Below are 72,089 nucleotides of genomic sequence, written 5' to 3'. Positions count from 1 at the left end.
GTACAACAAGTGACTGGATCCTGCATCCGCCCTCCTAGGCCTCTACCTCGTCCTCGTCCTAACACCATCACCGACACGAGTCGATAATCCATGAGGACCGTGTTGCCCTCGTCGTCGTGCGAGATGTAAGGGTATATGTAGGTCTCTTCCTCACTTGGCTCTTCCACGTAGTGGACTGGAGCATCGCTCGGTGGATGGGTCACGTAAGGACAGGTGGTCTAGGGATGCCCGTAGGATTTATTTCCATCCTAGGAACGGCTGGCTTCATATCGTTAGGCGCAGGAAGGGCCAATGGGGCTCCCCTTCCAAGGAATGGCTGCGGCCTGTTTGCTAGGTAAGGTAGGCTGTAGGGTTGCAAGTACAGAAGTCTTCTTCGTAATCTACAATGCGCGACGTCATGGCCAAACCTACCGCAGTTAGCACAAGGTCTTGACCTAGGTCTTGACACTCGACCGATAAGTGGTTTCCGCCACAGTACACGCATTGGACGTGTAGGCGCGTTGGTCGTCTCAACATGTCTTGCAACTTGGCTAATTCCATCTTGACATCAGCCAAGCCTTGGTCTGTCTCGGTGGCCTTTTCCTTATCTTGGGATGATGGGATTAATCGCTCACTAGAGGCTAACGCTCTCTCTGAACCTTGCGAGTTGGTCTCCTCCACATTTGAGCTCCTGGAGCTCTGCTCTTTCAGCTGATCATCGACTCTGATGGCTTCCTCAAACACTCTAGCTATCGCATCTCGCTGCAAGCTTGAATTGCATGCCAAAGCCTTATATAACTCCTCGTCTCGAATTTCGCTGATGAATACAGTCGAAACTGCTCTTTCAGTCGGGTTGCTTGCCCAGAGGGATTCTCTTGAAGAGACTCCTCACATGGGTTACATAGTCGCGAATGTCCTCCTTCTCTTTCTGCTTGATGTTCATCATCAAGCGTACTAGTAGGTTATTGGAGTATCTGGGCTCGGCGAATCTCTTAGTGAAGAGATCCTTGAGGCCATTGAAGTTGGCTCACTCTACAGCATCTAGGCTCGTATACCACGTCCTACCCTTGTCGCCTAGACAAATCTCGAATAGGCGACAAAGCTCGAACGCATGCGAGTGTTGAGTTTGGTCGTTGAGACCGTTGGCTTCAAAGACTTGCTCAAACTGCTCAACAAAGCTGTATGGGTCGCCATGAGGTTGGTACTTATCGAGTTGCTTGGCAACAATCGGTATTTTGGCCTAGCTCTTTGAGCCTTGGCTTGCCCCTAATCGTGTGAGCAGCGACGTCGCTAGTGCGGTGGCACTCTGCTCTACTGTTGTATTATTGAGCAGCCGCTTCATGAGAAGCTCGCTCAACGTCAAGTCTCCCTCTAGTGCTCTCTCATGGTCCATTCAGTTTCGGCCAGCTAAGTTCAGCACTCGTTGCACCTCATGCAGCTCCATGCTTTGCCTTTGGCTCCTAGCCTGCTGATCCCTATTGTACTCGGCTATGCTCTGCAATGCTTTGCAGGCTAGCCTTCTCTCCTCTTCTAGATCTGCGATGATTGCGTCTGTTGTCCTGCCGTGGTGCTCGTACTGGGTATACGCGTCATAACTGCTCACCAGCCTGCTGAATAGCATAATGGAATACGTTCAAATCGAGCTCCTCATTAGACCGATCGTCTAAGCTCTCTTCCGCCATGGTCGAGTTCTCGCGCTCCACTAAGCTGTCGATCAGGTTGAATAGACTTGACAGATCCACGTCATTGGTGCTCCTTGCTTGGTCCTACTCTGCGCTTTGATGGTTTATCTGTTTTGGTTCTCTCCTACTGGTGGGTTCCTTGAGTGGTTTTATCTAAGTGAGTTCCTTGACTTATTGAATACAATCCTCAATTTATGATCACTCAGTGTGTGTCGTTTCTCGTGCACTTGTGGTCAATCAGACTTTCAGCTTTCTTATGTGTACTTCAAGTGCAGAATTCAATGTGAGTGTGGCAAACAATCTGTATATGCCTTACGCCCTCTTGTCTCATCTCGGGCCTGATAAGCTTCGTCGCTCAAGTCCTGGCTATTCTAGCGGATTCTAGGGTCTGCACTGCTTCTTGATGTTCACTCGGGGGTCGATCACAGGTCCTACGATTGGATTTCTATTCTCAACGCGTCAGGTCATTGGGGAGTGCTCCAGCACTGTCCCCCTATCCCTTGGTCGTGACTCCTACGTCGAGAACTGCCTACAAGGCGCTCGCTATGTTGTCCTGGAGCGGGTCCGCTTCCAGTCGGTCGCAAGGGTCAATTTTTTATGTTTTCTTTTTTCTGCCTAAGGGTGTGTCCGATTTACCAGTGGTCTGATTTTGAGCTGTCCAATTCTCAGAATCGGATAGGGGTCAAGTGTCCGATTTTTGAAAATCGGACAAATGGTCCGATCAGACCAGGTGGGTGGTCCGATTGCTGACATGTCCTAATCCATGGGTCCCATTCTACAAATCGGACAAGGTGGGTCCTATTGCCTCGATCGGACAAGGCGTCCAATCGGACGGGTTGGTCCAAGTAGTCCGAGTGGTCCGAGTGGTCCGATTTTCAAAATTGGACGGGTTGGTTCGAGTGGTCCGATCGGACAGGATGGTCCGATCGGACGGTTGTCCAAGCGTTCGATTCTCAGAATCGGACACTGGATCGGATGTTCGATCCCGCTGACCCGAACGCACTTTCGAGCATGAAATCATCAAAATCTTAAGGCATTGATTATTACAAGCTACAAGATTCAACAAGAATTATGCTGGAGTGATGGGGAAGAGATCTATATACCTAGGGATCGCCGATAGCAATGTAACTCCTCGCACTGATCAATCAAAATGGGTCGCCCAAGCTCTCTCTCTCTCTCTCTCTCTCTCTCTCTCTCTCTCTCTCTCTCTCTCTCTCTCAACTAGTTGCAAATGAGGATTTCCTTGCCCTCCAAGAACTTATACCCCTGCTGGACATTACCCGTATGTTATCAATCACTCTCCTTGCGATTCCTACACATTCAAATGAGCATTTCCTCTATTTTCCACTTGTTTTCCCTGATTTTCTCCCTGTTTTACAGCAGCAAACCCTATGCCTCTCGGGTGCGATTTCCTAATGTTAGCCTATTCTAAACGCAACAAGAATCGAAAGCAAAAAACCAAAATAGTTTCTCCATGTTTTCCAATCATCAAGCAACCAAAATATCCCAAAATACTTACTTGTTTTGAAGATCAAAAACACCCAAGCTTCCTACCTATCTCAAGCTCCGTTTCGAGGATGAATCCCCTACTTCGATGCTCGATATGAGGCGCGCAAGTGCTCAAGCTTGAATCCGTTGTCCCAGCACAACGGAACCAAAATGTAGAGGGAGCTCATGCCCAACTGCCAAGACCCACGGACCGCTTATTGCTTCAAGCATTTCAAGCGATCTCTAATGGCTATCTCTCACCTAGCTAACGCGTCGTTGATCATACGAGTGTAGTGACCTTACCTTGATGTCGATGTGAGTAGCCTCCTCCCTCACACACCTCGGTAGCTCCACGATTCTTGATGCAAGATCAAGCATCCTCAAGCCTCCTCCATCGCCAAGCTCCATCCTCCATAGCCGCGCATGCGGGAAAAGAGAATAGAAGAGAAGAGAAGAAGAGAAGAGGAGATGGTGAAGAGCTTCACCCTCTTGATCCCTCACTCCCACACACTCACTCCCTCACACTCTCACACTCCCTCTATGAAGGGCACACACAAGCAAGAAGGAAGAGAAGAAGGTAAGAGCTCTTGTTAGCCACACACCAAAGAATGAGCTTCCATTCATTTTTTTGAACTTTATATACAAGCCCTAAAATCCCATGGGCACCCATCCCCTTTTTTACATGACCGGCCATTGTGGCAAGGTCCTTTTTCCATTTTACTCTTCTAGCATTATGCCTTTAGCCTACACCCGTCTAATATTTTACAATTGGCACAGGAGGGAACCTAGCGCTCTTTTACAAGAGTTTTCCAAGTTTTTGAGGTGCCTTTCATTTAAAATTGTGCTTTTTGTCCCGACTTAGCTTTAGCGGTCGCCTGCGTGTCTTTGCTCTTTTTCCGTGCTTTTTCTGCTTTTTCCTTCATTTTCCGCCATCTTGACTCGGGGTTAACACATGAAGGAATATTAAGGAAACAAGAAGTTGCCTTTCTTAGGATACAATCTTGCACTTGTGTATGGCTTAAAGAGATGCATATACGCCCACCAAAGAGCTGACATTTAAGTCCCAATCCTTGTGGATGCTATTGGAGTTGTTGATGGCCATTATGAAGGAGCTTGTGGTGCATTGAAACTCGTTGGGCAAGGCAAAACCCCCTCGCAAGGAGGCTATAGTCCCCAAGATCCCCAAGGAGGAGCCCCACCTACCAATGGCGTCCTCCTCATGCAAGCTGCCCACTAGGGTATCCATGCTAATCGATAGTAAAAAAAAAGTATCCAAAAAGTAAGCACATGTGGCCCTTGATCATGATGACAAGTCACATTTGAGAAATATTTTTGGTAATCGTACACCAATAGGTTTTTATCATGGCCTTCAACCCTTTGTTTGATTATTTAGAGTCTAGATGAAAACTAATTGGGAAATCCTTGGGGATAGAGTCCTCTCAGCCCAATATTTACCTACAATATTTTCCCAACAAGTATTTTATATTCATCTTTGATTATAAATCCCTAGTGCTGAAAGTCCCAAGCCAAGGCTAGTGGGTGGTTCGTAATCCTCCTTTCTCTCTATTCAAAAGGACTCCAACCTTTAGTCCCCCACAGCCCCAAACCCACTAAAATCCATGCCTAGCTTGAACTGCTAGACCTTCCAACATGGATCCATATGTATCTCAACCAAATTGCTGCACCCATTGGCCATATATTTTGGGCCAACGCCTTATCAATGTGGTTAACCCATGATGGCACCCACATCTCACTGAGGTGGACCTATCCAAGGACCTCACAAACACCCTCATCATCATGGACCATCTTGGGGAACACGTCATGGAGACCAACAAGTAACTTACAAAAAAATTCCAAACTTCTGCTTTAAATGTCATAAGCAAGGGCGTTTCATCAAGGACTACCTAGACATGAAGCCCTCAAAACCCCCTAAACAACAAGAATAAGGGCATGAATAGATTCTTCCCTCTCCTCTCAAACTTAGCTAAACGTGAGGATTATCTCACTCAACATGATAATAGGGACAAAGGGAAAGAAATAAGATCACACAGATGATGAGACTGCCACTCTCCCGAACACTATCAATGTCTCATCAAATGATGATGAGGAGTTTGTGAATAGCTCTCAATTTGTAAAAAAATTGAACCCTAACTTAGAGAAAGATTTCTATGATTATGACATTAACTCCCCCCCCAAAGAGATAAATAGAAGAAGAATCCCTGCTCCAAAGATGACAAACAAAGGAAAATCCTCCTCTAATAATGAGAACAGCTCTGCTTCCAAGTAGAGATACTCGAGAGTGGGGGGCCCAAAGTAAAGGAACATGGCCAAAAGGAAAAATCAATAGAAAGAACTTAAATATTATTTCCTACAACACTAAGGGTCTATCAAACCCCTCTCAAGCTAAGACCATTAAGAATTGGGTAATTCAATATTCGGTGGTCCCTAATTATGTGTACCTGTAGATAGGAGGGGAGGTTAAAGCCACATGAAATACCTTAATCCAAAACTTGAATAGCATCTCGATTGATTCCACTTGGCACTCCACCAACCACAAATTAGGTAGCAATTGAATGGTGGTTGATATCCATAATCAATTAGGGAAAGTGCTCCAACAAGTTTGCAATGACCCCAACAACCAATGGTAATGAATAATTCTTAAAGCTAATGAAGAGTTTGCTTTAATTTCTGTCTATGCTAACTACCACTAGTTAAAAGGGCATACATTTGAGATTCGCTCAAAATCTTCAAGTGCCATATTGTTTTAATCGAGTATTTCAACATGGTCAAATAAATCCAAGATAAATTTCAACAAAAAGGACATAATTTCATGAATGAAAAAGGGGACTTCGTATAACCTTAAATGTGAGTATTGTCTTTTAGAAATAGGCAATGAAGGTGGCTTTACATGGTCCAATAAGTAGGAGGGGGATGCTCTGAGAGAAGCCCAATCGGATCGGGACTATATCTTAATTGGCTTTACGTGGTCCAATAAACACAAGGGGGATGCTTTAAGAGAAGCCCAATTGGATTAGGAACATATCTTAATTGGATTCATGGCAATATACATAACTACAAGTACTCAAGTCCTCGGGAATATAGTTCTTTAAAACCATTTCCCCATCATGCTGACCCTCTCTAACAATGATAATATCATCAAATTTGGGTGGTTTCATGCCGATTCCAAATTATTTAAGTTAAACATTGTTAGGGACAATGTCCATAGCATTTGGGTTGGGCCTTTTCTTCATGCTTATCCCTTGCAACTTGGTAGCAAGCTACTAAATAGAAACATGACCTATTTAGAGACATTAAACGAAAGATAACCACTCATAGGAGAGAAGCGAGAGCCAGGAAACATGTAGATTGCTCCATTTTAAAAGAAAGAGTAAGGGGATCTAACTATGCAATATGAACTCTTTAGAGTCAAACTTGATCTTAGAATGGTGGGGCAAGAGATTGAGGTGGAACAAATTCTCCTATTCACATAATCATAATTGGTATGCAAGATTGATAAACCCACAAAAGAAATGTTTAGTCTACTCAAGAAGAAAAAGGAAAGAGACACTCTACCCTCCTGATTGCTAATGATGGCAACACAACTAAGGATCACGAACACAACTTTAGTTTGGTACATGATAATATCTTTAGTAGATCTAACACACTTAGCCATGAAAATTATGTTGCAAGGGCCAAAAATTTACTTGTCCTACTTCTACCTATAAAATCTTTTCCAAAGCTCCAACACAAAGAATTTTGGGTCACCTAAATAATTGGATCAGAAAAGAGCAAAAGGGCTTTATCAAGGGCCATTTCATTTTACATGCGATTATAGGCCTTTGGGAAGGAATTTAGCATGCCAATGACACAAAATAGGACATAGTCTTCTTTAAAATAGATTTTAATAAGGCCTATGATAGTTTAGAATGGGATTTTATTTTCCAATCTCTACATGGCATGGGATTTGTACCCCTCTTTGCACCTATGAAATCTACTAGACAAGGATGCCCTCGCACTTCTTCTATTTGCAATAGTGGTCAATGCATTAGGCTAGCTAGTCCAATCAAAGGTTGATGTTGGGAATATTAAGGGGATTATTGTGCCCAACAATAATAAATAAATTATCCTCAACCTTATTGTAGATGACACTAATGGTACTATTCACAATGATAACACTTCCTTGACCTCCTTTTGGGAATGTATACATGAATTCTATTTGGCATCAAGTCCCATCGTCAATCCAAAGAAGACAGGTATCAAGTCCATATTGAAGCTAGTCCCATATTGCTTAGTTAATTAGGGCTTCTCTATCATCCTTGAGGGAAAGATCTTCTACCTATTAGCATCCCTATGGAGTTCATGGTTACACAAAATTAGCATTGACAATGGATAATATCCAAATTGAGAACGAAACCTAATTACTAGTGGGAGAGGTCTCAAGGAAACCTAGTAGGCCACATTGGGGTCCTAAAAGATATAATTACTTCCTTTGTAATTTACTTTCTCTCTTACTAGTGGTAGTGCCCCCTGCCCCCCCTCCCTCGGCCCAAAAAAAAAGTCATCAAAGAGATAGAAGCCATAAGTCAAGATTTCCTTTGGAGATCTTCAAAAAATAATAGAAATATTCCTAAAGTAGCTTTGAGTACATGTACACTCCCTAAGAACAAAGGGGGATTGGCTCTCCTCAATTTAGAAAAGATGGCTAACAAATTTGCAGCCAAATAGATAATAAGAAGCCTTCAATATCCCCAAGAGGACTGCGTTGCTTTGCTTCATAGGATTGTTGATAGGTTTACCCTCAAGGATTGCCCAAAATGGAACCAACTGTTGGTAATAATCACCATAGCTTTTGCCAAAATTTCAATCCAAATCATCAAAGTCTCCCCCCTAGTCAAAAGCACCTAGACAACTTGGTTTTAAGTTCAAGGACAGTATCATCCTCTAATCCCAATATCTCATTACCTTGGGCTGCATTTGACTCTATCTAGTTTAGTGTTTTCTGTGGATCCATGCCAACTAACCTCTTAGATGTGGGATGGAGGATGTATAAAAAAGGGATTCAATTATGGGAGCATCTCTAGAGTTACAACCTAAGTGACTAGATTAGTATGGATAGGGTGAAAAGTATCCACAAACTCAAAAGGGAAGATGTGGAGATCCTCACGCAAAGGATCAACCAATGACCCCTTGGCCTCTCTAAAGCTATCTACAAATGTACATTTTACTTCTTGGTTCACTCTCTAAAATATGATTTTGTATGGAAAGTTGCTTGAGTTGAGACAAGGGCAGTTATTCAAGCCACCAAGAATTATTTGAATGCCAAGGAGAGGAAAGCTATGCAGGATCATCATGCCAAGAAGTCCAACCTTGGTTGGCAGCAGCAACAATGGAACGTGACTTCCAATACATATTGGAAGCCATCAAGGATGTTGCTTGTCATTACTAGATTTATGTTGTTCCCTACATGGAACATTGGACACTTCCCCCTACTATTTAAATAATGGCTTTCTTCGGCTCCTCTCAACTTTATGCACCCAACCTATGTTATAGCTTACTGGTTTTTTTTTTAAAATGCAAAAATTATATTTTATAAAGAGGTATTTACAATCATCCAAAAGGGAAACAAGGCAAGCTAATAGAGCTTAGTTAGAAATCTTCAAAGCTTTGTGGAAAGCTCTAAACTTGGAGACTTTCCTACCTAGGGCTCTAAGGGTATGTAGTATCTTTACCTTACAAAAGGAGACACTCAAATTGCTATACATGTCCACCTTGTGAAAGATCCTTGTGTTCCTATGGGACCAAATGGTCTTGATAGTGACTACCCTAATTACATAGTAGAGAGGTGCTTTAACCTCATGAAGTTGGCTGAAATCACCAAAAAGAGCCACTTTGGCATTCACCTTTGCCTACAAATTGGCACCTTCCACCCATTTGTCAAAGGCCCTCCACAAACTCCTCGCGTCAATGCAATCCCAGAAGAGGTGTTTAGGGGATTCCACACACCTCCTGCAGAGACCACAAAGTGGCATGACATTGGAGAACTTTGCCAATCTTTCCCTAGTAGGCCATTTATTCATAGTGGTCTTCCACAATGATCAGGTAAGCTTCTAGGTGGGGTTGCTACCCATATATGCCTATCCCACCACATGCACTTGCTGGTTACCTTGAAAGGACCAGAGAAACGAGCGGAAGGTCTGCTCCGCTTTAGTAAGCCTTGGTGGTGGCTTCTTCCCTGCTTACCAGTGCAACTACCTACCTGGACTCCACCAGTTGGCTATTTCCCAATGCGTCTTTTTTTCTTTTTTTGTTTTTGGGTTTTTCTATGGTAAATATTTTTCACTTTTAATATTACTTCTTACAGCTTTTCCCCCAAAGGGTATAAAAAAAAGACTTTTTGGCATACGGATAGGATAAAGAAAAGAAAAGCCTCGTGGGATTTGTCGTGACTCGTGATTCTGCCTCCGGAGCACGAGGCACGGTCAATGTGGGACCACCGACCGCCGACTGGACTGTAACTTGCTAACTAGCCTGGGAGTCGGGACGAATGTTGACACTCGCGCGCGCTTCGCGAGGTTTGATTGATTGCATGGTGCATTTGCACCTTCGAAACGTTGGTCTAATCAAGTGGTAGGTCACATTATCACATACCGTCAAGGAGGAACGCCTTTTGCCCTCGTCGTCCTCGTCACGAGTTATGCCGCATGTGGTCGGTCAAGCGCCTTCCAAGATGAGGTTGTTTCCAGCAGACATTTCTGTCTGTCAGTCTGACCAGCTTAAAGAACTCTCAGGAGCTCGCTTGTTTTGCAGATGAAGAAGGCTTGGGTGCATGCACCGGAGCACAGCGTCAGTGGGTGCCATGCCTTTTCTTTCAGGGATAATGCAACATTACGAGAATTAGGCAAGGCATTTCCGGCTCATTGTACGAGTCTAGAAACACAACGGGCACTAGTCAAACGATTGATACTTCCCTCTTATCACAGCACAACCGGGCGAGGATCAGGCAAGGCGCCATTCCGCTCCCCTCAGGTGAAGGTGCGAGCTAGTATGAACCCTCTCAAGGGCCTGTTCGAGGCGCTGCAGAAGCACTGCGGGGAGGTGAAAGGGGCAGGAGCCTCTTCGTCTTCCTCTAATAGTAGCGCTGAGGTCGGCGTCACAAAGGAGAAGGTATCCCAGGACACCAGCGAGTCTACCATGGAAGTTGCAGAGGAGGAAGAGGCGCCCGGCACGGGCAGCCTGGCGGAGAGATGGAGGGAGATACAAGGGCAGGACCACTGGAAGGGCCTGCTGGATCCATTAGACCTGGAGCTCCGTAAGAGCATCCTGTTCTACGGGGACTTCAACCAGGCCGTGTACGACTCCTTCGAGACGGACGCCCACTCCAAGTACACGGGCTCCTGCCGCTTCGCCAAGGAGGAGTTCTTCCAGCAGGTCGGCCTGGTGAAAGGGCGGCCCCACGGGCAGTACTACGTGGCTCGCTACCTTTACGCCACGTCAACGGTGGACATGCCCGGGCTGGTGATGATGCGGTCGTACTCGCGGGAGGCGTGGTCGCGGGAGTCCAACTGGATAGGGTACGTGGCGGTGTCCGGGGACGAGGCCACCAAGGCCCTTGGGCGGCGCGACATCGTGATCGTGTGGCGCGGCACCATGCGCCCCTTCGAGTGGCTCGACGACTTCGACTTCCGCAAGGCCGACATCGACCCCCTCCTCCCCCCCGGCCAAACTGCCGCCCCCGCTGATGGCTCCGACAAGCCTTCCATCGAACGTGGCTGGATCACCATCTACACCTCTAGCGACCCCAAATCCGCCTTCACTTCCAGCAGTGCTCGAGACCAAGTGAGTTCGTTCCGGATCATCATGCCCTTTCCCCTTTATGCTTCATTCATCATTCATGCGTCCAGATTAACTCTGCTCATTAAGCTTCCTGCTTCTTCCCAGCTACTGTTTGTCTTGTTTTCAATTGCACCGTTCTTGTCATCATTAGAGCTCACCACATTGTGGTCACAATTCTAGATGACATCCTCATCATCATTGACATGGTCATCCTAGTTGACACCACTCAGCATCATTCTTTTGATCATCTGTCTCTGATTATCACCATCATAATTATCATCATTGTCAGTGTCATTGTCCACAATGAAACAATCGTCATCGTCACCATCATCATATTCACATCACTCTCAATATCATCAGCATTCCTTATCTGAAGTATAAGTGTAACAGGCTTTTGATCTTGTTCAGCCCAATCTTTAACTATGGCCTTTCTCCTGACGTCCTTGTGAAGTATTAGTGATGGTACAAGTAGCGTTAAGATATGATAAGGACGTTTGGCCATTATGCTGATGCACGCCTGCTCCTGACCCACACCCTGGGCTCAGCAGAGGCCTTACATTCAGGATGTTTGGATGGAAGGATGACTAGGAGGTTGCCTGTAATGCTTATCAGTGATGTTTAAGACAATATCTCAGTAATGCTGTATTCATTGCAACAAAACAATCTAATCCGAAGTTTATCACAGGTATTGAACGAAGTAAGATGCTTGATGAAGAAGTACAAGGATGAGGATGTGAGCGTTACAGTGCTGGGACATAGCTTGGGGGCAGCATTGGCCATTGTAAATGCATTTGACTTTGCATTGAATGGAATCAACGTAAGAGCAGGGAGGGAGGTGAGCCTTGTGACAGCCATTGTGTTTGGGTGCCCAGGGGTTGGTGACGAGGCCTTTGCCAAGAAGTGTGAGGAGCTGCCAGGCTTCAGAGTGCTGCGGGTCAAGAACAAGATTGATCTTATAACGATGTATCCAGGGTGGCTCATGGGCTATAGGGATGTGGGTGAAGAGCTTCTCTTTGATAGCAGATTGTCACCATATTTGAAGGAGTCCAAGGTGAGGCCATTTTTGTACTGCAATGCCACAGAAGGTTGTCACAGTTCTGTGTGTTCTGCTTAGCTATTTTTTGAGGTTGTGGTATTTGGTGGTCAACATGAATATTTGAGACTTTCATGGCTCATATCAATATGCATCAGTTAATTGGCAACTCTTTAGGATATTTGGTCAGCTTGTGAGGGTACTTTTTTCATGATTTTCACAATAAGTTTTAGAAAATATCCTGCTATAATTCCCACATTGTGAATTATCACAACATCATGAGCTTCTGCAAGGGAGGGACTGCATACCTAACTAGGTGCAGTTGGTGGCAGGGGCTGCTGGCCCAGTGTGGGGGCCCGCAGTCCCCCTCCCCCCAATGGCACCTAGCTAGGTATGTGTTGTCCCCTGGCTCATGATGTTGAACATGAAAGGGAAAAAGAAGGGAAAAAGCTCCTTTTCCCACACTGAAAATGTCAAAAGCTTCTTGAGGTTGTCCTCAGGGTAGCAGAATCGCTGCGCTGACCTTGTCGGATGGGGCTTTCTCCAAAATAAGCTACATAATTGTTGTATTTGATTAAGATTTCAAAAGTGAGACTGATTTGCACTTTCAAATGTATTGCTGCAGAATACTGGTGACTGGCACAATCTTGAGGGACATTTGCACATGGTAGCAGGTACACATGGACTCGACAAACCATTCAAGTTGGTGGTGAACCGAGATGTGGCACTCGTCAATAAGTCATCAGAGTTCTTGAGGGATGATTACCTGATCCCTGGCTCATGGTGGCAGATGCAGTACAAGGGGCTGGTGCAACGTGATGACGGGTTTTGGTATATGCCAGACCGTGAAGAAGGTCGGAGACCTAAGCCTGAGCCACTCAATGACTTATAGTCTGTGGCAATCACAGGGCTAGTTTCCTCAATGGAGACGGCTTTGACCTGCAATATGGGCAGGCAGGGTTGAAGGCATCAATATATGGATAGGTAGATTGGAAGGCATCAATATGGACAGGCCAAGGTCAAAGGCATCAATGTGGACAGACAAAAGTTGGATTGATTCAGCTGGAGTCTCGTACTACTCTTAATCTTGTCCTAGGCTTTTCTTCTCTGGCTAATTGTCATCATGTTCAATTGAGATATGTGTCTATGATTTTAAGGCAAAGAGGGTATTGATTCAAAACTTCTATTGATTTTAAGGCAAAGAGGTATCCCAGCTAATAGTTACAATTCATTCAGCGACATATTTTCCCTAAACCACCTCGTGGGCAGTTATTTGAGGCTGAAAGCAGCAGGCGTGTCTGGTTATCACAACATATGGCATCTGATTGACATAATGTCGTGTAAGTTAATTGAGACTGTTATTTCCAGCCCTGCAAAGCCTTTGAGTACATTGTGAAAAAAATAAGCGCACAGGTCAACTGTAAACTCGCTAACTTACTGATTAATCAGTCGAATGCGATAAGCAAACATGTGTTATTAGATATTATTAATTATAAGCTGAACTTCAGAAAGTTTTTTAAGACAACAGCAATTTAGAGGCAAGCCTTTTACAAAACAGCAGCTTTCTCGCTTCCTTGCCAAAAAAATGGTGGCATTTCTCCTTCGCCATGTAAATGTTAATGTTACACTATACAAGATGCTGACTAACTTCAAACTTGATTCATCTAAGGAGCCTGTGTCACCAAATAGTGGCATTATAATGCCATCAGATTGGTAGTCTTCAACCTACTTAGGTTGATGCCTCGATGCTGTAAATATCTTTACATGCATTTAGTAGTCTTAACCTTGCTACAAAAAAGACACCACTTTTTTTCTGCATACTGAGGAAACAAGATGATCTTTGATTAAGGGGTGCAAGTCTTTTTATAATGCGAGTTGTATTAATATTGGGTCATATTTACATCATCCCAGAGTGTGGAGACGTTATATGGCAGCCGGATGTAATGAGGGGCGCAAGTCTTATTGAGATAGTTCCTTGCAAACACGGGCTCTTGATCAATGAACTGTTTACACGACTCCATCTCCAAGCAAGGGCCATTACCATATCATATCCTCTTTACCACAATAAGGCTCTAGTAGGATGGCTACATGTGGAGTAAGGGAGCTTAGCTAATCACGTGTAAGGGGCCATATTGTTGTGTAACAGATGAGAAGATATTGCAATGTGAACTCATATCCTTGTTGGATGAAAGTGTGATTTCTGACATCTTGGCGGTTTTAAGAAGTGTACACTTTCAATGTCTTAGGGGTATCATTTGCTTTTATAGTAGCAAACGATGGTTTCTTTTTTTCTTAATGCAAGAAGCTAATAACTTTGTATTATCAAAAAGATAAATGGTTCAGCATTACAAAGAATAGGTAATGCCCTAAGCCTTAAGCCAATTTAGCAAACTTTTTGCAAAACAGTCAAAAAAGCCAATGTTGTAGCCCCCATTTTCTTGACACAGCTAGCAGAGTTACAATCAGCTCTTTGATCCTATCCATAGGTACCAGCGTAGCTCTTTTTACCAAAAATCAAGTCATTCCAAACCTTCCTAATGAGCTTTATAGAGATAACATTGATGACACTAACCAACTTCAGTGTTTGATCATCACATGCGCCTTTATCACCAAACATGGCAGTTTTCATGGTTACATAATCATTAAGAGTGGCTGCCCTCAGCCAGCCTTTGACCTCGTTAAGATTGGCTGTCCTCAGCCAGCCTTTGACCTCACCTCAGATCACTTCAGCTTGTGTACACTCCCCACAGTAGATGCACTATTGATTCCTTATGCCTTTTACAGAAGACAGAGAGGACAGACTAGCAATATCTTGGACAGTTTGCTTCTAATCGGCAATCTATGGCTTGCAACCTTCCACAAAAGAATGTTTAGTTTAGTGGATGAGGTGGCCTTCCATTGTCTTTAAATTATGTTCTTCCAAGTGTGGAGTCTAGTCACAGGGAATGCTTGCTTCCCTGAACAACCAGCTTGCATGAAGCAAGGTGTTGGCCCAGTAATATCTCTATGCTTTTTGCAGTGCCAAACCTTTCTCCCTCCTAGTTCCAAAATTTTTGTAAGGTGAACCTCCTTCGCAGCATGGCAGGTTGGCCAATCCCACTATATGCTGCTACCTGGTTGGCTCATCCAATCCCTTTCCTTTTCAGTCAATCTTCACTGTCCCAGGCATGACACCATTGCCTAAGGCTTTTGTTGTTTTTAGCCAAGCTTTGGCTTCTCAAGAATAGATGCCATCAGAGGGTCGAAGGCATGATATCAAAACCAAATGCTTGCCAACTTTGAGAAGACCTGTGTTTTGACAATGGCCTGAGCCACTTGTGATTGGGGAATCTTCAAAGGATATCCACTACAGATTAAATCTTGCTCTCATGTCTGTCCAACAGTCCCCGTGAGGTGTTCACAGATGAAATCCACTGCCTTAATAGCAAAGACCAAGGCTGAGGCTCTTCTATGTGCTCAAGTAGTCCAATGCTGAGTCTTGAAGCCTTTTCCTATGACATCTCTAGCCCAAGCCCTCTGTCACGTTTTGTCAGTGGTGATCACATCCCAGCTAATTTGGGGAACTCTATTGTTGCCATCCTGAGATCAAAGGAAGCTCCTAAAGAGAGATTAAATTTTGCTCCACATAGACTTGTTGAAAGGTAGCATTGAACCTATAAAAGTGATAGATGCAGTCAATGTTGACTTCAGCACAATTATATTCCCCTCAAAAGATGGGGGGGACTCCCTGCCAATGAGCAACCTTGGTTTGCCATAAAACCAATCAAACTGTTGCTTAAGGGAACTCCGACTGGACATTCCAAGTAATGGATAATCTGCCCCTTATGTATAAATTGGAATCCATAGTTGAGAAACCATTTAGGAAGGTCCTCCCAGCTTAGGAAAAGTAGTTCATTTTGTTCATATTGATTTGAGAGGCAGATAAAGAAGCAAAGTGATCATACATCTGCATAAAGCAGTCAACTGGCTCTTTTTCAGCTTGGAGAAGACTAGCATTATCATCGGCGAAGCATTGGGCTAGAAACTGATGTCCTCTAAGTAGCAGGAGGCCTTTGATTGCACCTTCCTGGACTTTCTAGCATGTCTTCCCAAGGCAATGGAGCAAGAGGTCACCCTTTTTGAATTGACCTCCTGAGGGGAAAGGGGGCAGTGGAAAGCCCACTGACATAAATAATGGCCATAGCATTGCTAAACACAGCTAATACCATCCTTATGAAGATGGATCCAAAGCCAAAAGCATGCAAGATAGCAATAACAGATGACTAGCTACATGATCATAGGCTTTGTCCAAATCAAGATTGATAAGGACAAAGTCATGTTTACATGGCCAAAGCACTAGAGAGAATCAGGTTGAGTATTGGATCATGGATTTTTCTACTATGTATAAATCCATATTGCTTGGGATGAACTACCCTAGCAACTGAGTGCTTAACCTGTGAGGCAAGCAGTTTTGCCATGATTTTGTACATGAATGGCAGCATTGAAAGAGGCCTCTAATTACTAGGTGGGGATTAGTTAACTCCCTTTGGTATCAACTTGACTAATCCACGGTTAAATTCTTCAAGTAGCACACCAGATTGCCTAATGGCATTGAGCATATCTACTAAATTCCTTGGACCACACACCCCAAATTTTTTGTGAATATTCACAAGAGAGATCGTCTATCCCTGGGGACTTCTCGTGCTTCATAGAATCAAAGACTGTTGAGAAACCACTTCTTCAATTCACACACTTCATTTAGGGTTTCACACTGACAGCCCTAAAAAGGGCTGGTGTCCATATTTTGGCCACTTTTTCAATGGGCATTCACACAATGGTACGCCACCCTAGACAGCTTATGCCTATAAATAGGCAATCACTTCATTCATTCTTTACTCCTACCACCACTCTCTTCAGCCATTCTTCACCCCTCTTCCTCCGTCATCAGACACCCTTCCCTTCTCTCACCAGCCCCTTCCACTACCTTCACACCCCTTCAAGAGAACATTGCGGTTCGTGGCTTGTGGCTGCCTTCACCATTCCTCTTTTGCTTTAAGCACGCTATTCTTGCATCAAGCCTTGCGTTTGGAGCATCTTCCCCTTAGCATCACTATCCTTTGCTTGGCATTACCACCCTTTTGCATCAGGCTCCACCTTCACCTACATTTTTCCATGTGTAGGCCTTCTCCTTGCCTAACGTCATTATCTCTAGCTTGGCGTCTGCATCCTAGCCTCTAGCGATAGTCTACATTACCGAGAGTCAATGATTTCATCATTCGTCTATCATAGGGGCTGCTTGGATCTACATTTTTGCAACCTAGCTCCTCCATCACATGGCATCACTCGTTTGTCACAAAGGCTCCTAGGACCTGCATTTTTGCAGCCCAGCTCATCCTCCATCAAATCATCATCATTACTCATTCGGCATCAGCATCCGGGCTGCTCTCCTTGCTTTTGACAGCTCCGACACACTAGGAGCCAAGTCACTCCCTAGCATCAGAGGACTGTCGTTTGCTCCCTTGACAGCCGGTGATCATCTTCCACACTTTCAATAGCATCAAAGAACTACAGTTCGCTCCCTCAATAGCTGTCCTTCATGTTCCACTGATTACTTCGATAGCCCATTGCTCGAAGGACTGCATTTCACTCCCTTCATTATGCAGATTTCCCATAAGTGTTGCCGTCTCATTTGGATAGGACAATGCAGTTATCTTTTGAGCTTCGACTCCGCTGTATCAGCTTTTCTTCTCATAGCATGATTCAATGCATCATCACTATGTTCTTCTTGTGTTTTTTAGTTTCTCTTCTCTCTCAGTGTTTGCCATACACACTCCGTGTTACTTCTCGCAAATCCTATTGTCTCTCTGCACTGTCACTTATTTTGACATGATATTAGAGCACACGAGCTCAGAGAGCTAAATACCCTATTCATCAGAGAAGGCAAAGACAGGTTGTAAGTTTGGTATCATCTACCGATTTTCCCCTTCATTTCCGCTACATCACTAGGAAACGAAGATATCTTTCTCTTCCTCTTGCACCCACCCTCCCTTTTACAGGTTCACACTTTGATGCTATGCCTTCTCCACAAGTAGATGGAGAGATCATTGGGTGCTCCTCTTCCGGCATCACTAGAACCCCCACCGATGCCGACATGGACCTTTACTCCCTACCCCACCACAATATATGTATCTATCCCCAAGAACTTGTTGTGCCACCTCTCCCTTTTGGGCCACAAAGTTTATTCTGCATCGGCTTTCAAATTTTTATGCTCAAGGCAATAAGACGTATCTAATGCGCACTAAGCCCTTTCGAGCCACAGAAGGATCGATTGGTACCATGGCCTCCTCCCGACTGCCGCAGTGTGCTACAAATGTTGCTTCTACTTCTTCTAGGGTTTTAGGAATGCCATCTCGACGACCGTAGTTCTACAGTCTGCTCCCCCGAGAGACAAACATTGTTGGATACCATCCCCTCAACAATCCGCTCGTTTAAGAGACAATGATTATTCAACACCCTCCATTAATTGGGCAATAGTCCTCCATCCTTGGCTCCGCCTGAGCCTCACCTTTCCCCACCCTTGACTACTCAGGTTCGAGAGGCCGTCTCTAGGAGTTCTTCGATATCCCAGGTACCCTCTTCGACACGACCAGCGGCACTTCATCATCAGATGATTTGGAGTCCGTAATCCATGAGTTTTTAAATTCCCTCTCTCTCATAGAGGGGAATTCGAAGGGGGCTATGCTCTCTTTGCCCTCAGAGGGGGCTTCTACTTCTTCGACTTTAGAGGGTACCCATGTGTCTCCACCCTGTGGGGGGACACCTACTCATCATGAAGTTCATCCCCCACCATTTACTCTTTGGGGATGGCTATCTTTGAGCAGTTATTTCTCCTATTGATACCCAAGATCTTCAGAGACTGCCTAGATCGGGACCTTGGAGGTTCAGCCGCAACTTGGTGACGAGGCCTTCGAATGCCTTCCAACATGGAGTTACGGAGCTAGTGGCTTCTGTCCCAAGGTGGAGTCAGGTTCTACAATTCATCTCGTCTACTGTTCCTTACTATAGATTACCTTTCACATGGAAATCTTGGATCTATTCGATCCTCTACATCTTCGTATCTCTCTTCACTCCTCTTTCTTCATTCATTTTTGGGAGGGGGTGTTGAGAAACCACTTCTTCAGTTCACACACTTCATTTAGGGTTTTGCATTGACAACCCTTAAAAGGGATGGTGTCCATATTTTGGCCACTTTTTTAGTGGGCGCCCGCACAGTGGTACGCCACCCTAGATAGCTTATGCCTATAAATAGGCATTCACTTTAGTCATTCTTTACTCCTACCACCACTCTCTTCAGTCATTCTTCACCCCTCTTCCTTCATCATCAGACACCCTTCCCTTCTCTCACTAGCCCCTTTCACCGCCCTCACACCCCTTCAAGAGGACGTTGTGGTTCGTGGCTCGTGGCTATCTTCACCATTCCTCTTCTGCTTCAAGCACACTGTTCTTGCATCAAGCATTGCGTTTGGAGCATCTTTCCCTTGGTGTCACCATCCTTTGCTTGGTGTCAACACCCTTCTGCATCAAGCTCCACTTTCACCTGCGTTTTTCAGTGTAGAGACCTTCTCCTTGTCTAGCGTCATCATCTCCAACTTGGCCTTTGCATCCTAGCCTCTAGCAACAGTCTACATCACCGAGAGTCAATGATTTCATCATTCGTCTATCACAGGGGCTGTTGGGACCTGCGTTTTTGCAGCCTGGCTCCTCCTCCATCACCTAGCATCACTCATCTATCACAGAGACTGCTGGGACTTGCGTTTTTGCAGCCTAGTTCATCCTGCATCATCTGCGGTCACCATTATTCATTTGGCATTAGCATTTGGATTGCTCTTCTTGTATTTGACAACTCCCACACTCTAGGATTTGCATTTTGTTGTGGCCAAGTCACTCCTCGATATCAAAGGACTACGATTTGCTCCCTCGACAATTGGTGATCATGTTCCACACCTTCGGCAGCATCAAAGTACTACGGTTCGCTCTCTCAATAGTTGTCCTTCACCTTCCAGTGATTACTTTGATAGCCCACTGCCCGGAGGATTGCGTTTTGCTCCCTTCACTGTGCAAATTTCCCACAAGTGCTGCTGCCTCATTTGGACAAGAGAGTGCAGTTATCGTCTAAGCTTCGGTTTGTTGTATCGACTTTTCTTCTCATAGCATGATTCAATGCATCATCACAATGTTCTTCTTGCGTTTTTGAGTTTCTCTTCTCTCTCAATGTTTGCCGTACACACTCTGTGTTACTCCTCACAAACCCTACTATCTCTCTGTACTATCGCTTATTTTGACATGGTATCAGAGCATGCCTATTATTTTTAACAAGGACAACTTTCATTTCTTCCTCTGTAAAGGGGCACTCTAGCATGAGAACTTCCTCCTATGGGAGCTTTGTTGAATATCCTTGCACAAAATTATAAAAGAAAGTGCTAGGACCATCCCCCAAGACTTCCCAATTTCCTTTCAAGTACATCTTTGTTGTGCACACTCCCTCTTCTTCCTATTGCTTCATGAACTTCAGTCACATTGATATAATGATGAATAATTGCATCATTAGGCTTTACCTTTGCAGCTTTAATCAAGACTCGTAGGGGAAATGTTGCATTCCTCTGCTGCATCCTCCTCGTGGCAAACATTTTGTCTTCCAAACTTCTTAGCTCCATACATAACAACTTCTAGGCAATGCAGCCATATGAATTCTGGGCTCCTTCTAGGATCTCTGGTCTGGGCCCAAACCTGTTTGACTGAATCAACAAAATGTACATTGGAGAGAGAATGTATTCAACCTAAAGGGGGGAGGACCGTTTGAAGTTCTTCCATCAGTGATAATTCTTAAAGGCAAAGAGCAAGGGGATATGATGAAAAGCGATGATGTAATTCATCGTTTGGAGAGTGAAATCGCCACTCAGCCAGGAAGCGTTGAGGTTGGCATACATCCTCTCAAGCTGACTAGCTTGCCAAGTCTACCCCTAAATGTTTATTATGCCATGTAAAATTAAGCTCTTCTCCATTTGGGTTGAGTAAAGCAATATCCCTTCGGTCGTGCACTTTTGTTAAGCCTTCCCATGCCTCTTTCTTAGCCTGCACCATGCAGTCCCCCTCTATGTGATCCATTCTCAGGCCTATAACTCATGTTCCAATCACTAGCAACAAGCACAAGCTCATTGGACAGTTTCTCACAAACTAGTCTCCACTAATCAGCCCTCACAACAGAGACGTTAGAAGTGTATATAGACACCACAATGAGTGATTCATCACCAATGGACGTTTTGACTGCTACAGCACTTCCATAACCATTCCTCCCCATGAAAACATGCATGCATTCCTTCTTAACAACCTGCAAGATGCCACCTCATCCTCTTCTGCATATATCAAAGAAGATGTTATATCCTTTCAAAATGATTTCCCATGATTCCATTTTCATCCAATTTATTTTCTACAGATAGAGCATCCCTGGTTTACATTTTCTTATAACTCTATGCAGGACTGGTTTCCTCGTATCCATACCAGTCCCCTGGCATTCAAAGTGACAAACTTCATCTGTGCCTTCGATAGGAGCAAAGACTTCCAATCCACAAGAGGGATTCTTGCTTGTTTTTTGAGAGATATCTTCCCCCCGCCTTCAATTTTTCCCCTTGGATCTCGAGGTTTTGGGAGCCATGTTTTCTTTCTAAGTTTCGCCATTCAAGGTTTCAACATTCTTCCCTTTGCCCAATCCTTCCTTGGCCTTCTGGTATTTGAAGGGTTGCTAGTACCTGCGCTGACATATTTGGAGTTAAACACATGTGCTCATTTACCTTTATCAATGGAGGTCTACCTCTGATCAATCTTTGGGGCTGGTTTTTCTGCTGCTGCGTCAGAGTGTTCATGAGCTGCATCCTAATTACCAACTTCAGACATTTTTGGACAGGGCCTTGCAAAGTGCCCACTCTCTCTGCAATGGTAGCATGTATCCAGAAAGGGAGAGAAGCAAACTTTGACAACAACTTCAAATCCTTGGGGATCAGTGAGTTCCGAGAATTCTGGAGGTTCCTTCCACTTATCCGACAGATCTTGCACAGAGCATTGTACTGTTTTTTATCAATGACCAGCTGTTTCTCCACTACAGTCATGTCTATCTCAGGCACTTTGGTAGCCTGCAGGTAATCCATACATTGTTCTGTAAGCATCTGATGCTCTCTTCAATCGCCAACTACCCCAAAGGTGTCGCTAGAAAGCTCGAAGCATCTGTGATGCTCTCCTCTACACAATTTCTACTACTTAGTCCATGTTAGCGTGGATCACAAGTGTCTACCAATCCATATTGTATAAGCAAAGGAACTTAGCGGCTTTAGGGCAACTAAAAACCACTCTTCTAGATCCCAATCCAACTCATCCACTATGTTATAGCATTCTTGTATCAATATTAAGATCCTCTTCTTGGCACCATCGTAACTTGAAGGACCTTATACAATGGTGAATGTGTGGGGAATGCCTCACTTTTTCCTACGTTCACTCCAGAGATGAGGTGACTAGTACAAGGTGGGTTGAGATCAACACATTTAAAGCCATTACAAAGCAATTCAATCTAGAATTCTCATGGAAAGATTGTCCTGTGGAGTATATTATCCTATTTTTCACTAGGTTCCACATGTTTTTTAATCAATACATCATTGGAATAGTTGGTTATCTAGGGTGCATCCAACATCATGTTGCTAGGTACGAAGTTCAACATAGGGGTTCATCAGATACACGTGTCATCTTATGGTTGAATGATGCAAACATTGATAATATAATAAATGACATCTGCGCATATATTTCATCAAATGATAATCAATGTAGTTCAATACAAAAACTAAGAGCCCTTCTCTTGGCATCTTGACAAAGGTTAGATCATCATGTATGCTACATCAAGTGAGGATAGATTTACAGAATGAAGATATTAAATTACCATACTCATTTGTGTTTCAATTTAATAACAAACTAGTAAGTTTTTATATCATATTATATCCACTTAGGTACATATCTGATTTCACTTCTTGATTAATAAGCATTTGTATTTTTTTTTACAGATATCAATGAGAAGAGAAAAGAATATACAATGCAAGGATATTGAAGAAAATATCTATTTACTATCAATATAAAATACATGTACAAATTTTGTGGTAAATTTTTGTCAGTCATCTCCATGACTTATACACAAGGGCTTATAAGCAATGAGACAAAGCTACTTCTTTTTTTGAGAACTTTTCTTAGGAGAAGGGACATCCTTTCTAGGAGTCCTTTTGCCTATCTTTGATGCTTTGGTTACCTTAGGTGTTGAAGGCATAGCTTCACTTATTGTAGTTACATGCATCTTCTCTCTTTCAATGTCCAAGCCCCTACTATTGTCCATTCTTGTCACTGTTGTATACAATTGACAATTATATACTTCATGACCTTTTCTCTTATATACCAAACATGCTCACTTGTATAGCAATCCCTTGTAAACTGTCACACATTTGTAAGAAAAGATTTTTAGTTCATTATTATTTTTTACAATGTACTATTTTGCAATAAACCTCTATCTTAAAGTTTAGTATCTTTCGCATTACCTTTATAAGTTTATCATCATTGAGATAAATAAACCGAACCAATCTTCTAGCATTTACAAATACTCTCTAGCCACAAGAGTAGCTATCATCCTATGAGGACATTGCAATTAACAATATAATGTAAAACTATGGAACTTTTTTATGGTAGTTTTTAGATTAAATTGTCTTATTATGTTCCAACCATATTAATCAAGACCTTACCGCAACTTGTCTATATTGCATTATTGCAAGTAAGTTAGAAGACATAGGAGGCTTTTTCTCTAGGACTTCAATCAATCTTTTTACAGCTCTGTACCAAAAGGCAATTAAATTTAGAGTAATTATAAAAGAAAGATCAAAATATCAAGGAGACCCTAAATTATATAGCTTACAACTTGGCATTTCCATGGCTTCCTTTCATAGAATTGATGAGAGGAAACATTACCTCTTCACATAGCCTATTCCAATTAGGCTCAAATGAGAAGTGAAAATAATCATATTTTAATAATCTAACAAAATAAGATCTCATAAAATCTAACAAAATTTCAAATTGTTTACTTTTCATTGTATAGAATTAGAAGAACCTCCAAATTTTTAAAGTCAATTGAATTGAACCAATGATTAAATGCACTTGTATTAAGCTCACTCCTCATATAGTATGAGATAGATGGATCAAGAACCTTAATTTTTTGTTGTATATCAAAGGGGAACTCATGCATTACACACCTAGCAAAGGAATGGAGATAGTAAGCATCAACATGAAAGTCTATTGCTAGAAAAATAGAGTGAGTAAAAATAAATTTTGGTATACTATACCTCATCCTAGTAAGAAGAATATAATCATTTACTTCTCACTTTATTCTTGAGAATTTGAACACAATCAGAGTAAAAAAATATCATATCAGATCTTTTGTTAATATCACTAGGTAAAAAGCAACAGACATTGAAGCCCTTAGGGTTAGTATAATTTAGCCACCATTCCTAGAGTTTCTCTTACCAAGTCTCCTATGAAAGTCTAGGAACCTTTTAGCATTCACTCTACCAATAGATGACTTTTTGGGGACACAATTGTCATCCTTATTTTGAAGATTTGGTTCAATAACAACATTATCACCATGCAAACCAATTGCAGATAAGACTTTTTCAATCTGTGTTATAGCATATGTTCTAGCTTATAATGGCTTCATCTTCCATGAAAATCCTATATAAAGATGAACAAGATTTTCAATTATCCTACAAAGCACATGAAGTGTATAAATATGGGCATTCACTAAAGGAATAACTAGGACTAGCTTAAACTTTGGATCCTTGATGTGCCTAGAGGGAGCTATATTTCAATTACTTGAGTTCAACTCTATGGCTGGGGACATGCAATATAGGCAAGGAGATCTAGAGTTGGCTCCCTTTGATACATTGTATATACATTTAAGTGTCTTTAAGTCACCAGCTATGTGCCACTCAATCTTATAGTTCCCAAATTCTTCAACAAATAGCTTTTCTCTTGCTTATTGTGTCTTAATTACATAATGTATTTGTGTTTGATGAAAAACCCAATACACTATATCAAAACCCTCAGTATCTACTTCGAATGCTCTTAGCCACTAGATGTTGTATTTTGATTGAATACTAAACGACATTGAGTGATTGTAATGATCTGATGAAAGTGCTCTATTAATCAAGGTAATAGAGACCCTCTCTAGTTTTATACATTTTAGAATCTCACTTTCATCAAGTTTAGCCACAAATCTAGTCATTCCTTGTGCCTCTTCTAGTGACAAGTCATAGAATCTAATAATTAAACTTTGTAGGGTGAAAAAGTCAAGGAAAATATTGTTAAATTCATTGAATACAACTTTCTTTTTCTTACCCTTGAAGCTAGCCTTGATATGGAAAGGCTCACCCAGAATCTCCATCACATTGTTATTCACTCTCTATCTAATAGTTCTAACCACAAACAGCCTTGGAAGTATGCAATTGCATACTTGTCCTTGCTTAATATTTGACTGTAAAAGCTGAAAAAGTTATACATAAGCATCTCGACTAATACCAATATTATCTAGTGTCTTTTGTACTAACTTAGTATACAAAGAATGATCCTTTATCAATAACTCCAAGCATTGTTTCTTTGCCTTTTTAAATTTCTTCTTCTCCAAAATATCTTTTGAAACTACTAAAGGAAGAAGATGATAATAAAACTAAGATGCTTTCAAAGACTCTCTTTAGTGCGCAAATCGGACGCCGTATGCGTACGTAGCGAGTGCCAAAAGGTCCCCAAGAACAAAGAACTTTACCTTTTGCTCAAAATCCAAGAGAATAGACTTGCACGATATAAAGCAAAAAGACCAATTGGGTAAATCTCTCTCCATGCCATATGTAAGCACTCCACAAAGTATGTATTTAATATATCATTCATCTCCACGCTAAAAAATGGCCCAAATTTACAATTAACATGCTTTAGCTTTTGTGTTTGCTTTTGTCCAAATAAATAATAAAGCGGTTGGACGCCCCAAGAGTCGGGTTGTACCCAAATATAATAACTAATAATGAATATTTAATTCGTGCACCCATGTGCATACAAAATAATAAATATATATCAAGTACTTTAGTAAATAAACACATCAAAATAAATATTGACACCACACCTAAGATGCGTACCCATCAAAAATGAATTTTTTTTCTAAATAACTTGAATACACGCTATCGCCCAGTGCTTCCGAGTGCCACTACCACCTACTCTATACATCAACTGAAGCATTCACAATTGTTAGAAAATAATAAAATTAAACCGACAAAAGTGAATACCTAGCAGTCTCGGCTACAAAATTAATAAATAGGTTAGAACTCTTTCATAACCATAATTAAATATGAGTGCACACTCTAAACTCATAAACATCCATTAATTTAAATATGTATTTTACGGAATCACCCGCTATGGAATCACCTACTTAAACATTAAATTAACGAGACATCGAAAAAGGACCGCCCCACCTCGGGGATATGATGCCAAGAGGCATATTCCATGGTGGATTCCATGAGGTTTTGCGATGGATTTCATAAAATTATATTTATTTGTAAGGGCTCATACACAAGGTGGATTCCTTGTGCGAAAAGTCGATGGGGACGCCTGTCCTTTTCAGGCGTCTCGTTAATGTAATGTGCAAGTGGGTGATTCCATAGCAGGTGATTTCGTAAAATACAAATTTAAATTAATGGACGTTTATGAGTTTAGAGTGTGCACTCGTATTAAATTAAGGTTAGGACAGAGTTCTAACCTATTTATTTATTTTGAAGCTGAAGATTGTTAAGTATTCAATTTTGTCGGTTTAATTTTATTATTTTCTAACAATTGTGAATGTTTCAGTTGATGTGTAGAGTAGGCCGCGATGGCGCTAGGAAGCACTGGGCGATAGCGTGTATTCAAGTTATTTAGAAAAATTTATCATTTTTGATGGGCACACATCTTAGGCGTGGCGCCAATATTTATTTTGATGTGCCTATTTATTAAAGCGCTTGACATATATTTATTATTTTGTATGCGCATGGACGCATGAATTAAATATTCATTATTGGTCATTGTATTTGGGCATAGTCCTACTCTTGGGATACCCAACCGCTTTATTCATTATTTGGACAAAAGTAAACACAAAAGCCAAAGTATGCTAATTGTAAATTTAGGCTATTTTTGAGCTTGGAGATGCATAATATATTAAATACATGCTTTGTGGAGCGCTCACACAAGGCATGGGGGGAAATTGTACCCAATTAGTCTTTTTGCTTTATGTCATGCAAGTCTATTCTCTTGGATTTTGAGCAAAAAGTAGAGTTCTTTATTCTTGGGGACCTTTCGGTGCTCGCTACATACGCATATGGCATCCGATTTGCACACCACTCTTTCACTTGCAGTCGGTTGAAGAAAAAACCTAAACAAAATTAACATCACAAATCAATACAATTAATTATAAACAAAGTCATATTTAATATTTTTAAAATGAAAAAAATGTACATTCTTGCTTGGATTCTTTTACTACAACCGCCTTCTCCTCATCTGAGACTCTCAATATTTCTAAGAGCCTTTTTGTTTATTTCAAAGGCCTAAAATAGTTTGCTTTTGTTGATAAGATTTGATGCATTTCTCCAATAAATGAATCCCTTGTTGATAGCCCTCTAGCTTCTGTAGTAACTCATTGTTATGTTTTGATAAAAGATGGTTCTCCAATTTTGAGGAGATCCCTTTCTACAACCAAGTCAAGTGTATAACCTAGAAACCCATTATAACCATCACCAATGAACCTCAACATTGAAGAGCTATTATAGAAAGGCGAAGTGCTATTTTTGCTAAGATCTTTGGGATATAGCTTGCCATCTAACCAAAGATCAATATTCTTCTTTCCTTCAAACCTGAGTATTTGTTTCATAGGCTCTGTAATAGTAATGGGTTTTGTTCTCTTCCTTATTGGTTCATACTCACTATCCAACTCAATATGAAGATGATAGAGAGGTCTCTTACTAGAGCTACAGAGATCATTGGATGATTGATCCGTAGCTAAGGATATGATTAGAAGATTGGATTGAAAAACTATGCGAAGTAGAAACAAGAAGGAAAACGAAGAAAAAACTAGTAAGGATGGGAAAGAAAGAAGAGAGTGAGAATGGAGGGAAGTAATCAAATGTAGAAAAAAGTTCAAATTAAATATTAGTTTTCACTTAAATGAGGATGAGTAAGATCTTCATTATGACATCTTTGTCACCTTTATGGCAGCCTAGATTTCTAGGTTTGATGTGATCACGAGAATATCGTGACAATGACTTATTAATTTTTTTTTAATATCGACTTAAAAATATAAAAATCTTTAAAAATCTAAAAAATAATTTATTTTCTAAAATAGATTGCTTACATGGCATTTTTGAGGCCTCAAAACTCCCCTAATGACAAAAGACTAGTACGATTCATTGATTTTCACCTGGCCACCAAACTGAAGGCTTTTTCTTCAATACATTATTGCAGCGCAAGTAATGTTCAAATCAAAGAACAAGCTAATAAGTGATGAAAAAAATACAACATTCTACATAGAGTGCCAACTCCATAATTATGACATAAATGAGGAAGACCTTGAAATGTACGTCACGAAGCATACTGAAAGAAATTTACTCACATTAGACTTGATCCACCAATAAATAAATATGATCATCCAAAAATTCCCATTCATAAAAGATAACCTAGCAATATTCATAGCAGCTACAACATCAACTGAGCATCAGAACAGTGTCACATCAATACGAACCAAGATGTTGTAACAACTGACAAAAGAGTTCAAAACAATACCTAGTAGCACCTTAACAACAGAATAGCAAATAGTCTACGACCAACTCATCAATGCAAAATCTGGCCTCCACATCATAGTGGTGCACTAGGCAATGGGAAATGAAAGGTGAGAAGGATCGAAGCTTGCACGCGAGCTATGGCGGGAGAGCAAGAGCAAGAAAGAGAGAGACAAGAAATGGGAACTCCAACGGTCACAATGTGTGACCGAGCCTTCCTTTATTCAAACTGTCACTAAAAGAATAAAGAATAAAGTGACGTGACGGGCGCCCGCCACCTGCAGTGTGCAGTGGCGGGTACTGTCAGTGTAGTAATACATGGGGCGGCACGGCGGAGGCGCCTTTACCCCCAACAACCTCCCACTTAAAGGCGAATCTACCCTAGTGAGAGAGAAAAGAAAAAAGAAAAGACAGTACAAATGTACATAGGTACAAGGGATGAGGAAAGGTGACATCTCATCCAACGCCCATCAACCTCCTGAGGAAGGCAAAGCGCTCAGTAGTGAGGCTCTTCGTGAGCAAATCTGCAGGATTCTCGTCAGTGGAGATCTTGACAAGGTCAACAGACCTGTCCTCCACGACACCACGTATGAAGTGATACCTCACCTCAATGTGTTTCGTCTTCGCATGGAAGACCGGATTCTTAGCCAACTGAATGGCACTCATAGAATCCGAATGCAGTGTAGGTGTAGCATCAATCCCAAGGTCAGCAACTAGACGGCCTAACCATATGGCCTCCTTGCAAGCCTCAGTGGCTGCAACATACTCGGCCTCAGTGGTAGACAAAGCCGTACACTTCTGAACCCTGGACATCCAAGAGATAGCCCCTCCAGCATAGGTGAATACATAGCCAGAAGTGGACTTCCTACTATCTGCATGTCCTGCATAATCGGAGTCAGTGTACCCCACGACCCCTGTATCCTGGCTGCCATAGCAAATACACATATCTGCTATGCCCTTCAGGTACCTCATGATACCCTTCACGGCATCCCAATGTCTGCTGCCAGGTGTAGCCATATAGCGTGCCACAACACCAACTGCATGTGCAATATCTGGACGAGTGGCTATCATGGCATACATCAAACTGCCCACGGCTGATGCATAAGGGATCTTGGCCATCTCGGCCCTCTGCTCATCTGTCTGCGGACAATCGGCCTGTGATACCTTCACATAAGAAGGTAATGGACAGCCAATAGGCTTTACGTCCTGCATGCGGAAGCGCTCAAGGACTTTATGAATGTACTCCCGCTGTGAGAGATACAAAAGTCCCTGATGCCTATCGCGCTTAATGCGCATCCCAAGTATATGTGAGGCCTGTCCCAAATCCTTCATCTCAAAGCTCTTCTTCAGTTGAGATTTAAGAGCATCTAGCTCATCATGAGCTTTCCCTACTATCAGCATATCATCAACATAGAGTACCAAGATAAGCAAACTGCCATCACGGGCTTTCTTCGTGTAAAGACACGGATCCATAGCACTCCTGTTGTAGCCCTGTGACTGCATAAAGGCATCAAACTTATGATACCATTCCCTAGGTGCCTGCTTCAAGCCATACAAGCTCTTCTTCAACTTGCACACTAGGTGCTCCCTTCCAGGTTCTGCAAAGCCCTTAGGCTGATCCATATAGATCTCATCATGCAAGTCCCCATGTAGAAAAGCCGTCTTGACATCCATCTGATATAGATCTAAGTCAAGCTGTGCAACCAAAGCCAAGACTAAGCGCAGGGTGGTCATCTTAACCACAGGAGAGAAGACCTCATCAAAGTCCACACCATGTTCCTGCTTAAAACCCTTTGCTACCAATCTAGCCTTGTATGCCGGCTTGGGGTGTCCAGGGGTACTTTTCAGCTTGTACACCCACTTGCATGGCAAAGCCTTCTTGCCCTTAGGCAAGGCAACCAAATCCCAAGTCTCATTCTTATGCAGGGAGTCTATCTCAGACTGCATAGCCCTCTCCCAGGAGTGACTGTCACCCCTGCGCATAGCCTCATCATAAGTGAAAGGCTCTCCTGCATCTGTAACCAAAACATAATGCATAGAGGGCTGAAATCTGTCAGGTGGACGTCTATCTCTTGCAGACCGTCTCACCGCAGGCTCTGCTGCCTGTCTAACTACCTATCCAACATCCTGGCCCTGTGGAGGAACTGCTGCAGGCTGTACTACTGGCTGTGCTGGAGCTTTAGGCTCCTCCTGAAAGATCACTCTGCGGATCTCAACCACCTTCTCAGGCTGCCTGTGCATCTTGTCTTCATGGAAAGACGACATCATGGCTGCGTACTATTTTCCGCGCCTGCGGATCCCATAGGCGATAGCCCATCTCTCCTGACTCACCATAGCCAAGGAATATGCATTTAATGCTCTTTGGATCCAATTTACTCCTCTTGTCCTTGGGCACATGGCAGAATGCCTCACATCCAAAGACACGGAGATGCGCATAAGAGGGTGGCTTACCAGCCCAAACTTCCTCTGCAACCTGGAAATCCAATCCACTGGAAGGCGATCGGTTTATGACATGCATTGACGTACTAACTGCCTCAGCCCAAAAACTCGGGGGTAGGCCTGCATGGCTAAGCATAGAGCGCACACGCTCCTGAATAGTCCTGTTCATGCGCTCAGCCAAACCATTCTGGGGTGGGGTGTAAGGGGCGGTCAACTGACGCTTAATACCCCTGTCATCACAAAACTGCTCAAAAGCATGCGAGACATATTCTCCCCCATTATCTGTCCTAAGGCATTTCAGCCTATACCCAGTCTGGTTCTCAACAAGAGCAAGCCATCTCTGAAAAACTGCCAAGACATCGGACTTCTGCTTTATGGGATAAGCCCACACTTTCCTAGAAAAATCATCAATGAAGGTAACGAAGTACTTCGCGCCACCCATAGACATGCAAGGCATAGGCCCACAAACATCGGAATGCACCAATGCCAAGGGCTCACTCATGCGTGGCCTACCCGATTTCTTATGCGTAGACCTATTCTGCTTACCATAAAGACAATGATCACACGAGTCAAAACATGCATAATCCAAAGGTGGAAGATACTGCAAACCAGATAACATTTTCATTCCTTTCAAAGACATATGCCCCAAACGGGCATGCCAAAGTGATACATGTGGGATAGAGCCCACTGCCAAAACATGGTCTACAAAAGACCCAGATACAACAAGAGGATAGAGGCTGCCAGCCTTGGCGCCTCTAGCAAGCACAAGTCTGCCTTTGGTAATCTTCCAGGTAGAATCCCCAAAACAGTCATGAAATCCTGCATCATCCAACTGTCCTGCAGACATAAGACTACGCGTAAGCGCAGGTACATGACGTACATCCCTGAGCAAAAAGGAACTGCCAGTGGAAAACTGCAACTGAATATCTCCACAGCCCACAATATCAAGAGACCTGTCATCTCCAAGTTTGACTGATCCAGATACAGTACGGTAAGAGTGAAACCACTCACGGTAAGGCGTCACATGGAAGGACGCACCTGAATCCAATAACCAGCACTGTGCATACATACTAGGTGTCTCAGTCAAGTGTGAAGCATCAGAAGAACTAGTTGCAAGTATAAACTCATCACCACCATCGGACTCTTCAGTCTGCGTGACATTAATTTCCTCAATCTTGACGTTGGACTTCGCAGGTACTATGCTGTGATCAGAGGACTTCTCCTGCACTTTATCTTTCCCCTTATCCTTGCGCTTCTCATTGCGCAACTCATGACACTATGGTCTAATATGGCCCTTTTTCCCACAATGATGACAAGTGACATTTGCATTGCGTCCACGCGACTTGCCACCACGAGATTTAGACTGACCCTTCTGCGAGTCACGGCCTCGGCCATTACCACGGTCATACCTGTCATTCCTGCCTCTAACTATCAAAGCATGACTACCACGAGAGGCATCCAAGTTTTTGCGATTCACCTCTTCCTGAAGAAGAGCACTCTCAACATCTGCCAATTTTAGAGTAGCACTAGAGGCACAAAGAGCAGTGCGGAATACATCCCATGACTCATTCAGAGTTCCAAGCAAGAAAAGAGGAGTTACTTCCTCTCCAAAGGTGATATCCTGCGAAGTCAGGTTCTTCAGTATAGCATGGAACTGGCTCAAGTGAGCAGACATAGTCGCATTATCCTTCATGCGCAGATCCATAAGCTGCTTCAACCAGTACATCTGACTCGCCGGACTTTTCTTATCATAAAGATTCTTGATCTTATTCCATAGATCCCATGCACTCTGTGCTTCCTCAAATACATTATAATGTACCTGTTCAGTGAGAGACAATACAATCGTGGACTTGCATAGCTCATCAAGTTCAAGCCAGTCGTCATTGTCCATAGTTTCAGGCTGCTCCCCACTCAACCGAAGTGGCTTAATCTGAGATTTCTGCACCAAAACCTGCCATATTTGACTCTTCCAGTAAGAGTAGTTGGTACCATCCAACTTTGTAATGTTAAAGATGGCACTATCATGCGAAGATGACACCATTATGCAGGCTGGAAATGCCCAAACAGTCCAAAATTGCTTGCTGTTTTACTGTAGAAACTGCCCAAAAATGACCAAAACGGGGTCCAAAGGGCGAGCAAAGTGTGCCAAAAGTGGCTGCCCACTTAGTACTAGGTGCGGTACACCAAATCAGGATATTTCAGCATGAAAAGTACACCTCAGTCCACCAATAACTGCTTGCTGTAATAAATTGCAGGTATGCAGTCTAGAGAGCAAACTGTCCCAAAATAGGATCCAATGTCAAGCAAACAATGCTAGGTCCAAAGCCGGCATGAAATGGACATAAGCAAGGCCAATGACAGTGAAAAGAACATGAGCTCAACACCAAGCATGTCAAAATAACATCTGCCAGTGAAAGGCACACCACCAGACACTCTAGGCAAAGTGTTCCTGTAACTGCCAAAACCTGACACAAATAGGTATGTGCTCAAAGAGAAAGATCCAAATATGAGACTCAGCTCATAAGCATCCTGTGAACCAAGAGTGCATCAATGCATATCCATAAAGATCAGAGTATGATCCCAAAGTCTCAATGTGTATGTAGCTGCTCAAGACATAAACTGCTCCAAATACATGTAAGTGCTCCAATAGCATGCAACTGTCAAAGGTCAAGAAAGCATGTAAAATGCTCCCACTGGCACAAAAGGCGTACAAAGCGAGCTCAGAAGCTCAAACAACCCAAGAGAAAGCACCAGTGATAAGTGACCATGTCAATGCATCAAGCGCATTCGAGAGAGCATGACATACATGAAGCACCGGTCGTATTAACCATGAAGCAATACATAAGCCCAAATAAGCTCTCGGTCAACTCAATGACATCCAAATAGCAACCAAGATCAGTGATCAAGTAAGCCGGGAATGCTCAAATACATCCAAATCCAAGCTCCAAATGTCGGTATCGCATACACGAACCAAATAGCATATGTCACGAACCAAAGCATGTAATGCAAAAGCCTAACTGTCAAGCAGAGACATGAGGCATAGGCGGTCCACGAGCATGCCGAGTCGGTCCAAATGCCAGTGAAGACGGAGCTAATGCGAAGCTCAAAAGCATCCCATAATCTCATACATATGCTCCAAGTCGTCCCCAAATGTCAGAGATATCATGCCAAAGCTCAAAGCATACATCCGGTATCGGTAGGTAAGTGCCAAAGCATGTAAAGTACCTTCAGCCCACTGTTATTCCAGCATGTATTTACTGTTCTAAACAGTAGATTTCAGCCCCAAATTCAAGCCAAAATCATGGTCAAACCAAATGCATACATCCCCAATACATCCGGGTAGGAAGTAGACCGCATACGGGCATCAAACAAGGTAACCGGAGTAGAGTATAAGCATTAAATGCCAATGCCAAGTGTGGCTGCCCTGTTTCCAGCACTGTATAACAGTAAATAACAGTCCCAAATCAGCCAATATTTCAAGCCAAAATCATGGCATAATCATGTGCATACATTCCCAAGGCACTAGGCATCATGTAGACCGCATACGGGCATCAAATAGCACAACCGGAATGGAGTATAAGCAACAAATGCTAATGCCAATGGTGCTGCCCTGTTTTCAGCCTGTTATGACAGTTTATGACAGTCCCAAATCTGAAGAAATCAGCCCCGAAAGATCAAGACCAATGCCCAAAGCTTTAATGACATCAAACATGAAGTCTATAGCCCTCTTGATCAAGGTAGAGAGCAAGAAGCAATGGCCAAGTGTGGAGCTGAAGTAGATGAGTGCTCACAGCCTGGAAAAAATGATGCAATCTGCCCTGTTGGTGCTGAACTTGCTGCTGCTCCACATGGGCTGAAAAGGGGGTAATGGGGGGCTCAATGATGGCCCAAGGTAGGCACATACCAAGCCATGAAGGCCCAATGCAAAGGGGAGGGAAGATATGAGCTATGGAGCTCAAGAAGAGTGGCTGCCCTTTGTTCCTGCCCTGTTTCAATCTGAGAATACACTCAAATGCCTGCAAATGCTGAAGCAATACCTCAAGGGCAAGGCCCTGATGAAGCTCAAGAAGGCCAGGATGGAGCTCGGGAAGCCGAGGAGAGTCGGGAGCTCAAGAGGTCGGCTATGGCTGCCGGGATGGAGACCCAATGCGTGAAGCGAGTCGATGCGAAGGTCGGGAAGCACTGAGTCGAGCTCGAGCAAGAGAATGCCAAGCTCTGATACCAGTTGAAAGGTGAGAAGGATCGAAGCTTGCACGCAAGCTATGGCGGGAGAGCAAGAGCAAGAAAGAGAGAGACAAGAAATGGGAACTCCAACGGTCACAATGTGTGACCGGGCCTTCCTTTATTCAAACTGTCACTAAAAGAATAAAGAATAAAGTGACGTGACGGGCGCCCGCCACCTGCAGTGTGCAGTGGCGGGTACTGTCAGTGTAGTAATACATGGGGCGGCACGGCGGAGGCGCCTTTACCCCCAACAGGAAAATCTTCCTCTCATATGCCACTATAGTTACAATCCCATTGCCAAGAATAAAAGTGTGTTGCTTATAGCAAGTATAGGAGTAGTTGTAAACTAGACTATCTAGCCTGTCGGCCATACTCCACTACCAATTTAAAATACCGATTTGTGCACAACAATATCGCATATCATTGCAAGAGATAGATGAGTGATACATTGTGTTAAGAGAAGTAAACACAATCATCATCGAGGACAAGATGTCAATGTTGACACTAACAACATTTGACGTAATAGTATGCTAGATAGTTAGCATCTACCAATGCTCTCTACTCAATCCATTTAACAAAAAGTTTATTATCTTATTTGGTGACCATGCACAGTTGCCACCAATATACAACCATTGGATTGGATTTTGCCAACAATGTCACATCACATCATTATAGTATATTGGATACATGCACAACACCATGCTCTCCACACTTTAATCCAACGTGCTCAAGACATGCCATTTCTACAATTCCTGCAAGTGATTAGGCATTGGTATCCAACAAAGAAAGAGATATGACAATGCCAACACAGTAAATTTTCACTCTTCTTTACAAATAAACAATATTTGCAAACACAAAGATGACTCCAGATCAGATACATATAATATAGATAGAAATACTTAGAAAATCTATTAAAAAACAAAGAAAAAAACACATCTAAGGACATTGAACTTTGTATGTAGTTGTTCAAGCCATACATTCAACACCATATGAACACCCAACAACAAATCGAGGATCGTCCCAAAAATGTACAATGGCATAGGTACATGACAACAAACCAGATGAGAATGGCAAACATCTCTAGCCATAGACCATTGACATACATCAGTGGCTTCACAAACTACATAGACCTCCAAAACTTAATCAACATGTCCAAACGTATACTCAAGAAAAATCCACCTGTATAACATAATAAAATTGTAAATGATACAAACACTACTATCATCTTCAATAATTAATTTTGCTAATGATCTAACCATACTAGCATAAACACATCTCATTGCATAGAAATTCTAATACATACTTAACAAATTTGAACTATAGTATGAAGATACATAGGACAATCCACTACGAACAATTTTCACCTAGGTTCTTCTAGACATTAGAACAAATGGCATCTCCACATACACAAATAAAATTGAAGAGCACCCTGCCATGGCACAAAGAGAAGCTCAAATCGGCCAAATAGAGGCTACAAATAGCTTGTTGGCCATGAAAACTTGCAAGACAACTCCTTCTTCACCAAGAAACCATCTCTCAAAACACACAAGAGAGAGGAAGGCACACAAGAGATCCATCACTAATGCCATGCTCACTCTCAATCTCCCTAAGAATAGGAAATAAAGCATAAGAGAGGAAGAAACAAGAACAAGAAATGAGAGTTGTGCCAAATAAGTAGAGAGAGAAAAATGAAGCATCAGAATAGAAGATAAAGGAAGAGAGAGGTTGTAACCACCTCAATCTCCCACCTTCCCAAATCAATTGACAAGCCTCTTACTTTTCCTTTCTTGATATATAAAATTGAATTTGTATACATGGACTAAGGTCTTGGAGACCCTTCAATTTTGTCAATAGGACGTTTTGCCATCCCTTTTCCTTTCACATTTTAAATTGTAATCCTTTCGACCCACATTGCTACATCGCTTCATAAATGAATTTTGACAAGATAGTACAAAAGCAGTGCCATTTTTACAAAAGATGTTTCCATGTTGAGCACATTTGTGTGCCTTTATTTGCACATATTTCTTAATCATCATTCCTCCCACTCTTAAGAGTGAAGCATCCCCATGAACAAATCAAGAAGAACCACAATCAGCACTTGAAAAACCTTCCTCTTCATGTTTGGTCCTTTGGTCTTCATTTTCTTGATTGACTTTTGTCTTCTTTGAAGGGGAAAGAAATGGAATGCACATCATTTAGAAATAAATTTCACAACTAGGTCATATAGCCTAGGTCACACACACCAAATAAAACCACAAGCAAAACCCTAAAGATGGGACTCTTCAACAAACTAAACACATGAACAACTTCACACTTAGCATAGATAGGAAAACAACCAAGCAATGAAACACACTAAAAGAAACCTGAGAAGGCTATAAAAATAAAGTACACCCTTACAAAAAATATTGCATTCACATACTCCACCCGGTTCATTCAAAAAGGAAAAGAAAGGTGAGTTTTATTATGCAAGAAAAACAAAGATTGATAAAAACGAAAAGTATAGAAATCCATGTGTGCAATGGCGGATGATCTTAGTGTAAGAAGGGTTGAATTGAGGGTAAGATAAAAATATGCATATGAACCCCCGATAATCTATTTGTGGAAAAGGTTAAATATTAAGGTTTCGTGTATTGATTTTTCAAGGTCTTTTGATTGGCCACATCATGATAAGGGAGAAGAAGATGACATTGATTTGCTGATGCCAAGTGGAGGACAAACAAGGGGCTGGAGCCATGATGGATAAGTTGACAAAGAGATGTTGGAGGATGAGACAAAAGTAGGGTAGCCATTTGGTGGTTAGGTTGGTGGAAAGAGAAGCAAGTCGAGGAATTGGAGGGGAAGTCCAATGTGTCGACGGGTCATAAGGGGTCAAAAGAGGACCTCAAGATATGTGGTAGAGAGCCACTATTGAAGGATCACAAAGTTTAGGAGGTGGAGAGACCGACGAATTGGGTGCGACGTCATGGGAGGAGGCAAAAGTGGATAGGAGGGGAGAGCCATGAAGGCCGTGGGGGGCTAGAGGGAAGCTTGAAGAAAGAGACGCTTGTAGGGAGGGCAAGGTGCTATCAGAAAAGTGAGGGCAATAGGAGGTATTGATTGGCATTGGCCATTGTAGCCGTGGATTTTGAAAGGTGGAATGATGGGGAAGGTCAAGGAGATTGGTGAAAAAGAGAGGGTGCCATCTTCCTTGCCCTTCCTGTAGCAGCCGATGGAAGGATATATTCTCTTTCTTTCTTCCAAGAAATTAGCATGCATTGTTGAAGAGAAATCTTCTAAAACCTTTAATGGATAAACCTAAAAAAAAATTGTTTCTCACAAGCTCCATAGCCACCTCTCTTCGGTCAATGCACCAAAATGAACAGCACCTTGCCTATGACACACAAGAGATCCATTACTAATGCCATCCTCCCTCTCACTCTCTTCCTCACTCTCCATGAGAACAGGAAATGAAGCACAAGAGAGAAAGAAACAAGAACAAAAAATGAGAGTTATGCCAAATGACTAGAGAGAGGGAAATGAAGCGTGAGACGAGAAGATAAAGGAAGAGAGAGGTTGTAACCACTCAATCTCCCATCTACCCAAATCATCTGACAAGCCTCTTCCTTTTTCTTTCTTGATATACAAAATTGATTTTACATACATGGACTAAGGTCTTGGAGACTCTTGAATTTTGGCAATAGGATGTTTGACCATCCCTTTTCCTTTCACATTTTAAATTGTGATTTTGAACCCACATTGCTTCATATATGAAATTTGACAAGATGGTACAAAAACGAGGTGCCATTTTTACAAAAGATGTTTCCATGTTGAGTACATTTGTGTGCCTTTATTTGCATATATTTCTTGATCATAAAAAATCTTGCATTACTAATTCAATTTCTCACTCAAGACTCTAGTAGAAGTAAAAAAAGAAGAAGTCAACACAATACTTTAAAAAAATGGCAACAAACAAGTACACTCATGACCATGAAAGGCCTACCGTGACCATCAAAAAGGTCACATAGTTACTCAACAAAGGCACAATAGTAACGTTCCTTGTTGAAGAGTAGAGTCCAACAAACCAATAATAAATCAAACTTCTAACGGAGCCAAAACACCAACCTCAACCACTACAAATGCTACCACCAACTCAAGCACAACTACATCATACAACACCAACTCTAAGCAATACCTATAAGCCAATGCAAAACCAAAAATGCAAGGAGAAAGAGCTGGTCACATGGCTGGTCATCCTTCATTGCATGCATTTTCTAAGGTGAAAATAGAATAGAACTTCCTCATTTTTGCATTGGAAGTCCTAGAAAAGTGCTAGTCCCATGGCACTCAACATCATAGGTGGCATGATCCTACTTGTGTCGAAGACGTGGATGCTAGACATAGTAAATTGTTGTCCTTGGAGGAGCCCTTATGGTGTTTTTTGATAAAGAATACTTTCAAGTACTTTGTAATTGTGGTTGGATTAGTGGCCAATGACAAGACAACTGAAGATTGTACATTTTTGGAATTCTTGTCTACTAAGTTCCAATAGTGGGTTGTTGAAGGGCAGGAGTGTTGGATTGAAAGTTGTAGAAGCATGAAGAAGAATTGATGGCACGTAGGCCCTAATAATATTCCATACCTAGAACTAGAAAACCTCTCATATAGTCTCTCCCTAGGGGAAAGTGCTAGCCTTGTTTTTATGCATAAGACTTGTAGTGTTGGTTTGGGAAATGGGTAGCAAGTCTAGAGTATTGTTCCACACTTAAGGACTCAAACTATGCATAGGTTATTGTGCTAATATTATGTGAGTGCATGTGCATGCTTAGATACTAGCTAGAAGACTGCTCCACTGGGTCTTTTTTTAGTCGTATAGTCTATGAAACAAGGGGACTTGATAGATGGCCAAAATTATTGGTGTTGAGGAAAAATGTACTTGAAGAAAATTAAGGAGACACCATTGGTATGTTGGACAAGGCATTGTATTGAAGTTGTGTGATTTTGAGGATTGGGGTTTCCAATGATTGCAACTACTTATGGAAGTTGGAGAATTGGTTTTTTCTCTAAGTACCTCTATGCCTTGCTTTGGTTGTTGATTGATGGGATGGAGGTAGTTGAGAATTAGGGAGAGAAGTGTGCAATTGACTTAGGGTGACATGTCTAGAGACAAAATCCCCTAGATGTGTCCTATCCTTAATGTGGCCTAAACAAATGTGGGGGAATTGAAAGGAGGACTAGGGGGTTAGGGATGGGGAGCTAGCCAACCAAAGTCACCAATCATATCTAACTTAAGGATCCCTAGCTATAGTGTCATGATCATGAGTGAATATTTGTTTTTTTTTTTCATTTTCTTTCTTGTTCTTCTCCTTCTCCTTTTTTCCTTATTCTTTTTTTAAAAATAAATCTCTATAAGTACCATACAATGAGGCTTTCAACTATACAAAAAAGACTAGAGATTTTTAGGGTTCAGAAGAGGAATCATGATAATGCATTGAGTAAATTCTTTTATAGAAGAGGTTGATCCATGAGCCTTGGTGTTGGAAAACTTGTCATTGATGAAGAATTATAGTGGAGAGATTATTGAACTTTATGTAGACTTATTGCACTTCCAATCAAGGTTGTAGAGGACTAGTGGTGGCAGCTTGAATAGATCTTGCTTGATGTGATGAGGTATGTAGACTTATTGCACTTCCAATCAAGGTTGTAGAGGACTTGTGGTGGCAGCTTGAGTAGATCTTGCTCGATGTGATGAGGTGCTTGATGGAGATTGCCTCTCTTTATGCCCTCAAGGTGTAGCTAGAGTATATCTTGCATGCTTGTGCCTTCAATCTTCTTGAACATGAGCATATCACTCTATCACCTATTTTGTTCTACATTCACTTAATAGAAGTTGAGAATATATGTGGTCGAGTTCAAAATAATTGAATCTTGAAAAAGTTGGACTTCAACTTTTACCACTTAATTGATTCTATACTTCTTAGTGGCTTTCTTGTTAGTTGTTCCCTCCTTGCACTAAAAATGTTGGAATGCTTCTAAGGATTGCAAGGGCATTGTTTATATGGATGTTTTTCTTTTTTTTAAAAAATAAATACTACTAATAGCTAGGCTTTGTTTTCATTTTTCTACTTTTATCATCTTCTTGTTTTCTTAATTAGTGTGAGTGGTCTTTTTAGGACTTGGGAGTTTTGTATCTATATCTTGAGGAGATGACCTCCTAGAGGTTTTTCATGTCACCTTGTCATTGCTCTCAAAGAGAGGTCATTGGTTCTTAGGAGCATCTTTTTAGCTACTATTGAACTTCCTATTTCTTCTTAGGAAATAAAGTGGCTTCCACTTTGGGAGACTTTGAATATTTAGAAGTATTGTTAACTTCATTGATTTGCTGTTTGCCAATACTAAATGGCTTATTGGTCACTTCTCGGGACTTTTTTCATCAGGTTGCTTCATGGGCTTGGATTGTATTGACGGTCCTTCAAAACTAGAGGCTTCTCTTCAAAACTTTCAACCACCTTAGGTTGACACTTCCTAGCCAAGGTAGAGTCAAGTGCTTTGTGTGGATCAATATGAATTTTCTTGACTTGTTCAGTCTTCATAGTGGCTTTGATCTTGGACTTTAATCTACTTCAATCTACATTTTGATCTCTTTTTGTCATTTCTTTACTTTGGGTGAGACTTTGGTTGGCAAAGGTGGTAATATCAGGCAATTAGGTAACCAAATCCATCTATTTTCCACATAATAACTTTGAAAACATAGCAATGTTTTCGAGACCCATTGTGGTGTTGTGCAAGCTTTGTGTCAGTGGTTGTGGTGGTATTCCCAATATCTTCACCTCTTTGTGGTTGTGGTCTTTTTTCTTCTTTCCAATAATGTGTGATTGTATCAACAAAATTACTCACAACTTACATGTCTACTAAGGTTTAGTTCAGATATTTCAATCAAATGATTTCCCTTCTCAACTTGCAAGTTTCCAATCTATGTGTAGGGAAATGTCGCTATGCACAGGGTGTGACAAATAAGAATTGGATGTGTGCATCTTTGCTCTGAACCTTGAAAAATGGATGTGTTCTATGATTAGGTTTACATGCATGGAATGTGATAGGTTAAGTGCATGAAAGTGGGTGGAGATTGAAGCTTTTAATGGTTTCCTATCATGCATGCATGATTGTGCTTCTAAGCAAGGATAAGGTTTCTAGACTGTGAAAAATGGTACGTACAAGTGCACAAGTGCATTTATGTGCACTTGAGCACACATGTGTGCACTAGGATAAGTGAGGGGTGTACAAGCATGTGTAGGTATTAATGTGTTTTAAGAGTTAGAGTATGTAAGGGGTTAGTGTGTGTGGTTGTGCCAAGATAAATGCCCTAAGATAAGGGTATATGGTAAAGTCATGTGCACTAGTGCTAGTGCACGTGTGCAAGCTAGGTTATGTGAAATGATTATGTGCATAGTGGGTGTCTAATGGGATCGGTGTACAAAAGTTATTATGCACTAGTACAGTAGTGCACTAGAGTTATGTCCTACTGCATCATTGCACTAGTATTGTGCACATGCACTAGGGCGTGAGATGATGTGGGTGAGATGTGGGGTTTAGGTGCACAAGTGTACTCTAGGTATGGAAAGGTAGTGTGTGATTGTGCAGGGGGCTAGTACACTATGCACGAGCATGTGCACAGTACCTATGCAGTGCACACCAATGAGTAGTGCACTGAGGTGAGTAGTATGCACTAGGGTGAATTAGGATGTCTACGTGCGCAGTAACTATAGTGTGGAGTATAGTGCACAGTTAGTGAACTAGGGTGGAAAATAGACAAGTGCACTCATGGGGGTTGAGGGTGTGTGCACGAGTACACCTATGCACTAGAACATGTGTGCTTGTGCATGTGCACTATGCACTAGTGCAATGAGCTAGTGCACTATATAGTGAACTTGGGTTGAATAGCTAGGTGTTATGCAATGATGTTCTATGCCCTAGGCTATGTGTAAGGTGTTGTAGTGCTTTGTATGTAGTATACTAGATGTAGTGCACTAGGCATAGTGTACTAAGGTGCACTTAGGCAGGACTAATGCACAAGGCATAGTACACTAAGGTGCATTAAGGTGGAACTAATGCAAAATGCAAGTGTCCTAAGGTGCACTAGTATATTCACTATTGGTTAAGTATAAATCCAAGCTTATTGATATAATATGGATCTAATTCTTGTTCTGAATTAATTTTTTTTCACTACAATAGAATATAGAGATCAAGGTTCAATGTCGAAGAAGTTTCTTCTTGTATAGTTGGAGTAGGAGTTTGGGACTTGGTGGAGCCACAAGAGAGTCCTAAGCAACATGACTCTCTAGCTACAACATAGACAATAAAATGCATAGTATATTCACATTCATTAAAGTTGAATTGATCAACAAAAGTGAGGGGAGAGGAAGCTTTAAAGAAAACACAAAATATATAGCATTACTAAAACACAATAACTCAAACAAAAATGCATTGAACACAAACTTACACAATAGAATTAGAGAAGAAAGAAAACTTTGAAATGAATAAATGTTGTAAATGAATTAAAGCAAGTATAAGATGCTCAAAAGCAAAGCAATGGAAGTAGTCAAACTATAACAAACACCAAAGATGGATTCTAAAATTGGTTTTTAGATCTTATTTATAGGGCAATGAATATGAACTTATAGTGTATACTATTCAATTTAGCAAAGAAAATAAATGATATAAAATTCCCAAGAGCTAGAGTGCTCTTGCGCAATAGAAGACACCAGATTGTCGTTCGTCCACACCTCTTATAGGGTTTCTTTAAATTTGAAGATGAGTCTTTCCATAGACCATTTGTCTAGCCCACCTATGCAATCAACACAATTGTCATAGACAAGTACCCTTTTTGCTAGTAATTCCTTGTCCACCATATTCTTCAATGGACTAAATCACTCCAATTTCCATGTCCTCAATTGTTCTCACCAACCTTGACCAACAAGATTCAAATCCATCTCAATTACACACTAAACCTAATGCATATAGAGTGACAATCACTCTAATCTTGACTAATATGGGATCAAGAACCAAGGTAATTAAACCCCTATTGACCTTTAAATATCATCACTATGGGGTTCCCCACCTCTCACACTCTGCAAGCTTAACGTTGAGACCATTAGATACACTCTTATTGTTTCAAGTCTTTCCACACACGAACACACAACTAACTCTCAATTGGCTACTTACACATTAGATCCATGACTAATGATGGAAGAATGCACTTATATATACTTACCATGTTGTAATCATTGTCTTGGATCACTTTGTCGTCAATCCAAGTGTATGCTACTTTGCCTTCAATCTCGTTGACACCTATTCATGCACTCTAACTTTCAAAAGCACTCACCAAATAGATGGGATGAGAAAGAAGAAGATAGGATACAATGGGATTTGCATGGCCATGTTCCCTCACTCCAAACATGCTCTCACAATCCCTCCCCTTCACTCTCACTCTCAAGACACAAGGGTTGTAAGAAATCAAGAGAGCAAAGTTTGCACACACATGAAAATCTTGTTCCATTAGTTTTAATCTCCATCCCCCTTTGGCATCCTTTCCCTTTTTGTGGCCTTTTGATAGGACATGCCTCCTATGCTATGCACCTATACCTTAGTCTTGTTTAGAAATTTGACTACTACAAGTTGTATCCTCAAGGTGCCATTTGCTTAGGAAGAAGCCCAAATCTCAAGAAAACAAATAATAATTTTTACCAAAAAAAAAATATTCTCAAAAAATTGTGGTCCTTTACTCCTTGTAGTTAATAGTATCCCCCCTTGTAGATAATTGCCAATCCCTTGGCACTCGCACCAAGGTTATCATGTTGATGTTAGTGAGAGCTACTAAGGTGATCCATGAAGGATCGTAGTAGAGATCAAGATAGTGTATTCATGTAGAGGGATTGAGAAGTAGGCTTAGAATGGTGATGGCAAAGAACTTGATACTTAGCAAGTTGTTCTGAAGAGGGAGAGTAGTGATGGCTGGCCGACTCAAAGGATCATGATGATTGCAGGCCATCGATGGTTATGTGAGAGTGTGCAATAGAAGAGAAACATGAACACAGAGAGAAGCAAAAAGAGAGAGAGAGAGAGAGAGAGAGAGAGAGAGAGAGAGAGAGAGAGAGAGAGAGAGAGAGAGAGAGAGAGAGGAAGTAGGGGATGATGGAAGAATATTGCACTGATTGAAGTAGAATGATGATACAATGATGATGGATTGATCAATCCCTACACACAGCCCAAAACGTCAACAAGGGCACCAGATTAGGTTGATGACGATGGCAGCACCAAGGATAGAGAGTTGAAATGTTGGAGTGTGCACTTACAAAGGCAAGACTGAAGACTAAAAAAAGTGTGTGTTTGCCAAGTAGGGGCTGGCTATAAATAGCCAAATCCCCAAAAACTAGCTGATTTTCTCATGTAGGGACCATAAATGCTAGCCAACCAATAGTTAATGCTAGTCACTAAAGGAAAAAATGCCATAAAAATAGAGCTGACCCCGAAAAAAATCTCAAATGAAAATGACAAAGTCTAACAAGTCAAGGAAAACTATGGAAAGTAGTAACTGGCCTAGGAATGCACATAAGAAGTCGACAAATAAGGAAAATGCACCTAAATTGCCAGAGCTCCTATGTCTCCATCAGGTTTTGAGATGGGCTCACAACCAAGAGATGATAGACTGACATAACCAACATAGGTAGGCTACTACCCCTCTTAGATCCTGGGAGTGGCTAAAGACCCAACAATGTCATGTGATGAAGCATAGAAGCCTTGGGCAAAGGCTTCATGAAGAGATCTATTGCATTGTCCTCCATGGGACACTAGGCCACCACTAACTTGGAATCTACGATCCTCTCTCCAACATAGTGGTACTGAACCTTGATGTGCTTCATGCGAGAATGAAACACAAGATCCTTCACTAGAGCTAAAGCACTCTGGTTGTCCACACACTACTCTAGAGGTCCAAGCTAAGGAAAACCAATCTCCACCAACATGCAATGAAACCAAATTGCCTCCATAGCTATAGAACATAAAGTACAATACTCTACTTCTATATAAGAAAGGGGCACAATAGGCTACTTCTTGCTGATTATAGGTGGTGATGAAGAAAGGATCATGGTACTTGCTAAACTCTTTTATAAAATGCCCAAAGAAGGACACTAGTCTACAAATTGAAATAGGTGGGTTTTGTTAGCATGGGTGGCTCTTATGTTGGGAATCTTGAGGAAGTTTTATCTACCATATTCATTCTCTTAATATTCCTCTCCATGTGCCACTATGGGTAAGGGAATTAGAGTAGATCTAACCCTTCTTCTTCTTGCAAGTTACAAAAGGCTTTCCAAGCCCTCTTACTATTCTCCAAGATAGGGCGGCACCATTTTGGTAGACCTAGCCATGTATCTCTTAGCTTCACTTTTAGGTACCTACCCTTGCTTTCTTGTGCTCTCCAAGGTTTTTGATGGACTATGATATATAGGGGATCTAGCCACTTCATTATGATATTTTCAATTGTTCCTATGAGCCACCATATTGTGCATGAGGGAAGCAACCTTCTCAACATGCTTTCTTCATTAACTTTAAAAGCAAACACTACTGTACTACTAGATTCCTACCTCTTCCAGTGACTTTGCATAATTTCCTTTGGATTCTCTTCCTCTTCCTACAATAAGAGCTCATGGGGAATGGGATTCTTTGTTACCTTCTATGACTAGGCTCCTAAGATTTGTATCATCATTGTGTGTATCTTTCTCCTTTGGTCTTCCGCTTCTTCCACTAGGTGCTCTTCTAAATCCCTTGTGACAAATGCTAGTAGTTCTTACACATCTATAGGGGGTGTCACTACTGTGGATGGCTTTAGAGTGATGGGAGTCATTGACAAGGGTGTGTGGGGTTGTAGGAGACCTCCTACCTTGAGTTTATGCTCCTCATATCCCTTCTTTCTCATGTGGCAAAGTAGGTCTTTATTGGTCAGTTTCTCATTCATTAGAGTGATCTCTTTCATCTGATCCATGCTCTCCAATATATTTGAGATAAACCATAGCTAAGCCTATGAGGTCTTCAGGAACATTTATATATGGGGTGTAGGCCATCAATGCTACTTCTCTAAATGACTCCTAGTACTTGGCAATCATAAACTTATAAGCTTCCAACTACACATTATGCTAGCTTCCACTGTATAGTGCTACACCTAGATTGTTGAATAACTTCATCAAGGTTGTTTCATATAGTCTTTTTGTTTCACTTTCCACTTGACCCAAAGTCCTATCAAGTTATCAAAGTCATTGTCTCTTTGCATTTTGCATATGTAGCTTTCCATTGGCTCTATACGAGCTAAAGTTCTTTTGTATATTTTTCATGTAAGGATTCTTGTGCTAACTCAAGGGAAGTCTTTGTCAATTTCGTATTCATGTCGAGCAGCTTCTTACACAACTTTTCCACATATTTCTCCTTGACCTTTAGTATTGTATATATCTCTCTTGAAGCTCAAAGACTTTTTCCTAAAGCTCTAAGTCATTTTCCTTTATTTGTATCTGGAGCTTTTGCACTTGGTCTTCTGCTTCAACCAATAACTTTCTATATGTTCTTGAGTTTCACCCAATTTCTTCTAAAGATCCTATCTTACTACTATTGATTCAACTTTATCTCTCCTAAGCTCCTCACACAATTGATCAAAATCTCCCACTCCACTTGTTGCACTCTAGCCTCCTATAGGTGGTTCATGGGTGCTCTTAGATAATTCTTCTAGGCATGGCATGTTTTCCTAACTCAATGTGTAGTTTGTCTTGCCTTTCTAAGCTCATTGATTTGCACCTTCATGCTCCCTAATTAATTCATCATGACACGAAGGTTTATTGACTTAGAATATTGTGACTCTTTGTGAATTTTCCCTTCCCCTTGAATGAATCTTTTTTTTCCGCTATGATCTATGCCACCTTGCTAGCAAATTGACTAATCCTTCTTATGTAAGACCTCCTCAATGGAAGCCATAATTACTATGTCATGTTCTTCTTCACTATGTTTCATTTAGATCTCTAATTTCTTTCACACTCTTTTTTATCTCTTTTTGGCAACTTAGATGACTATATGTTGCTCGTCCTTCTCCCCCTCATCATCAAACTCTCCTAATGATGATGAGCTTGGATCAATCTCTTCCCTTTATTTATTTTTTCATTTTTGGTATCTCCCTCTACCTTTTCTAATTCTCTTGGGTGCTATGTTTTTATGTGTGCTCTTTTCGCAACTATTGTTGGGCTATAAACATCGATAGCATGATGTCTTGCAAAGGCATAACCCATACTAACTGTTATGACTCAAGTCAAAGCATTGCCATTATTGATAATGATATTGCATGCCTCTATGTGATTTAGCCTTAAATTTAGGTCCTTTAAGAGAATCTTATAAGATTTTATTAAAGATTCTATCACACATTCTAACTATAGGGCATTCAAGTGTTGATCGAAAATGTTTCCTATTATGATGCCTTCTAGTAGCCATTTTGGGACTCTGGATAGGATGGTGGTGGCCTTATTATAAGTGAAGAGGTGGTGGAACACTTGTGATGTGACTTAAAGCTCTTAATCAATAATAGCCTTCAATAGCACTCCTTCACTATTTATCATTGTGTTGTCCCATTTTTGTGTTAACCTGAGGTGTTTTCTATGTTATATTCTATTTACCTATTCTAGCTTTTATTCCAAGTATTTCTTTCACAAGCTATGGGCTGAGTTCAAAATTCACTATCCTCTCACAAACTAATCATCTGTTTTAAGGCATATGAGAATCTATTGGATCTAGTGTTTGGTTGGTAACTTTTTATAAGAGTTGAACATGCCATGAAGTGGACATTAGTTGCAATGGCTTGGACATACTCAGGTAAGACACGTTTGAATATCATATCTCTAGTGATTTGATATGTGGAAAAAGAGAAAGTCCTAGCAGAAAGAATGGCAGAGGCAGCCCAAGTGGGCTTCAATACTCAACAACGAGTTTTCGTGAATACTCTGATGGATGCCACTCACGCGGAGGAAGGGGAGTCCCTTGAGGTGGTAAAGAAGAAGCTGAGCATAGCACGCAGAGCTCTATGAGCAGGGCTACACATGCCCCCACAACCCGTTGCAGTTAGGCTGAGCCTTGATGAACAACCCATGTACCTATTGTTGGCGTGCCTAACCCCCCAGGAGATTGATGCACTAGGGAAGCCTTCTAGATTGGTTACCAGCCTAGAATCATGGTATTCCTACTCCCTATATACTTACTTGCAAAGTGAAATCCAGCTTTTGTTACATGATGAATACTAGTTTGTCCTCACATTGAGGGGATATTTGATTAGTGTTGGGTGAGGAATTGGTAACATTAGAGGGAATATTTCCATCTACAAAAAAAAAAGAATTATCAATTAAAAATAGCAAAGTAAAATCCACTTACTGCTTTTTATTTATTAACCCTTTTACCCACAAAAAGTGATTGTGGGTAGGTCAAGATCTCCTTGATAGTTAGTTCGCTTGTAAGGAGGAATAACACATAGGAGAATACTTGAAGCTCTTCCCCTTTGCACAAAAGAATGGAAGATTTCAAGCTTGTGGACTCAGATTCAATGTTGTAAGTTTTTGAGTTGTTTTTAGTTAAGAATGGTTTTATTTATTTACATCAAGAATGGTTTTATTAATGTGTACACAAAATTTGGCTTTATTTATTTACAGTATGAGTTTTAAGAATCCACTTGGCATAAAAATTTAGGCTACATGAGAGCTCAACGAGGTTGTCCAAGTAGATCAATTGAACCATAAGGATGCACAAATAGGACATAATGTTGTTGAGTAATGAGGGTCCATTAAAGTGACTAGCAATGTGAAGATCCTCTTTGGTTAGCATCTTGTCCAATAGTGGGTGATGGAGTAACTCTTTTGATACATTAAGTTTATGGGACTCAAGGATAGATCTTAAGGATATCAAATCACAATTTGTAGGGTGATTATTCAACAAACTGACTACAAAATACTAGTTAACTAAGGTGAAAAAGTGACTACTTTTAGTGGCCATTTTGAGGCACTATTAGTACCAACTTCTACGAAGTGACTGGAAAGGTATATTTTCATTTAATTTCTTCTATCTTGGAGGGGTCTTGAAGCCTTGTAGTAGTTGCATGGATGAAAGGAATGTGGCTTTTTTGCTATTGGTGTTTAGGTAGCTCATAAGAGAGTTGCTCTTGCATAAGAATGCTCTTACAGTATAGGTTCTCATGCTCTTCCCATATGGGATGTCACTAGGATGGTTATATCAGTGTCAGCTAGACCGAGATCTATAATAGCAAAAAGCTTTAGAAAGATGCCAATGGTATTGTTGTAAGAAGCATTCAATGGGGGTGCACTTAGTTTGTTGGGCCATTTCTTCCACCGTTTCATAGAGAGAGCAATAATGCCAAATCTTCTTTGAACGACCATGGCAGTGGCTCATGGTGCGGATCTGAAGGTGCGGATTTGAAGGGAGGTGCACTAAGTTCATGGATGTACTAGATAGAGTAGCTAGGGGCGACAAATTAGAGGTTTTTTGTGAGGTGTCCAATCATTGATTGGGCTCATGGTTTCTAGTGATACAAGTGTCTCAAGGAGGACTAAGGGGATCTCAAGGGTTTTCTTAGGTCAATAAACCATGATGGGACTAGTGTCCTTTTGGGTATCAATGCCGATGGAAGGGCTATGTGGTGTCTAGCATGATGGGCTTTATGGCTTGGATTATGTGACTTTCACTAGCATCCAATAGCAAGACACTCAAGACTTGTTGGTGTGGGGCATAATGGTCTTTACCAATATATCATCTTTTCTATTCAACTATTACAAGCATAGATTTGAAGTAAGATAATCATCACATACATAAATCCAAAAATAATCATATCACAAATAGAAAATGTAGCTTTAGTCTTATTAATGACCATACCACACATGAATTCTCAAGGCCTTGATTTTATATCAGTTTCCATTCCTTAAAGGCAAAAAAATGCATCTAATGTTGGTTTTGGGTCTCTTGGATTTTAATTAAATCAATTATTGGCCAATACAATTATTAAAAGAAAAAAAATTAACATGTTTTTCTAGCACTCTTAGGTTTGCTTTACACACATGGCTACCCTCGTGATTGTAAGAGAGATAATAGAGAGCTATTAAGTGAAATTTAAGAAAATTTTGTTTATGTGTAATTTACCCCAACCTAGTTATCCTCATTTGGCCAATCATTGTTGTGTGTAGTTATTGCAACTTCAAGTTGACACATGCACTTGCTATTTCAAATTGTGGGGATTCCACAACTTCCTCAATGTTGAGAAGCACGAATCTAGAGCTAGTTAACTATGGTGGACGCAAATCAAACACACGATACATTATCAGAATGAGAGATTGTAACTCAAGTGAATTAGGTTCCAATATATATTAGCTTGGACTCATAAAGACAATCTTGAGTAACTCAAACTGATAGTTCCATTACATTGAAATGAGTGTCAAGTACATGCTTATATAGCTTTTGGATAGTGCCACTATTCTCACTGTGCATATGGGATTTTCGACATCTCTTCCTAGAGCATTCATCATTGTCTCTCTCTCTCATGCAAAGCCACTTATGGGTAGCCTCTTTTAGGCATAGATCTAGCCTCTATGGACATACATGCAAGCATCATTTTCTATTCTCAAAACCCTCCTCAAATGACGAGTCTCTACCCTTGTTCCCCCCCCCCCCCCGCATGTGAACATGGACCAGGAGACTAGCTCTTTGGCAACTTACATCTTGGTAGGGTTTTTACATCCACTATAGGAAACAAGGTCCACTAAGGGAAAGTTTTTTGTTGTCAGCAACGGAAAGTATCTTCTTCATCTTCGTTATGCTTCTTTGGCACCCTTCAATCTTTTGCTTGATCTTCTTGGTCTTCTTTGTCTTCGGGCTTTTTTTCTTTGTTGTGCTCTTTATCCCTTTTGTTGATGCATGGTATGTGCATTGTTCTCTAGTTTTCTTGATACTCTTTTTGCTCAATGCGATAGATATAATCATTGCTTTGACATGGTAGATTCTTTTTTACATACATGACTTGGTGATCCATTACATAGGTCTTGAAATACATATGATTGATTTTTGGCTTAATGGCTTGTCATTACATTGACATTGGATCTTCTTTCAAAACCAAACATCTTCGTAAGGTGATTACACAAATTAGTTCAAGAGTTCAAGGCAAAGGATAGTGTGAATAGGGCTACTTAGACCACTTTTGAGAGCAATAATGTGAACACACACTAAAAGACTTAGCTTGAGTGTGAAAGGGAAGATTTAGTTAGGCCTTTAACCTAAATCTTTAGACTTTAGAAAAAAATTGAAAAAAAATGGAATGGAGAGAATATTGGTCTGCAGCAGGCGGCGACCTGCTTCCGGTGGCAATTTTTCCTACCGCATACAACTTTAGTTACTCAAGACGTCTGTTGAGAGAAGCTTGTGTCCTTGCACTAGGTGAACCTCTAATGTTCCACGGTGTACCTTTGGGAAGAACTTCAATCACAATTCAATCTCAGTGTGAAAATTTCAACTGCACTTTGTATTTGGATGGAGCAATTTGACATTGCGTATACACACTAGCTAAGGGTATTATGACAATTCCCATCGCTTCGTCTTTCCCATGTCTCTCTTGATCATACAAAGCGACTGAGAGCTCAAGAATGCCATCAAGAATCTCAAGAAAAAAGATTTGATTCCATGCAGGAGTGCTCCCTCCATCGTGCACTGTGCGGGTACGATGATTGACATTCCCACAAGTCAAAAGAGCATAGGGATCATATTTGCCAAACAGTTCAACATCCATGAGATCATGAGCTTTGATGAGCTCTACTTCGAGAGTGCCTTCGGGCATGGCTGCTTCTTCTCAGGTTTGCTTTCTCATTGCTTCCAAGATTTGTTGGAGAAGCAAAGGAAAACCTAGCCTTCAAATTGTAGATGCACACGACACGCACTCAGACACACACACAAATGAATTAGGTGTACTTTCTAATCTTGAAATGAAGAACAAACATTGGATGACTTTGAGAGATGGAGAGAATGAGAGAATGAAAGAGAGGAAGATTGAGAACGTGCACACACACTAGCCAACTAGCTCGGCCATGGCTCTTATACCATGTTGAGAAGCACAAATCTAGAGCTAGTTAACTATGGTGGATGCAAATCAAACACACGATACATTATCAGAATGAGAGATTGTAACTCAAGTGAATTAAGTTCCAAGATAGATTGGCTTGGACTCATAAAGACAATCTTGAGTAACTCAAACTAACAATTCCATTACATTGAAATGAGTGTCAAGTACATGCTTATATAGCTTTTCGATAGTACCACTATTCTCACTATGCACATGGGATTTTCGACATCTCTTCCTAGAGCATTCATCATTGTCTCTCTCTCATACAAAGCCACCTATGGGCAGCCTCTTTTAGGCATACATCCAGCCTCTACATGCGTACATGCAAGCATCATTTGCTATTCTTAACACTCAAGTTGTGTTTTAGCCTTGGGATGCATCTTAGCTTCAGCCACGCATTTGTTGACGACAACCCCACACACAATCTCTTTACATTGCTTCAAAGCCATGGGGACTAGTCTTCAAGATGCCTTTTGCTTTGAGATGCCTTTTCCTCACACATAAGGGCACAACCTCCAAACATTGGTCTCCTATTGCAAAAGAGAGAGCACAGCTACAATAGCATGCTCAAATTTTTGAAGCTTGTTCCAAACTCATTTGGTCATCAATGGAATCACACTCTCAAATGTTCCACAAAAAAACTAAGGCAAATAAGTGAGTTTGGCATAATTTGGGTATAAATAGACTTTATAGGAGGAGTAGCATTAGATATTCATGGGAAAGGAAGGAGAAGTAATATAAACTTGGTGTAAATTGGGAGATGCTTGAGTCTGCAACATCTACCATCATTCGAATCAACATGATTCGAACACATCATCAAACTCCTCTCTATCTCCTAATCCACCTAATCTAACATCTCCAAGGGTTTGGTCAAAGATCATGGATGAATGGATGTGGATTTCTTGGTCAAAGAGGAAAGTACAAATTGGGGTGGTGGTTTGGGGGGGGGGGGGGGGGGGGGGGGTGTGTGTTAGGAGATGAAGAAATTATGGAGGGCATGAGAGAGAGCCATTCATAGAAGGAATGTATGCAAGAAAGATTATTGAATTATACTCGAGCAAGTATATGAATATATAGCTTTTCAACTTGCACACTCTCCCTTCTCTTTACCTATGGGATACATTTCATATATTGTAGGTAGCCTCTTTTGGATGCCAACTCATCCATCCTTATGCATCCCTATGTTTATCCATTCTCTTAGGCCTATTTCTCATGCATATGCATCAAATATGCTAAAAAATCCCCCTTGATGAGTGGTTTCTCATTATTGATTGTCGTTGTCATTAAGGATGTGATTACAAAAGAAGATTGCCTAGCTAACATACTAATAAGTATGTGGTGTGACCAAAACAGACCTTCAATGTTATGCAGCTTTAAATCTTCCATATTAGATCATGTTTCAAGTAGATTTTGATAACCATCAACATCATAGCTTGCTAATAAAGTAGCTTTGGCCTCATCTTTATCTAGTTTTCTTTTTAGAACAGTCAATTGTTGTTTAATGCCCTTATATTTGTTCAAATGACTTGTGAGATCTTCTTTTAGGTTGATAAACTTTAGACTATAAAGTTGCATTGGTAGTTTCACCTTGGAGTGCTTGGATTAATTGCCAAAGACTTTGTTGAGCTCCTCCTATACTACATTTGCACTTGGAATACTATCAATCTGATGTATGCATTCATCACCTAAGCCTACTACTATGTATCCCAATGCTTTGTCATTGCTTTTTTCATATTCCTCTCCCAAGTTTGTTGTGCCTCTCTCAATGATAATGCCCCATAAGCTTTTCCACATAAGTAGATACATCATTTTGAATTGCCAACTATGGAATCCGAACCCCATGAATTTATCAATTACATCTTGAGTTGACATTTTGGTTAATGGAGAGGTCTTACTAGGTTATCTTCCATGGCAATGTCTAGCTCCAATTTATAACAAAATGCAAATGAAATGTACTTGTTGATAGGGAACTGGTTATAATGAAACAAAGATCAATCTATAGTATGAACAACAACTGAGTACAAACTAGTTCAATGTATCAGTGTGAATGGGGGCTTGCATGCAAACTAGTTCACACAAGAACCCAAGTGTGAAAGCAAAGGTTGATAAGAGGATTTCTTAAAACCTTATTGTTTAAAGTTTTTAAAAAGAAGAAGGTAAAATAAGAATGAACAGAGTAATCGTGGCCAATAGCCTCCCATTTTTTAAAATGGCGTAGATTGATGGGACCTCTTATGTGCCTCAATCTGCTTCAAAGCACCCATGGGTAGCAAGCAGTGAAGCTAAAAACAAAATCTCTCTCTTTTCTTCCTTTTATCTTCTCTATATCTTTGTTACACACAGAGAAGCAACCCCTGTACTTATGGTAGAATTAGGCCTTGAGATTGTTGGATAGGTAGATCCTTTAGTCAAGTCCCTTAAGTAGTCTCCCTTAAGCTGGGGGTTTAAGGGGCAAGCAACACAAGATAAAGAGAAGTGGGAATTGATAGAGAGTAAAGCCAGCCTTCTAATGATTGTAAGCTTGAATCACAACCACCAAGAATCCTTCAAATATGATAATGACTACGTAGGAATGATATTTCCTTATACCTTCCTTGAGTAGAAACGTCAAGCTTTGAGCTTCTTTGGGCGACACCTTCTCCCTTGTCTTGAGCTTCTCCACATAGCTATGGATCCCTCTTTACCTCACAAGCCTCAATGATGAGGCTCCGATATCAACTAAAGAAACTATGGAGGGTATAAGAGAGAGCCATTCATAGTAAGAACATATGCAAGAAAGATGATTAAATTATCCTTGAGCAAGTACATGATTAAATTATCCTTGAGCAAGTAGTCTCCCTTAAGCTGGGGGTTTAAGGGGCAAGCAACACAAGATAAAGAGAAGTGGGAATTGATAGAGAGTAAAGCCAGCCTTCTAATGATTGTAAGCTTGAATCACAACCACCAAGAATCCTTCAAATATGATAATGACTACGTAGGAATGATATTTCCTTATACCTTCCTTGAGTAGAAACGTCAAGCTTTGAGCTTCTTTGGGCGACACCTTCTCCCTTGTCTTGAGCTTCTCCACATAGCTATGGATCCCTCTTTACCTCACAAGCCTCAATGATGAGGCTCCGATATCAACTAAAGAAACTATGGAGGGTATAAGAGAGAGCCATTCATAGTAAGAACATATGCAAGAAAGATGATTAAATTATCCTTGAGCAAGTACATGATTAAATTATCCTTGAGCAAGATGATTAAATTATCCTTGAGCAAGTAGTCTCCCTTAAGCTGGGGGTTTAAGGGGCAAGCAACACAAGATAAAGAGAAGTGGGAATTGATAGAGAGTAAAGCCAGCCTTCTAATGATTGTAAGCTTGAATCACAACCACCAAGAATCCTTCAAATATGATAATGACTACGTAGGAATGATATTTCCTTATACCTTCCTTGAGTAGAAACGTCAAGCTTTGAGCTTCTTTGGGCGACACCTTCTCCCTTGTCTTGAGCTTCTCCACATAGCTATGGATCCCTCTTTACCTCACAAGCCTCAATGATGAGGCTCCGATATCAACTAAAGAAACTATGGAGGGTATAAGAGAGAGCCATTCATAGTAAGAACATATGCAAGAAAGATGATTAAATTATCCTTGAGCAAGTACATGAATTTATAGCTTTTCAACTTATACACTCTCCCTTCTCTTTGCCTATGGGATACATTCTACATTTTAGGTAGCCGCTTTTGGGATGCAAACTCATCCATCTTATCTATCCCCATGTCTATCCATTCTCTTAGGTCTATTTCCCATACATATGCATCAAATATGCTAACAAGGGGATGATGACATGTTTTTCTCCTTTTTAATTCAAAAAACTAAGCTATTTTGTATTTTGTTGTGTGAGCTATGCCTTTTCTGCTCCAAATATTTTTTTCTTTTTTGCCCTTCTCTATTTTCACAAAAGAAAAATAGTATTTTCTTTTTCCAATCAAAATTCCTCCCATTATTTAATTGAATAAAAAGCTTATTCTCACCTATTTCTCAAGGGTTTAGCACCATTCGCTCCTGATATCAAATCAAGGTACTATACAATTATAAAGTGACTAATTTTTTCAAAGTAAATGCATCTACGTAAAAGATTTTTCTTATTTTAATATTGAACGCCCCCTTTTATTTTTTTGGATTTTCTTATGTATTAATTATTTGAGATAATTTCTATTAAGTACACCTATGTTTCATAGTGTGCAAATGTGCAAATGTGCTAATAGTTCCTATTTCATCAATCAAAACACTTGGTTGATGCCTTTTGCAAATCAATTTAGTTGTTCCAATATTTCACTATTTTTATTAATAACATTTTCACAATGAGCACATCACAAAGTCGATAGCTTTAGATCATGACATTGGCATTTACTACTTTTTTGTGAGTAGTTGGTCACTTCAAAATCAAGTCCTTTACTCTTTCCTTTTTTAGGGATAGTCATCACTCTCCATATTGTGTGGTCTTTCTTCCTCTCTATTATGCTATCATAGTCATCCTTTGTGCTTCTCCAACCACCATTATTTCTCTCTCCTCTCTCATTACCCAAATGTCTCCATATCTTGCATTTCAAATAGTGCCACCCTCATCAAGATGCCAAGGCACACATGTAGGGGCTATTCTATTAGGTTTTTAACTTTCTATTTCTTTCAATCCAATTTGATTTTATCATTCATCACTTTCAATGATTTCTTCTCTATTGTTTCTTTCATTTGTTTCCACATTGTGCACTCACAAGGTATCATTCGTCAAGTGCTTTGAATTGCATTCTCTTTATCTATTGTGTTTACCATCCCTTTGGCTCTCTTCTTTGTCTATTTGGGAATGTTCATATAAAGGCTCCATTAAGGCAACAATTGGGCATTATTAAAACAAGAATCATCAAGAAACACATGCCTTTTTTGAAGATTTCAAATGAGTGAAAATGTCAAACCACTTTGACTAGTAGGATCATGTGGATTAGGAGATCTAACATGACAATCTTTTTAGAGATGATCAAGACCATGAGGATCATCATGTAGATTACCAAGATTGGGAGAATCAACATGAAGATTAACAAGATCATGACATAGATTGAGATGTGGGCCATGATCATACTGTAGTTCATCCCCATATGTTCCCTTTTTCCTTCTCTTTTGAGACATACAATCCTTGTCTCACTCTTATGGCACCCTAAGTGGTCATTCTTTCCAATCTATCCCTTGACCATAAGCTAGATGGGACCAATTGTGCCATCTAGCAAGATTGATGCCATCTTCGACACCTTTTCCATATGCAATTCTATTAGCATTGTTCATCCCCAAACTACTGTGGATCCTCATTCCTCTCCTTCCATAGATTGCAACCCTCTGGGATAGACTCAACTACCATGCCCACTCCTTTCTCTTGTTGAATTATAGTACTCAATTATTGAGCATAAGTGATGCATTTATACCACTATTTATCATTTTTATACCATGTTAAGACATTAGCTCATCAAATGACCCTTGAGATGAGGCTATGGAAGCTATTGTTGCAAATTTCCCCACCATTAGAATTTCATCAATATGATATAGGAGATTGGGATAACTTAACATCCTTTAGTAAGTTTATCTAATCAAAGCATGTGGCTATGATCCTTCAGCATCTTCAATCCCAAGAATATGACATTTTCTAGACTAGTCTCCTTACTTCACATGTGTGGATTACCATCTCATGGGAAGAATTGATCCCAATGTTTGTAGAGTAAGATGCACATCATAAGGAAATAGGTTTACGTGAAGCAAATTTAATGGCTCATGCTTCTGGAGTTTAAAACAAACCTCGGAGTCCTCTTTTCACTTGATTTTGGCAAATAGGATCAATGTGAGGGATTTTCAAAGTTCCCTCACTATGAAAGACATCTCATCCCAGTAAGTGTTTGAAAAAGTATTGGGGGGTTCAAAACCACATGTGCCTAGCCACCCACATTTACTCTGTACTTAGTGTTTGCACACCAAAACACTGTAAGTAATAGCTACCTATCTCTAACACTTTATTCTGTATTCTTACTATGACAATAGAATAAGGGAAGGCAGGTCAATTAGTGATTATTCAAGTTCCCACATATGGTCTTGCTCTCTCTTCTTACTCCAACCTCCATAGCTCTTGCTTCTTACTTCCCCTTGTGCTATCATTCTTACTCACCTTGACACCTTTCAATTGTGTCAAATTAGGCATTTGAGGAGCTTCATCGACTCTTCTTCAACCTAGGAAAGAGAGCTTCAACCAAGCTTCCATGGTAGCTATACCTTCCTCCAACTGAGGTAGGGAGTAGTTCCCCACCTTCTCTAGCTTGTTTTCCACCGCTCAAAGCACCACCTTCAATTAGTAGCAAGTGACCTTGGAAGGTCATCTATAGTAGGGACAAGCACCAAGTAATAACCTGCAATTTTCAGTTCATTTTTATGGGCTGTCAGTGTCTTGCTAACATTAGCCATTGCCTCCCACTACTCATGCTCATTGCCCAGCATTGGGAGATTCTTCCCAACATCTTACACTCCATCTTGGGTATCATTTGGGGTTGATATGATCAGCCATTGATTTAGCATTGTGGACAGACCTAGTGCTCGTAGTTTGGGGTAGCTAACTCTTGAAGATTTATGCTTCTATTATGCTTAATGTTTGCATGTGGCAACATTCCAAATACTGAATGTTTGGTTACTGCGTAAAAGAAAGTGCTCACAGATAGCAATATCCCAATCATAGTTATTGTAGCTGGAGTATCCTATCGACCCAGCTCTGAAGAAATCATTGCTCATCTGGCCTCTCCCAAAAACTGAGAGCTGATCTCCACGACTAGAGGTAAATAAAATACTTTTGCTCATATAGCAGATCTGAATCTACTAATGTAAACATACACTAAATAGTTCCCTATAATTCATGAATAGCCCTCTTTCCCTCCACTTATGACCTGAGGTCTGCACAATTCCCTTCTCGAACTGCCAACTGTCAATGTTCTCAAGCAGAAAGACAGACCTGCTGTCTACTCACCACTAGAAAGATGTTAAACTCCATTAGGCAGCCAGTTTATTTCAGACATCAGTCATGACAATTATGATTTCTTGATCTTGCTTCAGAATGGGGTTGAAGAATCCAATCAAAAATGTTAGGGCAGATGCCCATTCCTGTTTTTCATTCTCACTCAATTGGTTACCATTAGCTACACACTGGGGCTTCCCAGGAGAAATATCTTTTATAAGAAATTGAGTTTAAAGAGAGTATTATATTTTAAACAAAACAACATGACACATACAGTAGAGGAGTAAGCATGCCCCAATGTAACCAATGTGTGTAGAGCAGCAAATAATGTCTACTACGAAAGAACTCGACAAAATGTACTCTACATTCCCTGATATGATAATGTATGACTTAGGATAAAAACAACTGATTTAAGTCGCAAACATAAGAGTGTTCAAAAGACTCTTGTTAAAATAACAAAAAGAGGAGCACTAAGTAAACATGCACCAGTTTCTATGGACCGATTTCTACTAGACTCATCCGTTCATTCCCACATTACAATTCCTCAAGATCTTTGGGGGCCTTCACTGAATTAACATTTTCACATGCAAGTGACATGCAGGCCGAACAACTTCATATCCTCTGACATCTCTTTTGTCATCCCAACATTGACTTATTCACAGTCATACAGTCTGAAATGCTTCAAATTCAACTTCACTGTCATGTTATCCTTGCCAGGACTTGACTATGGCTCGACTGCATCATCTGTTCCAGAAACATGTATGGCCCTTGGTGAATTCTCTGGAGTCTTAAGAACTATGTGTGTTTCGCCTTTGTGGGCATCCACAGCTTCCTTAAATCCTCCTGCTGCAATTGTATCCCTAAATTTGACAGCATATGTCGTCAGGCGATTCTTCTCTTCTGCCTCAGTATTCATGCACGCAAATACAAACCTCTTACTGTCCATGCTAGTCAACTTCATATCAGGGAAAAGCCTTGCATTCAAAAGGAGTTTGTAATTCCCCTTTGCCCACATCAAAAGCCTTGGTCTGTCACTGTTATCTTCAGAAACATTCAGCTTTAATTCACCCTTTCCACGCTCCTTCCATACTCCACCTGCAAATTCATACAGAGTGGCATCTGATGCATAAACTGCCTTTTCATGCTCTTCTCCTGTCTGGAAAGGAATTTGCTGGAACTGAAAAGTTGTCGTGGATTGAGATGCCAGTACAGCTCTAGTCGAGTTACCAGAAGTTGCATTAGAGAGAAAAGAAGAGCCATTGGTGTTCACCAAAGCTGCTGAGGAGCCCGAAAAGTTGCCATTGCTAGCTGCTCTGAAGGCAAAGGCAGACCCCGAATTTGTACCAGAAGCAGAACCAGACCCAAAATTGCTAAAGGAAGCAAAGCCTGAGACTGAGGCAGGAGAAGATGTTCCAGTAAAAGGGAAAATAGAACTAGAATGAACACTTCCAGAAGCTGACTCAGAAAGTGTGGAGACAGCATTCACAGATGAAACATTTTCAGACAATCCAGAAGTGCAACCTTCAGCATTAGCAGATTGATTATCCAGTGCCTGAACTTCCAGGTTGCCCAACTGCTCACCTACAACATTGGAACCTGTTCCACTTTCCAATGTATCGACGCCCTGAGAGACTTCGTCTGATTCTTTCTTCAGTCCATCTCGATCCTCTTCTGCATGCTGCCCTTTATTATTATCAGAATAATCTTCTCCATTATCAGGTACTATCTCACCTCCAACCAACTTAGCCATGCGGCTGTCATCAGAGTTAGTTACAGCATGTGCCCCCTTCTCAGCTGATGAATTTGGCTTGCCAACACCATTGAGCTCTATGGCTGCATCCTTGGCTTTTACAAACCCCTCAGGTCTTTCACTGGCCTCACAAGGGCTATCTCTGACATCAGATTTGCACTGTAGAACCTTTGAACCTCCTTCCTCCATTGAGGAAACAGACACTGGAGCAGCTGGAGCATTCTGTGCAGATGGCGGAACCAAACGGACAGAGGCAAAAGGGTTCGGGCCAGATGCGGCTGCATCAGGAGTGCTCCGCCGCACTTTCACAATCCTGCGAGAGGCCAGAACCTCATCGGAAGCCTTCCGGAAAGAACCAGCCTCTGGAGGGGAAGAATCCTCTCCATCAGACTCTGCACCATCATCCTTGGAGATCTGTCGGGCAGCAGCTCTCTTCTTTGCCACAGGGGCATCAATGCCATCTTCCCCCATTTGCAATTATCTGAGCTTGAAGCTAAACCTACGAGATTAAACTAAAGACCTGTTCAAAAGTATTCGTACTGGCTCGAGGTACCCGGATGGTGGTATTCAAACAAAGAGACGATGATGAATTTTCATGGCTGCAAACCCCTGACTAAGATGTTCCAGATTGTAAATGTAGTTCGGACTAATGAAAGGACAGAAATACTTCCAAACCCTAGCCAATATGTTCTAAATTATAAATGCAGTTTGGACTGACGTAAACACAGGAACACCTGCAAACCCTAACCAACATGTTCTACACTATAAATGCAGTATGGACTAATAGAAAGAGAGGAATGCCTGCCGACCCTAAACGATATGTTCTAGACTACGTATACAGTTTGTTCTAATAAAAACACAGGAATACCTGCAGACGATGGAGGCGCTTCAGTCGCTTCTCCCACAGTCCAGCCGAGGCTACAGCGGCAAACCCTAACGTGGAATGTGTTGTAATTCCTGAGGTTGGATAATCTGACGCTACTGAAACTTAACCTTGAAGAATGGAGCCATGAGGGTCACATAAGATTGATTCAGGACCATGGTCCATGACCTGCTGAGTAGTCTAAGGGTGGAGTCGCCCATGACCCACAACCCAATTTGCTATAAGGTTGATATCCACTCGCACTTCACATATTGTTGGCACCTTTCCTATCATTATTTGGCTAGCTTGATATGCGAATGACCTATGAAGGTAGCTCTCACTAGTCATCCATGTGGATGTGATGAGAAGTATTGATATGAGGAGAGGAATACTCGAAACTTTTTGAAAATTTGGGCCAAGTTTACTGATGCATAAACTAGCGCTAAGTGAAATCTTTTAATAGCATGGTCTAGAAGCACAACATACATAGAGGTTGGCTTTCAAACTAGGGAATCATGCATGCTAGCTCACGAGATCAAGAAAAATGAATTTGACTGCCTCAAATCCATTGCATGCAATGGATCTTGATGTTGTGAACAAGGTCACCATCATTAGACCATAGCTCTATCTCAAGGCCATCAAGTCCTTATCTTAATATCTCTCACCTATTTGAAGAGGATGCAACTTGCCTTCAAAACTAGAATTTGAGTCAAATCTATGGTTTTGTTCTTTTGAGAAAATGCATCATTTGATCACTAAGCTACATGACCTCACGATTGGAAAAGTTGATAGGTAGGCCCATTGTTTCCTTGGAGGAGCAATCATTGGTGCACAGAATTGATGTTGTATGTGTGCGTAGCAAATACCAGAAGGTCCTTAAGAACAAAGAACTCTACAAAACCTTCATAAAAGCAAAAGGGAATTTGCACAACATGAGACCAAAAAGACCAATTGGGTACAATCTCCCCCTATGCCTTGTGTGAGCGCTTCACAAGGCATATATTTATAGATTTATTTATCTTTAAGCTAAAAAATAGCCTACTTTACAAATAGCATGCTTTTGCTTTTGTGTTTGCTTTTGCCCAAATATAGAGTAAGGCATCTGGGGGTCCAAAAGTCGGGCTGTGTCCAAATACAAATATCAAATAATAAAATATTTAATCGAGCACCTATGCATATACAAGATAATAAATATTTTCTCAAGCACTTTAATAAATAAGCACGCTTAAATAAATATTAGTGCCACACCTTTAGTGATAAGGCACGCGCCCATCAAAAATGGTAATTCTACTAGGCATTTAGATAACGCCATCGCCGTCTGCTCTACACATCTACTTAAGCATTCACAATTGTTAGAAAATAATTAGATAAAACTCGACAAAAGTGAATACCTAGCTGTCTTCAACTACAAAACAATTAAATAGGTTGGAACTCTATCCTAACCTTAATTTAATTCGAGTGCGCACTCTAAACTCATAAACGTCCATTAATTTGATATGTATTTTACGGAATCACCTGTTGTAGAATCACCCATGTGCACATTAAATTAATCTGACGCCCGAAAAGGATAGGCGTCCATGTCAACTTCTCGCACAAGGAATTCACCTTGTGTACGAGCCTCATAAATAAATATAATCATGGAATCCACGGTGGAATATGCCTCCTGGTATCATACCCTTGGGGTGGGATAGCTATCGTCCTCAATTACTATTAGCTCAATGTGGAGCAAGCAATGAGGGGTAAGCACTTAGGTCGAGAGCGTGCATCCATTGGGCCTCTTCAACAGCATGATTTTTAAACTTAACCAAATATCTAGAATATCTACGGCCAGTTCTAGTGGTCATAAAGTCAGTGTCTAGAATAGTTTCAGATTCAAGGATTTTAGTTTCTTCTTCTAATAAAGGAGGATTTTCATAGATAGGGTGGACAAGTAATTGGCCTCTAAAAGGTCATAACAAACTGATATGAAAAGTATTATGAATCTTCCAATGTTAGGGTAGTTCAAATTTAAATGCATTATCATTGATCTTGTGAATTATTTTGAAAGGTCCATAACACCTAGGTGCTAATTTAACAACACGGTGTTTCTCAACACTTTGTAATCTTCTCTTTTCAATACGTAACCATACATAATCACCAATATTGAAACTCGTGACTTTTCTTTTCTTATTAGCTTATTTAGTGTATGATTCTAGGCTTTCGCAATCATGTCTTTAACGTGAGCAAAAATAGTAACATGTGTATTGGCAATATCATCGGCAACTTTAACTTTATTTGACAATGATATGATAAGTGTAGGCAATCTATGTCCATAAATGATTTCAAATGGTGCTTTATGCGTAGCTGTGTGTGGTGTATTATTGTATGCAAATTGAAGTAAATGCAAATGTATGTCCCATGTTTGTAGTTTTGAAATTGTGTATACACGTAAAAGATCTAGAATTGTACTACTAGTAGACTACTAGTAGCTTTTGTTTGCCCATTGGTTTCGGGATGGAATGCAGATGAGAAATCAATCTTAGTACCCAAATTAGCAAACAAAGTAGTCCAAAAATTATTATAAAATCTAGAATCATGATCAGAAATAATAACTTTTGGCAAACCATGATTAGTGAAAACAGTCTTCAAAGACAATTGTGCAGCTGGAGATGCAGTTAATGCTTTCTTGCATGGTAGAAAATATGCTTGTTTACTAAATCGATCTTCTATAGTCCAAATCATATCATGATTAGCTTATATATTAGGCAAACCAGTTATGAAATCCATTGAAATATGTTCCCATGGACAGTCAAGAATTGGTAAAGGCATGAACAAACCATATTGCTTACCATGGTGTAGTTTGACTCTTTGACAAATTAAACACTCAGAAACAAAGTTAGAAACATCAGATTCCATTTGCGGCCAATAAAAATCTTCAACCAATGTTCTTAAAGTGGAAAGAATGCCTTTATGTTCTTGATATGGAGGACAATGAATTTCGTGCAACACAAATGATCTAAATTGAACAGTGACACACAATCTTTTCTCATAAAACATAAATCCATCAGAATAAGATAAAGAATCAATTGGAATCCAGCTATTAGCAATTAATTTGTTCCAATTAGCTTGAAAACTGGGGTCATGGTCATAGGTATCCTTCTTAGGAGTAAGGGAATCAAAGGATAGAATGGAAATATTATGGACACTTGGTCTTCTACTCAATGCATCGACAACATTTTCTCTTCCTGGGGCTGATATTGGATAAGTGGATGAAAACTTTGAATGAAGGCATCCCATTTAATATGACAGTCAAAAATTTTGTGGCTGACTAAGAAGATGTTTGATACTTTACTAGTCAGTTTTAATCATAAATTCGAATCCCATCAGATAGTGTTTTCATTGACGTAAAGCTTGAACTACAGCTAACAATTCTTTATCATAGGTGGAATACCTCAACAAAAAAGGTTTAAGTTTGCAACTAGAATAGGCTATGGGATGTGAATCTTACACGAGGACAACTCCTATTCCTCAACATCAATGAATCCATCATTTTGAATGATATTTTTGCTATATCATGCTTGTACTATAGTAATTATGCTTGCTAAATTGAAAATGTAAAGGCAGTTATTTGGTTTCAAGTGGCTATTTAATACTTGGTAAATAGCATATATATACACACACAAAAATTCACATGCTTTTGAGAGTATTGGAACATAAGATTTTCATCATATTTAGGCTTGTTTAACATTGCTTTAGTTGTTATTTGGCTTTGTGGGGTAGTTATGGTTGGCCTCTTTTTGGCTTGCACTTGAGCATATCTTGGTATCTTGATGTGCAAGACATAATGCAACTATTATCATCTTCTTCATCTACTTTTAAAATTTTGTTGTTTAACATTGTAAAATTGAATGGCACCAAATTTTCTTATTGAAAAGAGCAAATATATAATGTATTTTTGTAGAGGAAGCAAGCAAAGCCAATCAAATACAATGGTTTTAAGCTTAAGGGCATGGATGTAGATGTATGGAAAGAAATGGACGAGGTAGCACGTTTTACTATCATGTTGACACTCTCAAAGTTCATCTATTTTAATGTAAAATATATAGCAAGTAGCATATTTGGTGTATGGAATAAGGTATGAGAAAGAAAGTGTTGCTTCACATGTATATTAGTTTAAGAAACTCATTGACATCTGCATTAAGACTTCTATGTCCAACCATGTCAATAGGTTCAGTACCATTTTCAATCAAATTAGAAAATTAGTGCTTGCATGTGGTCTCCTTAGTGTTAATATTGACAGTAGTTTGCTTAGTGAGGAGGTGAATAGAAGGAACAATGCATGTTCAAAGAACTCTAGTGCACTCATTATGAGAGGAAGGTCAAATGCAAGAGGGAACTCTCATGAGAGAGGCAAGTTAGGAACTAAGCCTTGTAGTAAGAAGGATGTGGAATGCTTCTTTTGCAATAGAAAAAAACATATAAAGAAGGATTACTCCAAGTAAAAGAACAAGCAAAAAGGGCAAAAAGCATAATGATAATGATTGCAAAAATGCATGTAAGAGTGATGATAGAGATGTATTGTATGTGTCCTCACTTGGTGATGAATTCTTGGTTGCCATGGATAATGGCATGCCACATAATTGCATTTTGGACTTAGAAGTATCATTCCATGTCACTCCTCATAGAGAGTGGTTCATTACTTATTATGATGTTGGGAGACAAGGATGCATCCATATTGGTAATAGCTATGCATGTGCCATTATTGGTATCAAGGATGTACACTTGTCTTAGCCTAATGGATCTTCTTTTGTCTTATAGAATCTACATCATTTTCTAATCTTGACTAAGTTTCTATTTAGTACTAGATAGCTTGATGATTGTGGTTGCAAGTGATCTTTGGATTGTGATTGCAAACTAAATTGCTTATAAGAAAGGTGCTAATACTAGAAGATCAAATTGCTTGGATTTGGTTCATAGTGATTTGTGTGGGCCTATGCCTATTCTATCATTCGGTGGAGCTTCATATTTGTCACTTTCATAGATGATACCACTAGGAAGGTTTGGTCTTACCCTTCACATAAGAAGAGTGATGGGCTAGATGCATTTCAAAAGTTCTTGGCATTTCAAAAGGAGCCTTGCTCAAATTGGTGAATTTAACCAATTTATGGTGATCTATGAGGGTTTCTAGACTACTAGAGAGATACACATCATATTTTAACTTTATCCTAGTTATATTGGGATGAGATCCTTTTGAGCCAATTTACGGTGGTCTATGAGGATTTCTAGGGTACCAGAGAGTTATACACCATATTTAAAAATTATCCTAGTTATGGATTGGGATGAGTCTTCTCATTATGTTGATGCTATGATTAGGGATGCTAGATATCAAGAAGGCTCTGCAATCATAAATGGATTGTTTTGTGAAAAATGCTACTTGGGAGTTAGTCTGTGCCTAAGGGTTCAAACATGCACTGCCATCCAAAGTGGTCTACAAGTTGAAGGTATCTCCATTTGATACATTGCCTAAATATAAGGCAAGTTTGGTGGTGAAGGAATTTAGGCAAGAGAAGGGGATTGGCTTTGATGAGATCTTCTTACCAATAATCAAGATGACCATCCTTTGTATGATACTTGCATTGGTTGCCAAGAAAGACATGGAGCTTGTTCATATGGATACAAAGACAACTTTCTTTGCATGGAAATTTTGATGAGGATAGTTGTATGCAGCAACTTGAAGGCTTTGTTATGGAAGGTAAGGAACAATTGAAGTGTAAGCTATATAAGAGTTTATATAGTTTGAAATAGGCTCCCATGGAATGGTATCATAAGTTGAATACCCTTATGGAGTCTCAGGGGTACATTAGAAGTGAGATTGATTATTACCTATGCATTAAGAAGGCTATAAATGGTACCCTTATGATCTTGGTTCTCTATATGGGTGGCTTGTTGATTGTTGGAAAGTCAACCATGGATGTGGATGGCCCCAAAGAAAAATTTGCACGAAACCTTTAACATAAAGGACTTGGAGAATGCTAGTCACATTCTCGGCATGCATATTGTGCATGATAGAGGCAAAAATATACTCTATTTGTTGCAAAAGGAATACATTGGGAAGGTATTGGAGTGTTTCAATATAGAGAGGGGAAAGTAAATCAATGCTCAATTGCCTCCATATTTTAAATTTAGTCAAGAGGATAGCCCCAAGTTAGATGAGCAGAAGGCTGAAATGGCCAAGGTTCCTTATACATCCATAGTTGGTACCTTGATGTACACCATGATTGCTACATGTCTAGACATTGCTTATATAGTGGGAGTGATTAGCATGTATATGGTAAAACTTGATAACAAGCATTGGAGGGCAATAAAGGGTATCATGAGATACTTGAATGGCACTAAACTTATGTGCGTGTTCCTTAGAAGAAAGGATGCATATGTTCTTGGATATGTAGATGCTAATTTTGCAAGAAGTGTAGACTCTAGGTCTATTGCATTTTTTGTCTTCACTTTCATAGGTGTAGTGTCTTGGATGTCTCAAGAGGACAGTAGGATAGATAGAGAAGGAAAAATTAGAAGGAGAGAGGGATAGAGAAAGGGGAATAGAGAGAGAAAAATAAAATATTAACGAAGGAAAAAGAATCCACAACCATTTTAGAGCAATGGTCTTGTGTCAAAGGTAGTTATGGTCGCCTTGATGAGATGATGCAGAGTTGATACCCTAAGTAACCACAACTCTAATCCAATATTATTTAATTCATGTCTTATAATCAACAAAGTCAAGAGTTGTTTCTCAAGTCTAAATGAGCAAATGATATGAAGGATGTCTAAATTAATAAATAATTATAAAAATGTTTGACCTAATGTTACCTTTGAATCTCAACAAATGATTAAAAAGGTTAGGAAGCTAAAAGTCTTGTGATTGTAAAATGGATTGTAGTTTATGATTGCTTAATGTCTCTATCAATTGTCTTTACAAAGCAAAAGGTTGAGAAAAGATTGCCTTATGGTTGTGAGCCCAAGGAATTTACCTTGTCATTGGACAAGGGGATGGACTAAAAAATTGATGACAATTGGAATAATATAGCCCATCATGAGATGATACTTGATTCTAGAGGAGTGATGAGGAGCTTAGAGGGGCTCCAAGCTATAAAATGTCTCTTACAACTTGGAACAATGATAAAAATAAGTTGTTTCCTCTAATTATTGATCGATTGATGTGTTGCGAGTATGTTATCATGTAACAAACGATGTGGAACAAGGAAGTAGCTTTTCCAGGTCACCACAATGTGATAGTATAACTTGCTAAAAAAGTGAGCTAGGTAGGTGTGTCAAGTGAAAAGTGGTAAATTGTACACCATGTAAAGCATCTTATAGATACAATCAAATTGAACAAAAAGAAATACAAACACAAGTTGAGGAATTGTTGAATGGAGGACTCATTAGGCCCAATAGTTCACATTTTGGTGCACTTGTCCTATTAGTTAAGAAGAAAAATAATACCTATAGGATGTGCATTGACTATCATGCCCTAAACAAAATCACTGTTAAGAATAGATATCCAATCCCTAGAGTAGATGACCACATGGATAAACTACAAGGGGCCATTGTTTTTAGCAAGATAGATCTCAAATCTGGATATCATCAAGTATGCTTGGATACACCAAACATTTTTAAGACTGCATTTAGAGACTTAAATACATTGAGTACATTCACCAAAATCGCTTCCTAAGAATTCCAAAACTAAGCAGTTTGACTTGAAATCTAGCCTCAATGGCTCCTCAAGTCAAAACACCTATTGAATATAGATGTAGAGTTTGATAATGAGAATAATCCTTAAGCTAGAACGTTTGTTTGACATAGATGTAGAGTTTGATAATGAGAACAACACTCTTTCAAGATGCAGATACCAAGCACGAATGTTGCAAGAGAAGCTTGGATCCTCAACTTCACAAACAAAGCTTGAATCCTCACGCTTCTCACTTGAACCACAAGCTCCCACAAACACTGCTTTGACACCAATTGAGAGGGAAGCAATTGTGGGATGCAAGGTAGAAACAAAGGAGTATAAGTGGATTGAGAGAGAGAGGAAGCACATAAGAAAGTTTAGTGGGTGCAATGAATGGTACCTTGATTCTTTGTTATCTTCACTTATATATGAATATATGGTGTGTACTTATAATAGCATTATGATAATAAAATTAAAAAAGAAAAGCTTTTAGCTAGATGCACTACCATCCCCATTGTCACACCAACTATGTCATCATCTTCATCATCATCATTGATGCCATTGAAAAACTCTATTATGCTCCTTCATCCCCAAAGTTTCTTGCAATTATGAAAAAGAGGAAGATGAGCATTGATGATTAGTCTGACAAGCTAGCTAAGGCTAAATAATTCTTAAGCCTTAAGGCTTAAAGATTGCCCAAAATTTCCAAGTGTGCTAGAGAGAGAGAGAGAGAGAGAGAGAGAGAGAGAGAGAGAGAGAGAGAGAGAGAGAGAGAGAGAGAGAACATGTGCATGCATACACACGCATGCACAGGTGCATGCATACACACGCATGCACAGGTGCATGCACGCACACACACATATAGAGAGAGAAGGAAGATAAAGAGATAACGAAAGAGATAGAGAGAGGGAGAGGGAGAGTAAGAGAGGGGAGAGAGAGAGAGATTCAAGGAGAAGAGGGTAGTGTCCAAGACTTGAATTATCAAGCCACTTCATCTCATCCTTGTCC

The 72,089-nt window shown here is 40.6% G+C and overlaps 2 protein-coding genes and 1 pseudogene across 3 annotated transcripts; 1 reads left to right on the top strand and 2 right to left on the bottom strand.

Annotated features, from left to right (window-relative positions):
• Nucleotides 1-9,748: 9,748 nt before the first annotated feature.
• LOC148040457 (phospholipase A1-II 1-like) lies at nucleotides 9,749-13,559 on the top strand. Its single transcript, XM_087699521.1, has 4 exons — nucleotides 9,749-9,881; nucleotides 9,957-10,985; nucleotides 11,668-12,033; nucleotides 12,641-13,559. The coding sequence occupies exons 2-4, from the start codon at nucleotides 9,957-9,959 to the stop codon at nucleotides 12,905-12,907; spliced, it is 1,662 nt and encodes a 553-aa protein (XP_087555647.1). The 5' UTR covers nucleotides 9,749-9,881; the 3' UTR covers nucleotides 12,908-13,559.
• A 39,565-nt stretch (nucleotides 13,560-53,124) lies between these two features.
• On the bottom strand, nucleotides 53,125-53,463 carry LOC148040456 (16 kDa phloem protein 2 pseudogene; annotated as a pseudogene).
• A 7,732-nt stretch (nucleotides 53,464-61,195) lies between these two features.
• On the bottom strand, nucleotides 61,196-63,637 carry LOC148040455 (nuclear pore complex protein NUP50B-like). 2 transcript variants are annotated; one of them, XM_087699509.1, is made up of 2 exons: nucleotides 63,386-63,637; nucleotides 61,196-63,029 (listed from the first exon to the last, which is right to left on the bottom strand). In XM_087699509.1, exon 2 carries the CDS (start codon nucleotides 62,986-62,988, stop codon nucleotides 61,492-61,494), a length of 1,497 nt encoding a protein of 498 aa, XP_087555635.1. In that variant the 5' UTR covers nucleotides 62,989-63,029; nucleotides 63,386-63,637; the 3' UTR covers nucleotides 61,196-61,491. The 2 variants fall into 2 exon arrangements, with proteins under 2 accessions (XP_087555635.1, XP_087555632.1); XM_087699506.1 differs by having other exon boundaries at nucleotides 61,196-63,016; nucleotides 63,386-63,635.
• Between the last annotated feature and the right edge of the window lie 8,452 nt (nucleotides 63,638-72,089).

This window comes from Lygodium microphyllum, chromosome 2 (assembly GCF_053477565.2).
Source record: "Lygodium microphyllum isolate KBCC chromosome 2, Lygodium_microphyllum_v1.1.10, whole genome shotgun sequence".
Classification (NCBI taxonomy): Eukaryota; Viridiplantae; Streptophyta; class Polypodiopsida; order Schizaeales; family Lygodiaceae; genus Lygodium; species Lygodium microphyllum.
Note: the sequence above shows the minus strand (reverse complement) of the source record. Positions and strands in the feature narration are given on the sequence as shown.

Excerpts from the sequence above, each read along its gene's own strand:
- LOC148040457 (XM_087699521.1), top strand. The coding sequence starts at position 9,957 with ATGAAGAAGGCTTGGGTGCATGCACCGGAGCACAGCGTCAGTGGGTGC. Across the intron at positions 10,986-11,667 it reads CCAGCAGTGCTCGAGACCAA|GTATTGAACGAAGTAAGATG; the intron begins GTGAGTTCGTTC and ends AGTTTATCACAG. Across the intron at positions 12,034-12,640 it reads CATATTTGAAGGAGTCCAAG|AATACTGGTGACTGGCACAA; the intron begins GTGAGGCCATTT and ends GTATTGCTGCAG.
- LOC148040455 (XM_087699509.1), bottom strand. The coding sequence starts at position 62,988 with ATGGGGGAAGATGGCATTGATGCCCCTGTGGCAAAGAAGAGAGCTGCT.